The 72,089-nt window shown below is 35.5% G+C and overlaps 3 protein-coding genes and 1 pseudogene across 7 annotated transcripts in view; 2 read left to right on the top strand and 2 right to left on the bottom strand.

The window, feature by feature from the left end:
* Positions 1–3,738: 3,738 nt before the first annotated feature.
* Positions 3,739–6,140, top strand: LOC143575732 (FRIGIDA-like protein 2). 2 transcript variants are annotated; one of them, XM_077060024.1, is made up of 4 exons: positions 3,739–4,536; positions 4,796–4,968; positions 5,319–5,972; positions 6,010–6,064. In XM_077060024.1, the coding sequence occupies exons 1-3, from the start codon at positions 3,819–3,821 to the stop codon at positions 5,952–5,954; spliced, it is 1,527 nt and encodes a 508-aa protein (XP_076916139.1). In that variant the 5' UTR covers positions 3,739–3,818; the 3' UTR covers positions 5,955–5,972; positions 6,010–6,064. The 2 variants fall into 2 exon arrangements, with proteins under 2 accessions (XP_076916139.1, XP_076916138.1); XM_077060023.1 differs by having other exon boundaries at positions 5,319–6,140.
* A 548-nt stretch (positions 6,141–6,688) lies between these two features.
* Positions 6,689–8,323, bottom strand: LOC143575733 (scarecrow-like protein 21 pseudogene; annotated as a pseudogene).
* Positions 8,324–41,425: 33,102 nt separating this feature from the next.
* On the top strand, positions 41,426–46,818 carry LOC143575734 (ABC transporter C family member 3-like). Its single transcript, XM_077060026.1, is given in 12 exon segments — positions 41,426–42,747; positions 43,592–43,678; positions 43,766–44,359; positions 44,441–44,605; positions 44,678–44,923; positions 44,925–44,973; positions 45,057–45,271; positions 45,363–45,668; positions 45,745–45,808; positions 46,382–46,509; positions 46,512–46,626; positions 46,704–46,818. Coding segments are annotated over 12 exon segments (3,294 nt in total). The 5' UTR covers positions 41,426–41,535; the 3' UTR covers positions 46,817–46,818.
* A 20,999-nt stretch (positions 46,819–67,817) lies between these two features.
* LOC143575735 (ABC transporter C family member 3-like) overlaps positions 67,818–72,089 on the bottom strand; it is an 18,985-nt gene continuing 14,713 nt past the window's right edge. For 2 of the 4 annotated variants that reach the window (XM_077060027.1, XM_077060028.1), the window contains exons 2-11: positions 71,643–72,089; positions 71,109–71,195; positions 70,418–71,017; positions 70,169–70,333; positions 69,785–70,082; positions 69,487–69,701; positions 69,094–69,399; positions 68,937–69,000; positions 68,122–68,361; positions 67,822–68,044 (exon numbers count right to left, since the gene is read on the bottom strand). The exon at positions 71,643–72,089 is cut by the window's right edge and continues 1,357 nt beyond it. In XM_077060027.1, the coding sequence (XP_076916142.1) occupies positions 67,932–68,044; positions 68,122–68,361; positions 68,937–69,000; positions 69,094–69,399; positions 69,487–69,701; positions 69,785–70,082; positions 70,169–70,333; positions 70,418–71,017; positions 71,109–71,195; positions 71,643–72,089 (2,535 nt within the window). In that variant the 3' untranslated portion in view covers positions 67,822–67,931. Of the gene's footprint in view, positions 68,045–68,121; positions 68,362–68,936; positions 69,001–69,093; positions 69,400–69,486; positions 69,702–69,784; positions 70,083–70,168; positions 70,334–70,417; positions 71,018–71,108; positions 71,196–71,642 lie in introns of those variants that run through there. The other 2 variants (XM_077060029.1, XM_077060030.1) reach the window with 2 other exon arrangements.

A 72,089-nucleotide genomic window follows, 5' to 3' on the forward strand; every position in this document is an offset into this window, starting at 1 on the left:
GATCTACACTAGGGATGAGCATTAGATACCGAATGTTGTTACTATACCGACATATGATACGGAATTTGGTATCCAGCTTTTCAAAAAATCGGTAATGTTATTTCCGATATCGGTACCATATCAAACTAGTACCAAATCGATGGATTAGGTACCCATATTCCAGAAATTCGGTATATGGCGACTCAATCAGTTTTATCCCTAATATAGACACATGATGACTCATCATTTTGAGCCAGAGCCAAGCAAAAATTCAAGGCCTTTTTAAAACTAATAAGTTGTTACATTTGATTTCTATTTGACATGAAAATTATTGAAAGAAACTTATATAATACATAATCAACTTATAACCCGTCTAAAGTATAAACAACTATAAACTACTTTTAAGTACTTTTAAGAGTGGTAGAGAATTTCAGCCACAATTAGCTACATTTTTGTAAGGAGAGAATTCCAATAGCAATCACCAAAGTAAAGATCTCAAAATGTCACCCAAGTTAATTAAATCAAGGGAAAATTCTCAAAATAGTTTATTTTGACCTTTTTTTTTTTCTAGAAATAGCCTAGGTTTTCAAAGAATCCTCAAAATAGCCTATTTTTCCCGTAGGAAACAAGAACTGATCTGACATATTAGTATAGCCTATCAAATGTTGACATGTATTCAAATTTTCCGGTGGATCCGACGTTTTTAAGCTATCCAACAGATCCGTGTTTTAGGCAACGTAATAATAAATAGTCGGATCCGACAGTTCAGTTCATGTTTCTGTCGGATCCGACTGTTTAATATGTCCATCAGAACCATAGACAATTCGTGTTTTAGGCAACGTAAAAGAAAAGAGCCGAATATGAGACATGTTGGAATATTGGGATGAATCTATTTAGGGATGGCAATGGGTTGGGTTTGGGTTGGCTTTAGGTATTCCCAAACCCATACCCGGTTATTAAAGTTCGTCCCAAACCCGTCGGGTTTTAATCGGGTAATTACCCATCGGGTTTCTTATCGGGTTTTGATAAAATACCCGTTGGGTATACCCGGCTCAAAACCCGCCAAGTTTCTACCGGGTTTTGAAAAAATATAACTAATCGGTTACAAAGATGGTTACCATAAAGATAAAATATCTCAAATAATTGACATAAACATGTTTCGACAAATAATATATTTGGAATATAGTATGTATATAATATAATAAGCTATATCGGGTACATCGGGTATATAATCGGGCAAATGGGTTTATTTTATCGGGTAATTGGGTCGGGTAATCGGGTATATTAGAAATCTCAAACCCGTCCCAAACCTGCGAAAAATTTCAAAACTAATCTCAAACCCGTCTCAAACCCTAATGGGTCGGGTATTACCCGTCCCATTTATGTCGAGTTTCGGGTTTTTCCATCAGGTTCAGATTTCATTGCCATCCCTAAATCTATTCCATCAACATCTCATGTTTTGTTTATTAAAAAACCATAAAAGAAAGGAACTAGTTAAAATCGTATGGAATCAAGGTAAAGTTAAAATACAAAGGACACTAAAAATGAGAAGGGTGAGAAGGAATCCAGTTCATTGATTTTAAATTTGAATGACTGAGATTAATTTAATAAATAAAAATTGTTGGAAAAGGCATGAAGGTAATAACCCACATTTGTTGACTTTTTCTCTCCACATGCAAGGCATATGTCAATTCCCCCATCATTTTAAAATGTCCATAACTTTTTCATACGACATTATTTTTTAAAAAAAAAAATTCACCATAATAATAAGCGTTTTTTATCTTTAATATGAGTATCATATTGTTATATAAAAATAAAAAAAATTAATGGATTTTGATCATTATATTCTTCAATTGGTACCATATTAAAGACAATAAAACAAAGATTACATCATTGTGTCGTTTTGTTCGTCATTAACTTTTAGTCATTGTGTAATACGTTCATTGTCTTTATTCGGATTTATATATGACAAATTCATTTAATTTGAGAAAAATAGTATTACGTTCATTGTATATTATGTTCAAGTCATTGTGTAATATGTTGTTTCCATTGTGTTTTACGTTTCAAGTCATTGTGTTATATATATTCACCATTGTGTCTTACGTTTTAGGTCATTGTGTTATACGTATTCACCATTCTGTTTTACGTTTCAAGTTATTGTGTAACATGTATTAATCATTGTGTTTTATGTATTAGATAATTTGTTGTTATTTTATCATTATTTTTACATATTATTATTACACAACGGTGTTATTAGTATTTAAAAAAACATTATGATGAGTTGAAAGACACAATGACAAAAAAACACAATGACGAAAAAAGACACAATGGTGTGCGAAAAAAACGAAAAAAGACACAATGATAAGCGAAAAGACACAATGGTGTGCGATAAGACACAATGGTGTGCGAAAAGACACAATGACGTGATTTTTGTTTTAAATTTTATATAACAAAAATCACTCATATTAAAGATAAAAAAACGCTTGTTATTATGATGATTTTTTTTAAATGTCATATGAAAAGGTTATAAACGTTCTAAAATGATTGGGGTATTAACATGTGTCTTGCATGTGAAGAGAGAAAATGTGTACAATTACCTCTATACCTTTTTTCTTTTGGTCTACACTTGACACATGTCAATTATTTATAATTTCTCACACTTCTCATTTTTATTACCCTTTGTAAAATAACTTGAACCATGAAATCAAATCCATTCTCATAACCACATCTCCCTGGAACATCGCTATAAACTTATAAAAACAAACTTAATATTTCTTGAATTGTGAATAAAAAACTAGTTCAAACATATAATTATTGAGCGAGAACAATAAAACAAGGTAAAAGTAAATTAACTGAATTAACTGAACCAACCGACATACAATTTCGTAACCGAAAAAATAAAAACCTATTTAACCAAAATCGATCCATTAATAAAAGGGATTATTTTACGTATTTACCTTGCTAACCTCATCAATTACATATTTACCCAAACCAAAAAATCAATTACATATTATTCCTAAAACATATTCATCCATTACATTAGAATTAAGTTATTCAGTGACTATTTTATCTCATTTTCCATAATAATATTTTTATTGACCTCGAACGCGTTTAACCAGCACCAGACACGTTTAGCGGCTTCGAACACGTTTGCCAACGCTTGACACATCAAAATCATCCCCGGTTAACGCGCAAGGTATTGTTACTTGTATGGCATCAGTAACCGACTACACGTCTAGCCCCGGTTAGTGCCCTCGACGCGGGTTAATGTGTTCAACGCTTCAAAATTCGTCAACGTGTCAAACGTCGGTTAACGCGTAAGAGGTTGGTTACGTCTCTAACGCTAGTTAACACGTTTGAAACCAGTTAACACATGTGGCACTAGTTAAAACACATTCGAGGTCGGCAAAAAACTGTTATGAAAAATAAGGGTAAAACAGTCATTAAACAACTCAACTTTAATTAAAGTGATAAATATGTAATATATATGGTTTAGAAAAAGAAAAATACGTAATTAATTATTTTGTTTAAAAAAATATATAATTAAATTTTTTTTACTTGGGTAAATACATAATCGGGTAAATATATAATTGATCAGCTGGAAATATGTAAATGCCAGTTAATAAAAAAAGACATTAGCTCACAATTTTGTTTTGATCTAATGGGCCTTAAAATCAACCCGTACCAATAATACCATGAGTCCATGACCATGCACACCTTATTAACTCCTGAAATTTAAATGACGTCAAAAGAAAAAGAAAAAAAACAAAAACAAATCATAGGTCAAACGTTTTCATTACCCGAAAGCTGTTCGTAACTCTCCCCCTAGGGTTTTACCAATGTCGACAATGGCGGATATCTCCTCTGCAATCGACCAAATCACCATCAAGAAACAAACCCTTTTTAATTCCTTCATTAATCTCCAATCCCAAACCCCCAATTCAATCAATCTCCCATTCAATTGGTCCGATCTCGACACCCACTTCACCAGTCTCCAATCCACCCTCCTATCCAAGTTCAACCTCCTCCAAACCCACCAACCCGACCCGAATCACACTCCCTCCCGACCCGAATTGAAATCATTCTGCAAATCCTCAGATGGGTCCGGGTTGAAAAAGTATATTAGCGGAAACCCAGATCAGGAATTGATTTTGTCGGAGCTTCCGGACGCGTATCGGTTTGCACCGGATGCTGCGGCGATGGTGTTGGCTGCTGTTGAAGGGTTTTATAGTTTTGGGTGTAAGGGGACTGAATTGAGGTTGGGGAGGAGTGGGTGTTTGGTTATGTTGGAGGGTTTGGTTCGTGTGGGTCCAGTTGTGACGGGTGAGGTGAGGAGTAAGGCGATGGATGTGGCGGTGGAATGGAATAAGAAGAGGGGGTCGGGTGGTGCGAAGGCGAGGGAACAGAATGCGCTGGGGTTTTTGCTGCTTGTGGGAGCGTATGGGTTGGTTGATTGGTTTAAGATTGATGATGTTATTGATAGCTTTGTTGTTGTCGCTGCGGATCGTAAGAATGTTGATCTTTGTCGACGAATCATTCCGGAAAATAACATAAAAGGTGAGGTTGTGATTCGTGTAAATCTCATGGTTGATCATAGGGTTGCAACACGAGGACTTTTCATGACATTTTTATGGGATCCGGTGCATTGGTGTGATCAGCACAAATGCACCGGATCCTATTAGTTAAGTGTGCTTAGTCGAAAGTAGTACTAGAAGTCCTCGTGTTGCGAGTCGTTTTTTTCCTACCATATAAGTTGGATTTTAGTGGATATTTATGTTTGTTTGAGACTCATTTTGAATTGTTGTTTATTGCGCAGATGTGATTCAGAAACTTATAGATAATGATATGCATGTTCCTGCTGTGAACTATAGCATTGATCTTCAAAAAACCAATGTGTTTTCGCCTGTCGGTTTGTTAGAAGATAGGAAATTAAGATCTTTGAGGGTTATCGAGGAGGCGCGTGCGAATGTCGAGGATCTTCATGAAAGGGTAATTTCACATTCTTCAAATCTTAGTTATGTTATGTTAATTAAAATTTATTAATAGTTCATTATTAAGGATTTAACTTTTAAGGGTTAAAGTATCTTCATATTTGTTTAATTTCGAATCCCTTAAAACGTCATTATTTCATGCTTGTTGAAATTATTAATAGTTTAACTTTACTATTAGGGTTAAGTTGTCTTTAACACGCGCCGGTTATAGGTTTTTTCAGATATCTGTTTCTTCATTGTAATTATAGCATGAAGATATATATTTCACTTTCTTTTACATTTCAAATTTAAACATTACTTATCATTAATACATTTCTATTAACATTTTTAACTTTTGTTTGTATGTAGAATGATGTAATAATAACAGAAATCAGCACATTGAAGTCGATAATTGAGTGCATTGAGGAGAATAACTTACAGTCGGATTATTCAAAGGATAGTGTGGTTGAACTTGTGAGCAGGCTCGAGAATGAGGTGGAAAACAATAAACAGACGCTTGTGAACAATCCGCCAATAAGAAAACAACCAACAAGAGCGGTTGTGTTGAAGCACCAGCTGCCTTCAAAGTCCAACACGTCAAAAAAGCCAAAGAGACGAAAACTAAACAAAGTTCAACAGACTGCTGAACCTGCTGCAGCGGCCATTGTACAAGAAGTTAGTTGGGTTAAAGATTTCCTGTCGCCGAAATCAGATTTGTCTTCTCCACTTGGGTCGGGTCCCACAGGTTCAAGTGGAGCTCGTGTTGGTGAATGCAAAAATTCGCCACTTGGGTCGGGTCCCACGGGTTCAAATGGGGTACATGTTGGTGAAAGCCACAGTTCACTACCTGGGTCGGGCCCCGTTGGTTCGAATGCGCCATGTGTGAGCCCTGTTACGAGTCTTGGTCGGTCAACAAGAGTGGCTATTGGTTATAACTTTTATGTTAAACAGTCGCAACCTCCTGTTGATGATGATGATAACTCAAATGGTTGGATATCGGATTAGTACCACTGTTTTATAAGGCTGGGATTAGGAACATGTGGACCATCGGTTCAGTTACTTCGGCTAAACCATCTGTCATAAAACTGCCCAAAACCGATGGCCTTTTCATTTTCTTATATTCTTTTTTTCTTTTTATTGTGTATGCAGTTTGCAACCTGTATCATATGTTTGTAACATTACCAATGTTTAATAGATATTTTAGTCATTGGTAATCGGCATTAGATTTACCCTTCTAAGAACATAGTTGTAGTTTTTAAAGTTAGTTATGACACTTTTTTGGTGTTTAGAACCGCCAACTGGTGCAGTGGCCGGTTTTGTTTGTCAAAACATGTCGGATTGGTTTGTGATTTATAGTAGGGTTGTTGCTTCAGCTTGGGCTCGAGCTCAAAGTTCAACGACTTAGCTCAGCTCGTAAAAAGCTCAAGCTAGCTCATGGCATGACGATCCAACTTATAACCTTTTGGTACTCTCTAATGGGCTTATGAGCTATATAAGTGAGCTTATGCATAAATGAATGAAATTGAGTAACTTACAAATATTAGAACTTTGTGGCACAACTTAAATGGTCAAAAGAACAGACATGCGAGTTTAACTTGACTCAACCTCGTGCAAACTAACAAACGCAAACAAGTCATGCGAGTTTACCTTGACTCAAGCAAGCTATAAGCTATGAGTGTTTTAAACCACCAGAAGACGCGGCAGCCGCTGCTGCTTGATTCATATAGAATACAGCAAAGTTACAAAAACAGAGGTTTACAAGTTATTACCACATAATGTATCTTGACACATTACACACATGACTACTACAACATAACCATCTAAAACTTACAACCCTAACCAACCATTATTCACCTCCACGCACACGAAGACACCAGATCGCGATCCATCCACCCGAGAAACAAAGCCCCGTCCCTCTCTTCAAGCCGATACTTATCGCAATAATTCTCAAGCAAACTCTTAATCGTACCGTTCACATACCCACTCAACGGGTACGGACTAAACCCCGCCATAGTAAACCTCGACCTCCACTTCGCCAAAACCTCATGCCTCTCTTCCCGGTCAACCCCTTCACACGCCAAAATATTAACAATCTCACCCGCAAGACAATACTGTTCAACATTAATCCTTTCCTTGTGATCTCGCGGCAACGTCGCGTCAATCGACTCAAACATAGCCGAATAATAACTAAACGCTTCTTCAAACCTATGAAAGAATTTAGCCATGTTCACATTCGCTTCTTGCTCAACAAGCGTCACAACTTTCGGTGACAAGCTTTTAATAAGCCGCAACAATCGGTCCCTGTGGTTGAGCGGGTCAACACTCTCGTCCGGCATATGATGCAACACAAGCGCACAGTTCACCGCTAAAGCCTCACCAGGCCGAACCCCAAGATGCTCCGTTTCAATATCCGAACCCGACACCACCAACCCGTTAAACTCAAACGGGACCTTACACATTTCCGCGAGCTTCGCAAGCCGTTGACCAACTATATCCAACCCACCGCCTCTCGCAAACGCGTTTCTAGAATCATCAATCGCAGTAATCCTCAAGCTAGGCGGCCCACCAGGCCGGGCCGCCAAAGCCTGAATCAGGGTCACCCACTGACCGCCCTGCGCGATCTGAAAATCAATAATATGAATCCGGTCTTCGGTTTTTATCGCTTCGGCGATCGCACCATTAGCCGACAAATAACCGAACTTAAAATACGGGCACGCTTCATATAACAACAACATATACGAAAAGAGTTCGGGTCCGGTGGGTTCTTTACATTTCAAGGCTTTGTAAATGGCCTGACCCGAATTATACAAACGGGCAACGAGCCCTTCTAACATATACGCACCTAACCGCTGCACGGGCTCACCCGAAACCGATACCAACGGGCGCAGCATCGATATCAACAGCTCGGCCACCACCGTGTTGTTTTCGGAGACCGCTTTGGCACAAAGCAAAAGACCCTCTTTCAAATCACCCCTAGCAATAATATCCCTCATTCTATACTCTTCACTAAAGTTCATATCATTAATATCATTTATCGCCCAACCCGAATTAACATCAGCCGATTCGTTAAAGTCGTGATCGGACCCTAATATGGCTTCGATTTCGCTAAGCCTGATCTGTAAGTCATCAGACGGGTAGGTGTAGTCGGGTGAGTGATACGGGTCGGGTTGGAAGGGGTCAGGGGAGAAGGTGACGGAGGAGGAGGAGGAGTGATGGGTCGGGTCGGGTGTGGAGAACTGGGTATCTTGGCTGACGTCAGCGTGAGCGGTGTACAGATTCTGAGATGGGTTCCAGTAATTGGTGTGATTGGGATCTGATGTCTGCATAATAATTAGTGGTAAAATAAAAAAGATAAGATTTTGGGGGTTTAATTGAACATCAAATGGGTTGTAAAATTGAGTGGATGTATGGGTAATAATTAAACAAGTGGGTTTGATTGGATCTTGGAGAATAAGTAAGTAAGTAATGAATTGATTGAAGAGAAGTATGAAGCCCTGATTTGGAATAAGAGGAAAGGGGTTGTTGAGAGTAGACTAAAGATAGATGATGGAAAGGATATTTATAGAAGGTGTTGACGCGGTTGGTGTGATTAATATGTAAAAAGCAAGAGGAACAAGGGAGGTGAGTTCACTCACTTGAGCCAAGGAGACCATGTGGTGGTTATTATTATTATTCTAGTTCTAGATAAGTTGTTTAAGAGTGTGATTATAGTATATAATGTTGGATTTGTATTGTTGATATAAAAAATGTATTTCATGGTACTACTATACAATAACTTCTTTCCCAATGATAAGCATCTCCCAATGATATGCATGACTAGAGGTAAAGTTGCTAGTTGTAAGAAGTAATTTGGGTCAATGCTAATTAATGACAATCTACAATTTGATCAACATTATTAACTTGACCTTTAATAATTAATAATAACTGAGTTATTACTGATAGAGTTTCTACAGACGTAACTGCTAACCATGAATAACAATTGTAAATTGAAGCATTGTCATAGTTCCAAACACCCCCTCCCTAATATAAAGGTATCCGACATAAAAAATGGTACCTTGTTTTAATTATAGATTTTGTATTATCATTTTTGTTTTTTCTATAATTTATTCGATTAAATGAGTATTAACAGAAGATTTTCAGTTGAATAGATTCTCCAATTATAAACACTATATATTCTTTACGATATGTGATGTAACACAAAGTGTACATCTTATAGCATCAAATTAACCTCATTTTATTTAAAACTCTATGCAAATTCCTTTTATTTGGTACTTATTTAAGTTATTTGTGAATTTGCAGGCCCGAGCGTCTGCCCGATGAAAAAATGATGAAAAGATGACGTTCTAGGACAAAAACATGATTCTGCCCAGATATACATGATCGTGCTAAGGAGTGGCATGACCGTGTCGGGCCAAGAAGCCCATGCCGGGGCCAGTGCCGAGCCAAGTGACTCCGCATGACCGTGCAAGGTGTCGGGCACGACCATCTGTTGCCGAGCAAAAGGGCATGCACGTTGGTGCACTATATTGCCGAACCAAGACCCGACATGACCGTGCAAGGTGCCCAAGACGACCGTGCGTTGCTAAGCAAAGGGCCAGTGCACTGGCTAGTGCTGAACCAGTACATGGCACGACCGTGCATGTTTTCGGGCACGACCGTGCCAGACCCGATCATGAATGGGGTAATGCAGTAGTAGGTGCCAATGCTCATCGATGACGCACAACCGTGATGGCACGGTCGTGGCAAAACTCACATAGACTTTATGCCAGATGAGGAAACTGCAAATCTGGTCGGCCGAAAGCAAAACACTAACGACTGTGCACTATGTACTCTTGCTATCTAGACAATGTTGAAACTCTTACTAATGCGATGTATTATCAATGCATGATTTTGGTAAATTGGTGTTCTTTCAAGATTGTGTTGAGCTTATGAGTTGATATTGATGGTTTTATGCTTGTTAGAGTTGAATGACCTTATAAGTTTTACAAATGCTTAAACATTCATGTCGGAAAACTATGTTTTAGGTGTTTGTTTGTAAACTTTGAATTCTCATGCTTGATTTGTTTACATCGCTATGTTAGGAATGACTAGTGAAAATTAACTTGGTTGAAAATTATTGACAAGTATGAAACCTAGCACTTGATATTGGAAAATTGATGAGTGTTGTTATGATTCTTGACTTCTTGACTTGGTGATGACTTGATAGTTAAAGAGTTTTAAGTTGATATGGATTTCAAGAGTTTTTAATGTAATTTTAGGGGGTTAGAATGTTTGTTCATACAAGCTTTCCTTTGATTATGAGACTTTGTTGTTTTAACAAATAATTTAGTCTATGTTTATCTCTTGATTGAAAACCCATTATGTTGATTATTTGTTAGTATTAGGTTGCTTGATTGTAATCTAGTATTTAGTTTTAGATTCATGATGTTTTATCTTGTCATTGCTATTTTATTATGTTAGTGGAGTGGATTCATGTCTCAATAGTCTTTTAGATTGATTGTTTTGTGTTTTACTTGCTTTGTTTGCATTGTATACTAGTTTAGTTAGTTAAAAATTCAAATCAAGATTTCTTTGTTCATATTATTTACAAAGATTTGGTACTAGAAAATTACCGTATCTATGGACTGACACTCGGGTCTTGCTGACAATTTATTACAAACGATAGGTAAACTTGTCTTTCGTGTGTGGTTTAGTTGTAGGTGAAAACCTATTTTTAAAACCCGATTTGTATGGATTTATATATATATATATATTAACACACGTCAATATGTAAGATATTGCATGCTTATTTTGAGCGAAAGCAATGCTTCGATTAGTAGAATAGTCTATATCAATATAACAAGAAAATTTCTCTCATTTGGGGTTTTTCTAAACCTTTGTTAGAATGTGTCGAGCTTTTTTATATTCATATTGTATCAAGTGGTGTCAAAGTTCGTTAGTATCTTGATGGCTCATTATATGTTGAAATAAATCAACCACCTCGTTGTTATAGTGCATACTATGGGGTTGATGGACTGCCTTGTGCGTTTGGGGTTTTTTTTCCAAGGTTGACAAAATCACCACGGTCATTGAAAAATTGTGTGACATGATTGGAGGTGGTGAAAACATCCACAAAAGCCGATGGTAGTTGTTGTGATGTTATTCAACACTAATTGTAGAAATTGACCTCTTAGTCAATACGAATAAGTAAATACATTATATATATATAAGTAAATACATTATATATATATATATATGTATATATATATAAAGCAAGTTCTTTCACACTCACATAATCTATTTAGCTCTAAATGTACTTCCTCTAAGGCATGATGTACAACAAGTTTATGCATGATATAGGCAACTTTCAAGATTTAATCACGTGCGTGCTTTTGTTTCTTTTTTTCTACTCTCTCCGTGCTTCTCTCTTTCTTCCCAAACTTACACAAAGCAAATAAACTAAATCATTCATACGCCTTCTTTGAGTCATCGTTCGTCTTTGTCTTTACCGATTTATTATCCACTTGATGGAACTCAACCGTCAACGACTCTAATCAAAATAATACAGAGTAAATTAGTTATTCGATTTAACCCTACAAATTTGCATAAACGATGATTTTCGAAGTAAGTTAATTCTTCGATTTCCGAGTGCTCATCCCCTTTTGCATGTCCTATTAAGTGTTTGACGAAACGTGTCTATGGTGTTTCAGATTATTTAACAACAATTAAACTGTCCTAATATCCAAACGAGTACATCAAATGATTTGTGGGTTAAAGGTATTAAACCTGGATCTCATTTATGTTATCTGTAGATTTGGTTAACTATTATTCCGATTACATCGGTTTCATATATATGTTAATGTTTAAATTAGACCAATAGTATGTTTGAGTTAATTTTTATGTAATATATTTTGATTCGAATGGGTTTTCATAATTCGTATGTAAAATTGATGGTATATAACTAACTATGATGTTTATCTGAAGGTTACATTGCTTGCAGTTTTTTGAATGGGGATTTGGATAATCTAAGACATGATAAATATTTCTTCTCATAAAGTGTTTTAGCATGTCTGTTACTGATTTCTTTTTCTTTCTAAATGAATGAACGAACCTAATATTTGTCGTTAGTATACACAAATTTGGGCGTTTATACGGATAATGTCTTTGAATGTCGAATGGTACATGATACCTTTTTGTTTTTGTTTTGAAGATTTATAGTTGTATTTATTTTGTGTTTGATGAGGACTATGCACGATTTGATTGTTCTAATGTTGAAAGAAATAAATCATGAAAAGCAATTAAGCAACAAGTAAAAAGCAAGAAATTTTGACTAGAACAATGACTAAGTTCATGGCATAAATCATGTTGTGATGATCGAGGATAATGAGATATTATTAGAAAGAAAAAAACTAAACAATAAATCAACTCAAAACACATGTATTGCAAGAAACTCGATGACAAGTTCTTTTCAAATAAACAAGAATGATGAGAGACAAATAACTAAATGGCTTATTCGCATATTGATCGAGAAAAATGCGGGAAAAAGTGTAAAAATGATGTTTTATCTCATTTGCATTTTTATTATAATTTATAAACGTTTGCTAGAATGTATCCAACATTTCTTGATTTTGTTTTGTGTGACACACGATTGCAGTTTCCTCATGTGTCAAGCCTCCCATGCATTAAAGCTTAATGATGGACATATAGTTCGTTCTTGTAGAAGTTAATCTTGTTCTTGTTATGATTTTAATTTGTTCTGTGCAATTCACTTTGACCTGAATAGGAATCTTGTCGTACTTACTTGTATATTACTATATCATTATATATGAAAGGGATTGAGGTATAGTGTACACCAAGAAACAAAATAATGTTAATTAAGAGGAAAAGTATATTGTTGTCTTGTGGTTAAGTCAAGTCAAAAAAGCAATTTTTAGATAGGTTGTCAAATCTAGTTGTGGTCACAATGAAATCGAGAGGACGACTTTCAGAGTTCGATAATTCAATTACTACAAACTATCTACGTCCACTGTCATTTGTCAACCAAAACATAGGAAGAAATTCCTCACTTCAAATTTTTATATAACACCTAGTCATGGTTAATACTACCACATAATATATACATAACCTTAAATGTTACTAATATTTACTAATATCTAAGATCATATCTAAGATAAGTACTTTGTATACGTTATGTATCACATCTTGGAAAAGTAACTAAATGAAATGCATTATAGGAGTTATGTTTTACACTCAGATTATAAAAATTGTTTTTGATATCATAGGATGATATAGTGTCCGTTTCTTATTATTTTAACACAAGGTTTTAAGGATTCATAGATCCTATAAAAACATTCTGACTCTTAAAGAGTTTGTAAAAGTTTAGCGCGTATTAACCTTTCTGTTTATGATCAATGGCTGTTACTGACTTCTGCTTCTGATTGTTACCTCAGACCTATAGTACGATAATAACTTTGTATAAATATCTAGACCAAATGATCTAGCTTTAGACCTTGAAAAACCATTTGTTTTTACAAAACATTTAGATCTTTAGTCACCTTGATTATTTACCAATTCTATGTTACATTTCTTCTTCATGAAGAAATGTCTATACTAGGTTTCTTCCAAGAAGAAGCATTAATTTGACTATATCCCATTATTTTTACTATAACCTGTGTATATGGAACGATGTGTCATACTTAAATTTGATCAAGGTTTGGGCTATATCCATGATTATGGTCTGAGTCATACTAATTACTTAAGTGGAACCCCTACTATACACAAGTACTTGGAGTTTAATGCTTAAGGTTGATCGGGCAACACTTATGTTCTACGTTGCGCATTGGGCTTAATGCATCGGAACTTCGGGACTCGGGTTCATGGCTCAGGTTACGAGGTTAAGTGTGTGTGTGTGTGTATTGAAGGTGTTTTGGTGTGAATGAGTGAAGAGCCATATCTTGGAGTTCATTGCGTATCGCGATGGCTTAAAATATAGGCCATCGTGTAGCGCGATGACTCATCTAATCCGGAGGCTGCCACGTGATGGCACGTGGCATGTCACATGTGCTACGTGTTGACACGTGGTAGGACACGTGTCCATGTATGCTTAACGGGGTCATCGCGTATCGGAATGGCCCAACAGATTTTGTCGTCGCGTAGCGCAACACCGCCTAAATATTTGGTTTTGTAAGGCTCCATCGCGTATCGTGATGGGCTTATCCTTTGCTCATCGCGTAGCGCGACGGGTTTGGAAATTCATATTTTTCACATTTGATCCCCCATCTTTCCAAAGTTGTCATTTTTTATCCAAAGTTAGCATGTACATTTCGAGGTGTTGCACATGATGTAATAGTTAAGGCAACGTCATAGGGTTTTAGGTTTGCAATCTTATTCAAGGAAGTTTTCTCATAGTGATGGGTTCCCTCACATATGGTGTTCTTTGGTGAGTCATGTCTGAAATGTCCAAATCCGTATGAGCGGTTGACATCCCTTCAAGGCTCACCAGGGTATTGGGGTGGTTCCAAATCTGGTTAAAAAAAGTTTAACATCACGCCAAAGTTATAGTATACATCTATATCAATCAAAGGTTGTGAAACAAGCTTATTGAAGACTATTGTAGCTTCAAGAGCATCGAACATGGGGATCAAGATGGTTGTGCCATGTAACGCCTCGAAAATTCCCAACTTAAGATTTAATCTAAAAATGACAATTCTTAAAGTATAGGGACTTAAAATATAAATTCCGAAATTTATGACCCATCGCGATACACGACAGGACAATCATAGAACCATCGCGTTACACGATGGATCTTCATAAAAATCGATACTTGGCCGGTTTCGCGCTACGCGATGGCCAAACTCATATAAGCATCGCGTTACGCGATGACCCTATTAAGCAACTGGGTACACGTTTCCAATCACATGTCAACACATGTCACGTTTTGACAGACCACGCATTCTCGCAAAATTGCAGCGTCACGATACGCGACGGCCACATAAAGGCTCCATCACGATACGCGATGGAAGCCAAAATATGCCTACAAAAAGGAGGCTACGAGATTGATGTGACATCTGCCCAATCCGACCCGACCCAGGTACCCGTTTTCGAATCCGATTCTTTTTATGATTTAAAATTTGTTTATTAATCTTTGTAAATTTAACATTAAATAAATTATATATATATATGTATATTTTTATATTACTTACTAATAATAATAATTTCTTTTCCTTCCCGTCCCGCCTTTTCCTCTCTTGTCGCCGTCCCGCCCCTTTTCCTCTCTTGTCGCCGTCCCGCCCCTTTTCCTCTCTTGTCGCCGTCCCGCCTTTTTCTCTCTTGTCGCCGTCCCGCCCCTCTGCTTAACCCTTAAGCCTTGAACCCCTTTTGCTCTTAACTCTTTGCTTGTCCTTTGGTTCTTCCCGCCTAAGGATGTCTGTGCAGCTCCACGCGCCAGACTCCTTACAAGGAAGCCCGCGCGAAGACCAGCTGTTCCTGCGATACGCGAGGCGAACTGTTCCCGCAGCGCGCTAAGAATGGTAGTTCTTCCCGCGGCGCGCTAAGAATTGTAGTTCTTCCCGCGACGCGCTAAGGATTATAGTTCTTCCCGTGGCGCGCTAAGGATTGTAGTTCTTCCCGCGACGCGCTAAGGATTTATAGTTCTTCCCGCGGCGCGCTAAGGATTGTAGTTTTTCCCGCGGCGCGCTAAGGATTGTTCTCTGTCTGCCTTCGCCCTCGCGCGCGCTCGAGTCTTCTCGCACTAGACCTTAAGTCTTTTCTTCAGTTTAGGTCAGCCTGTATGCTTTTGAAATACCTTATCTTTTGTATAAGCACTGTAGGTCAGTTCCGACATCTGTCCGAAAAGCCACTTTCGGCGCAGCATGCGCACCAATCCTTTTGGTTGACAGAAAAAGTGACTGACATAATCTTTTGAAATCTTCTTTTGCATGTCTTGAACAGTGCTTTATCTGACACCTCCCATGCTTTGATCTGTAACCTGTCAGCTTTTCCCCATCCCCTGCAGCTGCCGGCATATCTTTTGATATCTTTTGCTTTTGTTTTCTTATGCTTTTAAATATCTTTTGCTTGATTTGATAAGATCTTTTCCCCTTTTCAAGGGATTGTGTTCCCTTGGGTTTTCCTATAAATTAAGCTATTTCTTGTTTATTAACACTACACACACTACACTAGCACTCCCCAAATCTCTCTCTCCCTTTTGCTCTCTGCCCTAATTCCTCAGCCGCCATCCCTCTCTTTGCCTCCGTCTTCTCTTCTGTTCTGCCCAGATCTCGGTAATTATAAATATATATATTTAGTTTTAATTTGTTTAACTAACAAAAATCGATACTTACTGCATATATTCAAGTCATAAAAACCAATCGTTAAACCAATAAACTCTTATTTATAGGTTAACTTGTGCTTGTTTAAAAGTTGGTTCTTGCATTATCTTTCATCGCACCGTTTACAAGTGAGTAATCTCGTACTTAATCCCCTTTTATTTTTTTAACGTTTTGGGATGTTCATGTGTTCGTACAACTTGAGTCTTAAACTTGTTTATGAAATTTATGTGCGCAAAACCCCATGTGTTATGGACGTTTACTTGGCTGTTTATTTGTATGTGTGAATCATTAACCGCTTTGTTCGGCCTATTCCGAAGTTTTCATGGATCCATTAGATGAACACGGGAGACATATCGTTTACGGTTTTCTTGTTTTGTTTACACATGCACGTATTTATTGTTTTTGTGCTCGATTGGGAGCACGGATTGAACTATGAGCTATGATCTATTTAGGCTTGATCACAATCTGATTACACCCTATGTTAAACCCCAGTTATGCACATGTTGCGCGCAGTGTTTATTATTATCTATTATATCTATTAAACTTGATTTCTCACCGACACGCAAGTGTTGACGTTTTATTTTAACACATGTTCAGGTTTGCAGTAGCTGCTTTTGGGAATCTCAAGGACACATAGGATGATTTCTTTTTCTTTGGACCTAGATTAAAATATAACAAGACAATTTATGTTATTTGAATATTTTGAGTTATGATATGATTTATGTTACTTTACTTTATGATTTGTGTTCTGCGCGTGCGCAATGAAAATGTATTTATTAAATATTGACACCCAAATAGTGTCACAAGTAATGAAACAAATACGTGGCGCCCCGATGTATAATCCGCCATCGGTCGGGGTGTTACAATTGAACCCAACTCATCCCAAAAATACCTTCTAAAACACACATATAACCTAGCGAAGCGTGCCCAATCGCTACGATGAACCGGCGTTCCGTTTTCTCGAAGTACATGCAAGTATCGAAGTCCTAAACGTGTTATCAATCATCTAAGCGTGTTTGTAGCAAGATCCTACCCTTCAAGTTTTCACTCTTCTCTTATTATTATCATTACGAGTGCCCGCATTAAGGTAGGGGTTGTTTATAAGCTATTTAAGTTATAGCTTAGGCATTAGACAAGACTATGACCTCTAATCTTGAAAATATTTTTTAAAGCATTCATAAAGATTTTCATAGGCGTGACATCTTGACAAAGTAATGCTAACAAAGTTATATTTTGACGGGCATATAGTAACTGTAAGGGTGTATCTTTCTTGCCGAAGGAAAGTAATTCGTATAAATCACAATCAATCACGGGACCCGTTTACTTACTTTGAGAAACTCACCAACATGTTAGAACCTATTAGGCCAAAGCATGCTATATCAAATGTCACACCAAAACAAGTGTTTTCATCAAAATACATAATTGAAAACTTTATCAAGGTTAAACTAAGCTCAAGGGCAATAGCTTAATCAAGAAACACATACCATATATTTATAAGAACCTATTTATCTATAGGTTAACATCATTCTCATTCACAATCAAGAAGGTTTTCAAACAAACATCGACGGTACAGGTGAATACGTTTATCCTTTATAAACAGTTAAAACATATTTATACTCTATAAGATAAACATGGTTGTTTACCTTAAAGAGTCAGGCAACGTTTACATGGGATTACATGATCTCTAAAACATTATAATAAAAGATAGAAAACAAAAGCAACTCATACCAAATACACATGTGTCTGGATCCATAGATAACTGTCTAGCCTAAACATCCGAAGGCTATATGGTCACGAGCTAACAGTCATAATTAGTTCTCCATTATGGGCTACGTGGCTCGGGGTAGGGCTGTTCAAAACCGGATATCCGAAGTTTCGGATATCCGAAACCGATATCCGAACCTTTCGAATAGTGAAAATCACTATCCGAATCCGAAACTTCGGATATCCGAAGTTCGGATATCCGAAATTTCGGATCCGATCAGATAGTAAATCGGATATCCGAAATTCTTAAAAAAAAATAACTATTTTAACAATATACTTACAACATCTCAATCTCAAGATTCATGTTTTCCAATCCAACAAACTAAACAAAAATTATTCAAAATACAAGCAAACAAGCAAATAATACACAATCCATTGTTCAAAATATACAATCTTCTTAAGCAAACATCTTATGAATTAAGAGAACAAAGATGAGGGTTGTGGTTACGATTGGCGAACTGACAAGGGTTGTGGTGACGACTGACAAGGGGGAGGCGAAAGCTGCTGTCTGTTGGTGGTTTGGGTTTGGTCAAGATCTTGTGGAAGTTAAAAGGAAAAATAGAACAGAGATGAGAGGCTGGAGTGGCGTGAGTTTGAAACAAGAAAGATAAGAATAGGGTTTGAGTTTTAATAATTTTATATATAAAATAAACTTAAAAATATTGAACTAAATATATCGGATAGTTCGGATATCCGAACTATCCGAAATATCTCAAAAATACTATCAGAATCCGAATCCGAATTTTCGGATATCCGAATTTTCGGATACGGATTTTCGGATATTTCGGATTCGGTTTCGGATTCGGATTTTTCTGAACACCCCTAGCTCGGGGAACACTTTTGCGTGTGTGGGGCAGTGCTACAAAATCCCGGAAGTAGAAATACTTCCGTTGAACTTGTACAAGAAAATTATATTTGTATTGTAATTGTGATTTAAATATTTTAAAGTCATACGTATTCACCAGCATATAGCTGACACATTTTCCCACACTTTGTAAGTAACTAAGTTTAAATAGCAAGGATTGGAGTCACCATGAAGATAGAAGCTCGCGTTATAATATGACTTAGTTTTGATATTAAAATCCTTGTAATAAAAACAATGTTTTGTAAATAAATACTAGGGTGTTTAATTCCCGAGTAAAATTTCAAATGTAAATTAATATCTTATAAACTTAAAGTATTCCGCCAAAATTAACTCATAAACTCCGATATAGTTACAAAACAGGTACCAACTGATGGTCACATTTCTATGCCCTAAATCGGGCTATGACATGCCACCATGGGTGGAGCCCCTCGCCAAGCCCCAATCAGTGATTGACACCTACGGTAGAAATTTTCTTGCTATCTTACAATTGACACAATTGACAATTGCTTCAAATTTACATGGTTAATAAACAAATTGTATGGAAAGGTTTATCGTGGTAACTATTATCAGCAATAACTTCGCTCACAACAAAGACAAGCATGATCAATGTTAACTAAGATCGATATATGCAATTTGGATCAATGCTAACTAAGATCACAATATGCAATTTGATCATTGGCGGTAACGTGGTCTTTAATAGTAAGTGAGTTATGCTGACGTAAATGCTAACCGTGGACAATTATAATCGTCAACTGAAACGTTGTTATAGTTCTCCCTATATAAAGAATGCCTTTGGCATAAAAAATGTTACGAATTTTTCATAGTCATTATTGTTTTCAATGTAATTCGATTGAATGAGAATCAATAAAATATTTTAATTTGAAAATGATATGCACAAGATTCACAATAAAAATGTATAGACCCTAAAATTATAAAACATAAATATTCTTTTAAGATATGTAAAGATGTTTCATACTTATTTTGATTGAAAGTAATATTTAGATTAGTATAATAGTCTATATCTACATGTTATTTGTAATATACGAAATGACTTTCAATATGACAAGAAAATCTCTCATTTGGGTTTTATCTAAACCTTTGTTAGAATACGTCAAGCTTCTTTTTCGTTTCATAACGTGTCAGGTGATATAAGAGTACATTAGTATCTTGATGTCACACTATATATTGAAATAAATCTACCATTCGACCATCTCGTTGTTATAGTGGATATTGTGGGGTTGATGGACTACTTTGTGAGTTTAAGTGTCTTTTCTCCAAGGTTGACAAAATTACCATAATCATTGAAAAACTGCGTGACATGATTGTAGGTAGTGAAAACATCTATAAGGTTACACGGGTTGTTACTATAGTGTTATTCAACACTAATTGTAGAAATCAAGCTCTTGTCAATACGATTAAGTCAATACATTGTATAAATTTTTTGTTGATGAAGAGTATGCACGATTTAATTGTTCTAAAGTTGAAAGCAGTAAATCATGAAAAACAACAAGTAAAAGCAACAAATTTTGAAGAGAATGTTGACTTAAAAGTTCATGACATAAATTATGTTATCATGATGGAGGATAATGAGATATTATTAGAAAGAAAAAACTAAACAATAAATTAACTCAAAAGTCAAAACACATATATTGCAAGAAACTCAATGACGAGTTCTTTTCGAAAGAACGATAATAATTTGAGACAAATAACTAATGTCCGATTCACACATGGATAGAGTAAAATGCGGGAAAAAGTGTAAAAATGATGACGTTTTCTCTCATTTGTATTTTTATAATAAACACTTGCTAGAACATATCCAGTTTTTCTTGATTTTGTTTTGTATGACGGATTGATATCGCGTCATGTGTCGAGCCTCCCATTAAAGCTTAATGATGGGCATATACTTGTTTTTGTACAAGTTAACCTTGTTATTGTTATGATTTCATGTGTTCTGTGCAATTCACTTTGACCCAAATACTTATCTTGCCGTACTAATTACTTGCATGTTGTTATATTATAATATATGAAAGGGATTGAGGTATAGTTGTACACCAAGGAACAAAATAAGGTCCATTATGAAGAAAAGTATATTATTGTCTTGTGGTTACAAGTCAAGTCAAAATAATCAATTTTTAGATATGTTGTCAAATCTAGTTGTGGTCACAATGAAATCGAAAGGATGACTATCAGAGTTTGATAATTCAATGAATAAAAAGTGTCTACGTCCATTGTCATTAGTCAACTAAAACGTAGGAAGAATTTGTTCCCTTTAAAATTTTATATAACACTTGGTCACGGTTAATACCAGTACATAATATAAACATAGCCTTAAATTTTACTAATATACCATATATTTACATGCACGCATTTTGGAAAAGTAAGTAATTAATGTAATATGTGTCAAATGATGATAGAGATTTGATAGTAGACAACTAGTCATTATATAACTTGGTAAAGATATTACACGCTAATTGTTACATATTGTTAAAAGTTTGAAGTAAAGAACTTAACTTTATTTAAGACACCGTATGTAAATTGGTAATTAATAGATATTAGCGAAAAACCTTAATATGTCGTGAAACAACGGCTTACTAACATTTAATATGTAAATTTTGCTCACGAGTCACACCATGCATGTTTTTCGAGTCTCTCTCTGATGTAAATGAGGCAAAAAATAAGTGAAGAGACGGCAGAAATAGAACGGGAAAAGCTTCGTTTAATGGAGGCCGAACGGAAAGATTTCGACCTTTTAACGCGAGATCTTAGTCATCATCAAGGACAATAACTCGAATTGGCATTGACATTGAACGCAAAATTGGCTAAAATATAACTTAATTTTTTAGTTTTTTAGTATTAGTTTTTTATGTTTACTTTTTATTAGTTTTTTTTTCTAGTTTTTAGTTTATGATTTGTATTTTTTTTTAATTAATGTAACGTTTCCACTTTTTAAATTTATGAATTTTAATTTATTTTATTAATTATTATAATTTCAAATATATATTTTAAATATAAAAATGGTATTAAATAAAAAAGAAATATAGGAAATAAAGAACGATGAATAATGATGTTTAAGGGTGTATACCCCTATGTTAAAGGGTGATGTTGAATGACAGAAGAAAGCTAACGTGACGCTGACATGGTGAATGAGGGCCATGGTGTTGAGGGGTGCATACCCCTTAGCCTTATACATGGGAAGTGTAGGTTTTGTAAAACTCATTAGGCATTAGAATGACAGTAAGTTAGATTAGCGGTTAATTGGGAGTAATAGGGATTAATTATACTGGAATTTTATATGTAAGCTTTTTAAATATATATATATACATACCAAATTTTATGTATAAAATTCATATATGATTGGTTATGACTAAATAGCAATTAACTGATGATTAGTTTGTGGGGTATTTACTAGTGATTAGTCAGCACTTAGACACAATTTTGACAACCATGCTATTTCTAATACTTTTGATTAATATGGCTTGTAATACAAATGATTTATTGGTCTAGTGATATGATGTTTTACTTACAAATATAAGTGGTCTCAAATCTTTGTAAGTACAAAGTAAAGTGTTAAACGTGTAATTTACCGTTAAAAAGATCATAAACTTGTAATAAATAGAATTTTGAAGTCACCTCGCTAATATCAATAAACAAATTAAAAATGAAGCCTAAATTTAACATCACCTTGTTTTCATCCAAATCCAAATTGTAAATGTGAGACCAAAATATCAAAAGTCAAAACCCATTCATGGACCATAGTTTTCCAAATGGTCATCCACACACCACATATAAGGCAATTTGATATCTGTTTATATTAAATATATATTTCTAAAATATCAATTAAAACTGAATCCATGGTTTCATTTTATACAACACGGATTATTTTCTTAACTAAAAAAAGGTAAATAAAATTAAATAATTAAATTAGTAGTTATATATGAAACGAAAAACAGTTGAAAAAAAAATGTATGAAACAAAAGGAATATATGATATAAGTTGGTTGTGGCTCAATGATAGAACACTTATTTTACAAGTGAGAGGTAGGGGGATCAAACCTCACTACCATTAATTTATATGGGAGATATGAGGGATGACCCTGGCTTGTCAGGGAGTCCTGATCTCACCCGGTTTTACCGGCTCCTCGCTGTCGTGCCGTTTGGTGGGCGTGGGGGTCGGGTTTTATCCGGTGAATCCCTCAACAGGTGGACCGCTAGGGGCTCCGTCCGTCCGGACTAGTGGCCGGCTCGGGCTACCTTTAACCAATGGGAGTCGCGTACAGGGTATCCGGCTTTACTTAGTTGGTCATTCAAAAAAAAAAGGAACTCATGTGATGACGAAATGCATATTGTTGTTTTGTTTGTCAGAAAAATAATAAACAGTAGATGCACTCCTGGAAGAAGATTCCAAATATTAGCAGGTGAATTTGGATATTATATTTTATAATAAACATTAAAATTAATTTGCACGTGAGCGTGTTTTAGTTGAACACATTACACTACACACGGTTTAAGCTGTTTAATCCAAATCATACCGGTCCGATAAAACCGTTCCACTAGCAAAGACAGGAGTCAAGTATGCCAATATTTCCAAAGCTGTTTTTACAATCATTTATTTAATGAAAAATTGGATTTTAATAAACAAGCTACTTTTTCAATTAATATTAAAACTTAACAGTTATACTGCAAATGATAAACAAACTGGAGCCCGGGTTTTGTATAATGAGCTTAACTAAGTGTAAACATCGTATTCAATTATATGTTCATGTTGTTCTAAGCTAATGCCATGATTCATGAATATCGTTAATATTAGAAAGAAAAAGAAAACAAAAGCCAAAACAACACATTCGATAATGTTAATTCAGATTAAATGTATTTCTTTATATCTAAAATAAAATAAGCATATATAATTAAATGTGTATAAATATCAGATATGAAATGATTATACGTACTTTCAGAAAATGTTACAACACAATTATAACATGTAGTGATGGTTGGTGGCGGGCGTCGGCGGTGGTTGTAGGTGGCGGGAGTGGATGGCATGGTGGTAGTGGTGATGGGAGGGTGGTGAAGATGATGTAGGGTGAAAGAGAAAAATTGAATGAAAAAAAAACAATGGACTTAAATGGAATGAATTTGGGATCTGTTTGGTATGAAGTAATGAATTTGACAAAGCAATGGAATAAATCAATATCATCTCATTGTCTTGTTTGGCTACCATGTGGGAATGAAACATAACATTACTTTATGATATATGGTAAGAAAAGGCGAAGAAATAAAATAAAATTGGTGGCAACGGCGAAGGCGGGTGGTGATGACGGTAGTGGTGGGCGGTGATTGGCCATGGGTGATGGCGGTGATGGTGGTGGGCAACTGGTGATGGTGGTTAGAAATGACAAGTGGCGTGTGGTGAGCGTGACGGTGACGAGCGGTGAAGCAGTAGTGGCGGGGTGACGGTGGTAGGTGATGGGGCGGCGGTGGTGGATGGAGGTAGGGGTGGTGGTGGGTAGCGATGGCGGTGGTGGTGATCAGTGGTGGTGGTGGGTGTTGGTTGGAGGGTGGTGAAGGTGATGTAGGGTGGTGGTTGGAGGATGGTAAATGTGTTGTAGGGTGAAAGAGGTAATGTAAAAAAAGGTGAATGTAATTAATTTGGGGTATTTTAGGTGGGGTGGGGGATAATTCCATTCCATTAACCAATTAAACACTCTTCTTTTCATTTCACCAAAATGGTTGGAGGTAATGGAATGGAGGGGGAATGTAATTGATAAAGGAATGAAATATATTATTACCATTCTTTTGTCTTTTTGTTAACCAATGAGAAAAAAAGAATAATTATTTTATGTTGTTTGATATCCACAAAATATGTAGGAATGAAATAGAAATAATAAATAATTAAATATACTCTTATCCCAAAATAATTTTTTTTCCAAAAAAAAAGGCAATGGCGACAGTGGTGGTATCTTCGGCGACGACAATGATGGTGGTGGCAGTCAGGCAGCAGGGGCAGTGGTTGTGGTGGGGCTGGGCAGGGTCAAGCAATGGTGGTCAAGTGGTGATGGCAATGGTAGGGTCGCGACGACGGCGATGGTGGTCAAATGGTGGTGGTTAGGTAACAAAAGTGGTGGTGATCAAGCGGTGGCGACGACAATGATTGTGGTGGTTATGACGACGATGTTGGTGACAGTTGTAGCGTTGGTGGTAAGGTGAGGGATACTTAGTTAGAATTGATACATTTAAATTAATAATAATCTTAAACAAAATTTATTACCATAGCTTAAACTGTGAAACCAAACCACAATCAGACTGTTAATAACCGTTTGTTTCAATTTTCAATGGTTTAGTTTTGGTTCTGGACGACAAAAAATCGATATTAACAGTTGGGCTCATAAGTTTAACTTAAAAACCATCAAAATCGGCCTTGAATACCCTTACATAACATATTAATTTATTTTTAAATTGAAAATTTTATAACAATATCATACTCAATTTTTTTTTAAAAATATTAACGTATAAAAAGTTATTGCCGTCTAAAAACCGTGTATGGAAAGTTGGTTTAAAATTGAAACTAAAAACATAATATGGTTAAAGATGTGTGGGGGGGGGGGGGGGGGAACTTTTAGGGTATGTTTGGTTGAAGGTAATGAAATGAGAGAATGAATGAAATGGACAAGGAAATGAAATGCATCATTACCATTCCTTTATCTTATTTGGTTAACCTATTGAAATGAAATGATTTATTACTTTATGTTGTATGGTATCAAAAAACTATAGAGATGAAATAGAAATAATAAAAACAATCCTATTTAAAAATATATATACATTTTTTTACCAAAATAAAAAAAATCTGCAATGGTGACGGTGGAGGTGGCGGTCAAGCGGTGGTTGTGGTGGTGGGGGGTGGTGGTAGCATTGGTAATGATGACGATGGTAGGGTGACGACGACGGTGATCTCGGTCAAGCAGCGACAGTGGTGGTGGCGGTGATGGTCAGGCGGCGGCGGTGACAATGTTTGCGATGGTTACATTGACGATGGTGGCGATGGCGGTGGTAGCGCTAATGGTGGTGGTGGCGGCGGTGGCAACAACGATGGTGGCGGTCAAGTGGTGATGATAGTGGTGGTGGTTGTTGTTAGGGGGTGGTGTTATTGAGAAAGTATGGTGAAAGAAGAATGAAATGAAAAAAGGAATAAACTGTTTTGGTCCCTGTGGGTTGTCTAAATATGCGGTTTTAGTCAAATTGTTTCAAATTTGCGATTTTCGTCTATGTGATTTCATTTTTCATTTCACTTGCAGTTAAACCCGACACCACTGACCGTGTTAAGTGTGGTCGTTAAACCCATCAACGTGCCCTTCAACCTCTTCAGAAAATGGCTACGTATGGAAACCGGGCATACTTAGGCCTTCGAGTAAGCTCAGACTTAGTCAAGCAAGGTATTTTTCTTTCCGAGCAAAGTTATCTTCTGGAATTCTTCTTAAGTGTAAGTTCGAGCAAACTACATGTCACACCCCGACCAAAGGCGGCAGAACATGCCGGGGTGCAACGTGATTGGACAAATACACAATACACTATTTAAAGTGACAATATTTATTTAACTCATTTTATTTCAACAAATCAATAAACAACACATCTCGTCCACACAAACAAGTTAAATACAATTAGCAATTATATTGTTCGTTTTACTAATATCCTAATAGTCTTGGTAACGTTTTCGTCGAGTCCTCGAGTCAACAAAAGTCAAACCTGTAACATTTCATAAAATAAAGTTTATCAACACAAAGGTTGGTGAGCAATTCATAAGTTTGAGCATATAAGTATATAGTAATAAAAAGCCACAAAACTTGTATACGAAACGATAAATAAAAGCAACAACTTGGATAAAATAGATATCGTTAATAGTTTTACGTTAGTGACACCTAGCTATAAGAGGATGCCAAATAGCCTAGGATTTTATTGACTATTGCTAACACATTAGCACCACCTAGCTACAATGGGTTGCCAAGTAGTCTAGGATTTAAAAGTTATCGTTAATTGCACTATGTTAACGACACCTTGCCATGAGGGGTTGCCAAATGGTCTAGGATTTATAGTTCCACCATCCAAAAGCGATAAACAAATAAGCATGTAAGCATAGAACACTAAATCGAGCAATTATTTAAGTAAGGTATACAATCACGTTTGTGGGTTTAAGATTCAAGTAAATAAAGCATTTAGTTTGATAAGTATGAAATGTCATCCCATAACGAAAGATGGAAAACGGGATATGAAAGTACTCACCTCGATTGACGAATCGGGAAATAATAAACGATCGACATATAGAGAGCTTGTGGACGAGACAAACGAATCCGACTTGAAAGCTAATTGAAAACGAATAAATAAAATATATTAATGAACTTGAACTTTGAGTTGAAACTACATCGGAAAAACATTGAACGAGGAGGTTCGGTTGTAAATCGGATTACCGGTTAATTTGTTAATGATTAGGGACTCGTACTAAATTGATAATTTAAAATAAAATAATATTATTTTATTGGGCTTTTTAATAACTAAACCAATATTAAATAGAAATAAGACGAGTTTAATTTAAGAGTTCGGTTTTATAAAAATGAATAGATAATAAAGTTTATAATAATATTATTAATGTTAAAGATAGGAATGATAATAATGATTTTAAAGTATGTTATATATATATATATATATAAGATAATGTTGATGATATATAAAGATATACTACCACTCGAGGATTTGTTGTTAAAACTAGTAATAGTAGTAGCAATAATAAATATAATAATTATTATTTTATTGTTGAAAACGTTATTAATAGATTTATAAGTTTTAATAATAATAATAATAATAATTATTATTATAATAATTATATGTGTCATATTAATAATAACCAATACTTATAACATTTTAATAATAATAGTATTAGTGATAAAAAATATATAACTCGAGTGATGATGACGTTAAATGGTAACTAGGCCCGACATGGGTTTCGGTTTAATAAGACAAGTGGATAATATTCACAATAGTATAATTTAATAATATTACTTAATAATCATAGTAATAATAATAATAATAATAATAATCATAATAATCATAATAATAGTAATCTATTGTTATGAAAATAATGATAATAATAATTGTTTTGTTAAACAATAATAATAATAATGATAATAATAATAATAATAAATATTATCTTGTTAATAATAATAATAGTAATAATATTAATAATAAATAAATAAATATTATAGTAAGTTATATGTACTAATACTAATAATACACTTTATGTTTTGATGTTAATACTAATAGTAATAATAAATTTATTAAGTATAAAAAGAAACAATACCAAAACCGATCTAGGATGAGACCCGAACCCGAGACCTCTTGTTTAATAACTAACGTACATATCAACCGAACCAAAATAACGATTGTTAATTAAACCCAAAATTGTTAAGTTACCTATTAGGTGTTCACGAGTCGTCGGAGGAAGGTTGTCGGAGATGTGGCGGGTCACCACGTCCATGCTTCATACTCTATCGCAGGAAAAACGAATCGGAGAGAGAGAGAGTGAGAGAGAGAGTCGAAGAGAGAGCTAAAGAGATAGAGAGAGAGAGACGGCAAGAGAGAGGGAAAAAGTGAGTGAAAGAGACGAGAGACGGTGCCGGGCCGCCGCTCTGGCGCCGGCAAAACGAAACCCGCCGGAGACGAACGCCGGAGGAGCCGAGAGGGGAAAGAGGGAGTTGCCAGAGATGTTGGGGTCGCCGGAAAACGGAAAAGAGGGAGGGTGACGGCTGTGTTGTGTGTGTGTGTGTTGGAGGTGGTGGCTGGAGGTGGGTGGTGCTCGTCGGAGATCGTGGTCGGAGGCGGCGGCAGCCGGAAATGGAGGTCCGCCGGCCGCCGGAAATCGGCAATGGGGGGGGTCTGTGTCTGGGAGATATGTTAGGGTTAGGGTTTATTTGGTTATATATGCATGTTACATATTTACAGAAATGGCCCTCCAAGTTTAAGTCATGGTTTAATACGAGTTTTAAGGTTTCCAAAGCTTATGACGACTTTACGAAAGTCATTTTAAACCCCTTATATTTTTCTTAACAACACTATATTATGACAAACATCGATTTATTTAAGATCGAAGTCTATATTAATATTATATAATAACTAAATAAGGTTCTAAAAATGTTGAATCAGTTTTACAAAAATAAATGTTTACAAAACTAATATAACCCGAGACTCGAATTTGACAAATGTCACAGTATCCCAACTTTTTGGAAATTTCGTCCCGAAAATAAATTAAACTTAAAGAAAAAGTAATTATTAACGAATATTGTCTTTAATAAGATAGTTGCATGAACAAATTTTAAGCAAAAGAATAACGTCAAATCCTAGCATGACTCGAAAAACGCTACAAATGAGAAACATGATAAAAGCACTTATATATAGAATGTACCGGCGGCGTATCCACTATGCCTTTATCAGGATTCGCATTTCCATCATTTTTCTGCCATCATCCTCGGGTCTGAGTCATCGCACACAATTGTACTTACTACGGCTTCCATACGGGGATTTCGACAATTAAGTGTGCACCCATAATTATATAGATCGTCGTATGGTCCACATGGTTCGTCCCATCGTGTGGTTTAAAAAGACATATTTATATATTATTATTTTTTTTGAAATCTTAAACATTTAAAACATGCATAAATCTGTTGAATTTTAATAATGAGAACTCTGATAGAAGGAAATGAGAAATCCAATAAAGGAAACGAGAATCCAAAGAGTGAAATGAGAAATCCGATAGGTGTAAATGAGGAACCCAAAAAGTGAGTACATAAGGTCGGGGTAAACAACGTTACAATTAACAATAATGTCGTACAATGAGTTTCATACGCGTACAAACTTGAGGTTATAAGTAATTGAGAATACGATTTCGTGAAATCACGAGGATGAGGTGAGTTTCTTTGGGGTGACGCATACGTGCATCAATATAAATAAAATAGTATTGATTAACAACCAAAACAATAGATGAAATGTGATAAAAACGTGAATACGACCACTATTGTGAAACCATTTATATAATCATCATTATAATAACGGTTTCTAATAGTGCCAAAACTTGTAGACAGCCACACATAGGCCGTTAGTAAGTTAGATGAAATGATATAGAATAATGTATAGAATCGTGTTTACATAAATGCTTCAATATAAATAACATAGTTATGAAAATATCGTTTAAAAGATAAACGAGATTGTTATTGAATAGTTTGGATTTGGTTATGAATAAACAAGACACAAAATGAAAATCTCATGTGCATAATATTGTCATCGAAACATCTAGTTAAATGAAAATAAAATTCGCAATAATTGTGAGACACTAATTTAATGTTGAAATATGTATATCGCGTAGCGTATAATAGACTAAAACTGAAAATGAGGTCTTAAGTAAGGGTGTTTTATTGTTTCTAAGAAATGTACATAATAACAAAACATCGCGGTAACGCATTGTTAGGGAAAATATTTAAATCATTATTGAATGTAAATCTTGTAACCCAAATTGTTAAAGGAGTTTGTACATAAAGTTATCGTTATGAAAATAAATTATATAAAGTGATGATGCTTGCAATAATAAGAGGTAATAGTCGCGTAAATCGTTATCGAACAAAATTTAGGTCACCATATGAAGCATAAAGTATTTATAAATTCGTCCCAAAAAGTTTCGTAAAGCCAAGGTCATTGAGTTTATGCAAAATGATGAAAGTTGTAATTTGTTATTGAATAAAACTTACATTCAACATTCAGAATGAACCCTCGTATTTATAAAGTTATTAAGAGATTTATCACCTTAGGTGACAATATTTAAAGCCTTGAAATCATACATATAATCGTTTAATAACCATTGAATACAAATCCTCATAATAAAATTTTGTTGTCATGACAATCTTAGATTTTTCAAAGATTATTTATAAGATTTGGACATAATAAGTAAATCGTTAATCTTGAAAGAGTTTATAATTTATAAGTGATTATTTAAACACATGCGGTCGTTATAAATACACTAGTTGTATGTATATAAATAAAAAAAATTAGGTAAAAACGAAGCTTGCATGCGTATGGAGAAGTTTTAGGCTTCGAATGGTAAATGGTTTGGAAATTTGGTCAAGAGTGAGTATGTTTCGGTTGACTTGCGTAGTTGGGTTTTCTTGAGTTGGATTTATGAGGTTTGTTGAGTTTAGGTCTTTTGAGTGGGTTAGGCTTGGATGATTTGCGTGAGTAGTGGTTGCCTGGTTGGGCTAATAGGATGATGCTTGCTTATTTGAGTTCGGGTAAGTTGATGGGTTAGGTAAGTCGACCTTGACTAGTTTGGATTGAGATTTGGTTTATACATGTATTTTGTAAGGAGTGTTTGGGTTGCTATTTTGATTCCAAACTCTATGGTTGGCTGAGAACGATGTGGCGATATGGTTTGTGACTCGACATAGTATGGGTCGAAGGGTTTTGAGTCTGAGTTGGGTAAACTTTGGTTTGTATACGTTCAAAGCATTCGTGAGTGTGTTTGTCGATATTTAAGGCTTTTTGTTGGGTTAATGTTGTACATCTTGGATTTTGCATGGGGCTTGAGTAGGTGAGGATATAACTTGATGTTTTAGGTTTCGTTCATATTGAGAAAAGATTTAAGTGCTCGGGAGACTTTTGAAATGGAATGGTGGTTTGATTTAAGGTGGTAGTTTGAGACGGGATGCAGGTGTTTGGGAACTTGTGGTTGCGTTTAGGGAGATTTTTGACTCCTAATAAGTATTAAATTGAAAATATCATATTTATAAATAATGTTTGAAACATTCCTGAAAATTTTTGATAATTAAAAATTACAATTTAATATATATATGAATATATATATATTATATTAATAGAAATTTTGAGATACGAGCGTGTGAATCACACAATTTTTTTATAAAGATTACAATAAATTTTATTTTATTTTGCTTATGAGGAAATTAAAAATACGTAAATTGAATATCAAAATTTGTTATGAGGTATCAAACATAGAATGATGAGTGTCGTTTTGGGAATATAAAGTTGCGAAATGAAATTTTTTTTACCAAGTTCGTTATTTAATATCGTGTAATGAAGAATATCATGGTAAATTAAAATGACCGGCATTGTAAATCGAGAAATCACAAGTAACGATTTTTGGTCTTTAAAGTAAAATTTCTATGAAGTTTTACATGGGAGTTTCAAGAAGATTACAAACTATAAGTTTGTGACTTTCTTGAAGAATCATGGCAAAACTATCATAAGAATTTTAAAACAAGGAAAATTGTATGTTATAAATTTTTATTTGCGAGAATTTATAATGAACCAAAGATTGCATGATGAAAGTTGTTATGAAAATAAATTTGGGTAGCGAAAATTCTACCACGTGTATTATATAATGTGGTGTAATTTAAAATGTCGTGAGAAGTTTAAATAATTAAAATTTTGAAGTGATCGTCTAAAATTAACGAAATAGTTATAAAGAAGAAATTTTATAAAATTTTGTACAAGGACTTTAAAGACAATTTAAAGTTTATACAATAGGAAATTTACTTAAAAAGTTGAGGTGAAATTTATCACAAAACCTTCTTAATATGATGAAATTTATATAATAAGATTTTTTTTGTTTGTAAATAGTCTTAATGAAAATAAATGGCATATTAAAAATCATAGTGAATGGATTGAAAATGTATATATATACATATATTTATCGAAGAGGTCGCAATGGATAAAATTTATATAAATAAAATCGTTGTGAAAACAAAATGAGAAAATTGGCGTAAAACTTTACTACATAAAATCGAGATATAAAAGAATTATTCACAATATAAAATTACCTTTATAAGTGAAGACTTGTGATAAGGATTTATAACAAAATAAAGGGAAAATGGTTAAAGTTATTGAAATGTAATAATAATTTTTTAAGATTTAAAGGTGGAAAAATCGCGCATTAACCACTATGACTTGATATTCCGATGCTAAAAACCTTTTTACAAAACTACCATGTTGGTGTCTAAACATGTGCACGTACCACCGCGTCTTTTTCATGTTTTCGACTCAAATAACGATTGTAACAAAAATAATAAATCGGAATATAACGTCATGTCAAAACACTAGTCTACTTATCACCGTGATTCTATTGTTTCAACACCGAAAATTAGGATGGCGAGCGGAACGCTCGCATTCGACTACTTAAAGTGGTCATCTCATATGAGACAATCTTTAAGAAGATTTGAAACAACGGGATCCAAGTTAAGCTCGTGAACCATAAAAAACAATAAAAAAAACTAATGTTTTTTGCGTTTTAAGGTAAGGATACCTTGGAGTACTATGAAAGTGTGTGTATGTGTATATTTATGATTTGATAAAATAAATAAGTTATAAATAAACAAGTGTATTGAACAATCAAGTAGGGTAAACACGTATAAGGACCCTAAAGTAAAGACTATACTAGGTCGTTACGTCTACCCACCTATCTTATAGTCTTGTGACTCTAATACCAATCTGTCACACCCCGACCAAAGGCGACGGAACATGCCGGGGTGCAACGTGATTGGACAAATACACAATACACTATATAAAGTGACAATATTTATTTAACTCATTTTATTTCAACAAATCAATAAACAACACATCTCGTCCACACAAACAAGTTAAATACAAGTAGCAATTATATTGTTCGTTTTACTAATATCCTAATAGTCTTGGTGACGTTTTCGTCGAGTCCTCGAGTCAACAAAAGTCAAACCTGTAACATTTCATAAAATAAAGTTTATCAACACAAAGGTTGGTGAGCAATTCATAAGTTTGAGCATATAAGTATATAGTAATAAAAAGCCACAAAACTTGTATACAAACGATAAATAAAAGCAACAACTTGGATAAAATAGATATCGCTAATAGTTTTACGTTAGCGACACCTAGCTATAAGGGGATGCCAAATAGCCTAGGATTTTATTGACTATTGCTAACACATTAGCACCATCTAGCTACAAGGGGTTGCCAAGTAGTCTAGGATTTAAAAGTTATCGTTAATTACACTACGTTAACGACACCTTGCCATGAGGGGTTGCCAAATGGTCTAGGATTTATAGTTCCACCATCCAAAAGCGATAAACAAATAAGCATGTAAGCACAGAACACTAAATCGAGCAATTATTTAAGTAAGGTATACAATCACGTTTGTGGGTTTAAGATTCAAGTAAATAAAGCATTTAGTTTGATAAGTATGAAATGTCATCCCATAACGAAAGATGGAAAACGGGGTATGAAAGTACTCACCTCGATTGACGAATCGGGAAATAATAAACGATCGACATATAGAGAGCTTGTGGACGAGACAAACGAATCCGACTTGAAAGCTAATTGAAAACGATAAATAAAATATATTAATGAACTTGAACTTTGAGTTGAAACTACATCGGAAAAACATTGAACGAGGAGGTTCGGTTGTAAATCGGATTACCGGTTAATTTGTTAATGATTAGGGACTCGTACTAAATTGATAATTTAAAATAAAATAATATTATTTTATTGGGCTTTTAAATAACTAAACCAATATTAAATAGAAATAAGACGAGTTTAATTTAAGAGTTCGGTTTTATAAAAATGAATAGATAATAAAGTTTATAATAATATTATTAATGTTAAAGATAGGAATGATAATAATGATTTTAAAGTATGTTATATATATATATATATATATATATATATATATATATAAGATAATGTTGATGATATATAAAGATATACTACCACTCGAGGATTTGTTGTTAAAACTAGTAATAGTAGTAGCAATAATAAATATAATAATTATTATTTTATTGTTGAAAACGTTATTAATACATTTATAAGTTTTAATAATAATAATAATAATTATTATTATTATAATAATTATATGTGTCATATTAATAATAACCAATACTTATAACATTTTAATAATAATAGTATTAGTGATAAAAAATATATAACTCGAGTGATGATGACGTTAAATGGTAACTAGGCCCGACATGGGTTTCGGTTTAATAAGACAAGTGGATAATATTCACAATAGTATAATTTAATAATATTACTTAATAATCATAATAACAATAATAATAATCATAATAATAGTAATCTATTGTTATGAAAATAATGATAATAATAATTGTTTTGTTAAACAATAATAATAATAATAATGATAATAATAATAATAAATATTATCTTGTTAATAATAATAATAGTAATAATATTAATAATAAATAAATAAATATAATAGTAAGTTATATGTACTAATACTAATAATACTCTTTATGTATTGATGTTAATACTAATAGTAATAATAAATTTATTAAGTATAAAGAAACAATACCAAAACCGATCTAGGATGAGACCCGAACCCGAGACATCTCGTTTAATAACTAATGTACAAATCAACCAAACCAAAATAACGATTGTTAATTAAACCCAAAATTGTTAAGTTACCTATTAGGTGTTCACGAGTCGTCGGAGGAAGGTTGTTGGAGACGTGGCGGGTCACCACGTCCATGCTTTATACTATATCGCCGGAAAAACTAATCGGAGAGAGAGAGAGAGACGAAGAGAGAGATAGAGAGAGAGACGGTGAGAGAGAGGGAAAACGTGAGTGAGAGAGACGAGAGACGGAGATGCCGGGCCGCCGCTCCGGCGCCGGAAAAATGAAACCCGCTGGAGACGAACGTCGGAGGAGCCGATAGGGGAAAGAGGGAGTTGCCGGAGATGTTGGGGTCGCCGGAAAACGGAAAAGAAGGAGGGTGACGGCTGTGTTGTGTGTGTGTGTGTTGGAGGTGGTGGCCGAAGGTGGGTGGTGCTCCCCGGAGATCGTGGCCGGAGGCGGCGGCAGCCGGAAATGGAGGTCCGCCGGCCGCCGGAAATCGGCAATGGGGGGGGGGCTGTGTCTGGGAGATATTATGTTAGGGTTAGGGTTTATTTGGTTATATATGCATGTTACATATTTACAGAAATGGCCCTCCAAGTTTAAGTCATGGTTTAATACGAGTTTTAAGGTTTCCAAAGCTTATGACAACTTTACGAAAGTCATTTTAAACCCCTTAAATTTTTCTTAACAACACTATATTATGACGAACATCGATTTATTTAAGATCGAAGTCTATATTAATATTATATAATAACTAAATAAGGTTCTAAAAATGTTGAATCAGTTTTACAAAAATAAAAGTTTACAAAACTAATATAACCCGAGACTCGAATTTGACAAATGTCACACTACACTTTATTAAGCAAGGTTGCTCTTCAAGTCGAGCAGATTTGTTTCAGAGCAAACTCTTAGCTAAACCAAGCTAAATTCAAGTATTTTGGTAGATCGAGCAAGATTTGATAATAAACAGTGGTCCAAGCAAACTTGAAGGAATTTAATGAAAATTACTCTAAGGACTTCCAACGAGCAAGGTTCAATCTCGAGCAAGCTACAGTGTTACCAGCACACTTGGTTTTGTTCAAATAAGTTAAGTAACAAAAGGTTGAAGGGATCTCTGAAGAACAAGTTTGCTCGTAGGGCATATATCGAGCAAAGTTTGATATTATTAGAAAGATTGAAGTCTTCTTGATGTATATTTTCTAAGGAAAATATTCTAAGTAAAGCTTACTCGGAGAACAGTTCCCGAGCACACTTAATAGTTACCGGGTCTGCTCGACAATGACAAAAGCTGCCAAGCTTACTCGAAGACATGTTTTAAACTTAGTCACTTTTGTAATATGTTTGAATATGTTTAGTATCATTTAATAGGGTTTCTAGAAGAAATGGCAGGTGTGCCTATAAAAGGAAACTTTAGGGCACGCCTATGAAAAAGACACGAGAGAGGACTGAGCGAATATTTGTGATTTGACGGCTGTTTCTTTCTAGAAACAATATTTTTGTACGGAAAAAGCGAACATAAATACAAACATACCACTTAGAATCCCTAATCGATTTTCTTTGTATCTTTCACAATATAAATGGAAATCTTTTGAGTTTATATGTGTGTTTGTTTACTTTTGTGTCATAGTCAGTATTCATTTTAGTATCATTGATTCCGCCTTTGATATTCATCGTTCTTTCATAAAAGTAGCATTTCGTAACCTTTTTGTCGGCACGTTTATGTGGGTTACGAGTGTGATTGAGTGAGATAATCGGGACCGAGAACCCCAAGATTTTTAGATTTGACACCAATGGACAGGAACCATGAATTAGTTGCAATACAAAGAGTAGCTGGAAAACGAAGTTCCCCTTTCAACAAGCATCATCGTCACTCAAACTATACCACTGGTGAACACTACTATCACCATCGTAATTGGAGTTCACAAAACCCTACTGCTGCTGATGATGAAACAAAGGGAGAAGAAAAATACCCAAATTGATTCATCACTCGCGGTATGTACGAACACGGTTGATCGGTTCCGTTTTCGAGTATAGAGCACCCGAATTTCACAAATTTCTTACAACAGTGCCCCATCTGTTTCATATGCACCGAATTGCATCAGGGCTTCTGTTCTTTCGATGGCCGGGTTTCGGAATTCACAGTGATAGAACACTTACGTTAGATATTGATTGATTTTAGTGCCAGATTTGAACAAGTCCAATTAATAAAAGTCAGATAATCAAGAAATTAGACCCGTGGGACTTTTAATTGCTAACACATCAAACACGCCAGCATTATACTAACGTAGTTAACTATTTTTAACGGGGGATCATAAACCAAAAAAGATGAAAAATGCGGGACTACTAGAGGGAAATAACTCAGGTGAGATTATTATTGGCCAATACATAAAAAGTGGGATTATTTTAATCCAATTTGCCAAAAGAGGAGGATGATAATGAATGGTTTTGATGGAATGCAATTCAATGTGTAATGGATGATTCCATTTTATTGAGTAATCAAACACCACTTTTTTCTTTCATACACTATGAATCTATTCCCATGTCGTTCCTGCATACCAAACACTACCTTAAGTTGGGTGAATTAGGGGTGTTCACAGTTTTAAGGGCAAACCGTGAATCAAACCGTTAGTAACGGTTTTATTTTCGTGAACCGAAACCAAACCGTTGAATCCTTAAACAGAACCAAACCGGACCATTAGTACCGGTTTGGTTTCACATTTTGAACATGTTGGAATTCTATGCAAAATGTTTAAAACAATGTTTGATATATCATAGTAATGCTCTCATTAACTAACAATTTTTTACAAACTTAATCACTAACTTTGGGTTTCATTTATAAATTAGACGTACCAATTAAAGATGTGTGTATTTCAGATTTGGATTAAGCCCATTTTTATATTTTTATATACTATGTAGTAATGGATATAAGAACTAATAGTTTTTATTTAAATATATGTCTATAATAAATTTGAATACACGCACGTATATCTAATATTTAAAATTTAAGTATAATTTAATCATGCGATCGGGTCAGGTTTTATACGGTTGATTTGCGGTATGGACCGTAAATTAAACCGTTTTGCACGATTTTAAAATTTTCAAACCAACCGACCAAATGTTAAGAAAGAAAACCAACCGTGAAACCAAACCAATGACCGGTTTGGGCGGTTTCGAACCAAACCGTGAACACCCCTAGGGTGAATTTTGTTTAAAAGAAGACAAATTGGATTTTAATAATCTCAACTTAATGCAGTTGGCCGATAATAATCTCAACTTAGAAAATAGTTGTCACCGGTCCCAACTTCCGCACTGTTTGTTTTTATTAGACCCCGTAAAAAAACTTAACGAAGTTAAGTTTTTTCCAAATTTCAAATTGATGTTTTAGGGCTTTCGTTTGGAATAAGGATATGAGTCGATTGATGCAAAACTTACCTCAAAACGGTGATCCAAACGATTAAAGAATGCTTCAATTTCGGTGTGTAAACTTTTAATAAACAAAAATTAAGCTGTTTGGTGCACCGTTTCGAGGTAAGTTTTACATTAATCAATTCGTATCCTTATTCCGATTAAAAACCCTAAAACATCAATTTGAAATATGGAAAAACTTAACTTCATTAAGTTTTTTTAACAGAGGTCCAATGAAAACAAATTGTGTGAAAGTTATGACCAATGACAGCTATTTTTTAAATTAAGATTATTATCAACTGCTACATTAAGTTAGGATTATTAAAATTCAATTCGCCTAAAAAAAGAAAAAATTATCTTTTTTTATTCATGAATTTTTCGCATTATTAAAATACAGTGTCTTAGTTTACTCATGTATTATATATAGTATATATATAAATATATACATACAAAAATTGTATTTGCCTTCATCAACTTTCAACCACTAGGCCACTAGACACCGAAGACAACAAGAGGTACGCCTTAATTTCCTGCTCGACATCTTATCTTTATTTAAATCTCAATTAATCTGCTCTCTAGATAATAACTATATTATTATTATTATTATTATGTAAAACTAAAGTCTAAAACACACTTGTTTGTCGTGTGTATGAGAGAAGAAGCAGAATTGATGATTATTTTTGTTGTTGGGAATTTGGTGATTATGTATGAACACGCATATAGATCCTTGCTAACCTAATAGAGGAGTGTTTATTCTTCTAAGTTGTAATCGTAAAGTTAGTCAAACAGGCTAAAGCTTTATTAGTGTAGCCTAGCATACTATTGGAGGAACCATCAACCATGACATGGAATGCATATGTTTTAATAACTATATATATAACATTAACTTAAACAAATCACTCCTTCTATTTCTAACTGATTTCTTCTACTGAATCAACTCAGTTTTAACTAATAATGAAACAATTGCATTACAGGCCCACACAGCTAACAACTGCAATGCAGAATGGTCATCAAGGTCATACAAATGAACCCACAAATCATGGCATTCAACAACCACTCTTAATAACCAACACTTCTAAGCCTATAACCCCTTATGCAGAATGCGGCATTTTTAGCCATCTGACCTTCTCTTGGTTGAGCCCATTGATATCCATCTGTCGCAAAAAAACGCTAGACCTCGATGACATCCCCGACCTATCTGGGCCCGACAGTGCAAACAGCTCCTTCCCCATTTTAAAAAACAAACTAGACCGCGATCGAGCTATCAACAACAACAAACTCACAACCTTAAACCTCGTGACCGCTAACATGGAAAGACATATTAACCACAGCCATACTTGCGGTTAGTTACACTCTCGCGTCTTATGTGGGCCCGTATCTCATAGATGCATTCGTTCAATTCCTTAAGGAAAACCGGGAATCTAACCTTAAGGGCCTGTTCGTTTCGCGGAATTCAGTGGAATTGAACGGAATGGGATTTTAAATCCCGCACATTCCTGTGTTCGTTTCACTATTAACTGGAATTGGAATGGAAAGAGAATCCCATCAAATCCCATTTTCATAGGATTTTAAAATCCCACTGGTTTTGAAAGTAATATTAAGGAATGTTTTAAACCCTAACCCAAGCCGCTACCATTGACTCTTTTCCACCGCCTCTCTCCACCACCATGCTCCACCGCCGTTCTCTACCACCGTATCGCTCGTCTACCTCCACCGCCGTTCTCTACCACCGTGAACCACCGTCCTGCTCGTCTACTTCCACCGCCGTGCTCCTCCACCACAGGTTAGATTTTTGTTTGTGTGCTTTAGTTACAGACAATAACGGAGAAGATGAAGCATGTATAATACTTATATATTATTATTTTTATTATTATCATTATTATTATTATAATCATCGAACAACTACTCAGTCATTATTGTTGTCCCCTTATCAATAATAAATATTATTATTATTATTATTTATTTATAGTTATAATTTAATTTTTGTTTTAAACATGGGTGTAGGTAAATCTTGGATACTTTTCAAAGGGTTATCAAAAGTTTTGAAATTTTGAACTATTTTTAACAAATGTCTATTGCACACCAACTGTTTGATGAAATGCTTCAACCAAATTTGTGCTTGATGAAATACTTTGATATATATTTATGTTTTAGTTATGTTTTTTTTGTTTGGTTTTTAAATAAATTTTCAATTTTTTAGGTTATTTTATATTTATATTTTTACTTTTTTAAAATTATCATTTTTTTGTTAGTTTATTATTTATATGTTAGTAGATTGAAGGGAGATGAATAGAATAGAGAAGATTCCAATTCCAATAACATATTAACCAACCAAACACATGTTAGGGATTTTCAAATATTTCATTCCAATTCCAATTCAAATTCCTATTCCAATTCCAATTCCTTTAAAAAAATTCCGTGAAACGAACACTAAGCAAGCTCCCTCCGGCTGTCCAGGGGCTGGGAGGCTCTCGGTTCTTGAGGGGGATTAGGCGTCAGTTGAAAGAGCTTGGTGCTATTGATTCTGTTGGCTCTGCTAGCGCTTCGAGGTAGTGATGAGTTTCACGCGCTCTAAGCCCGGCCCGCGCGCGGTTAGGAAGATTGGCCGCAATCTGAGCGGTACCACCCACCCTACCCTACCACCTATAGGCGGATCGACCAACAAATGATAGGCCAGAGGGATGGGCTCCTTCGACTAATCAGTGATCCCGGTTTTCTTTTCGTTTTCATCTTCTTTCTTGCCAAAGTTGTGGAATCAGTCTCGCAACGACATTGGTTCTTTAAGCTTCAACAAGGAGGGATCCGGGCTCGGGCTGCGCTCGTGGCAATGATCTACCAAAAGGGTTTGACCGTTTCGAGCCGGTCGACGGGTGGTCAATCGGTTGGTGAGATTACCAACCTCATAGCCATTGATGCAGAACGAATCGGTGATTTCGGTTGGTACATTCATGATCCATGGCTAGTAATATTACAAGTAGGTATTGCGCTAATAATATTATATCGTAACCTTGGGATAGCTTCGCTTTCTGCATTAGTCGCAATCGGTATCGTAATGCTGATCAATCTTCCTCTAGGGAGGTTACAAGAAAAGTTTCAAGATGAGTTAATGAAATCCAAAGATAACAGAATGGTAAAATGTTCGGAAATATTAAGGAACATGAAGATCCTTAAACTTCAAGCATGGGAGATGAAGTTTTTGTCCAAAATATTTCAACTTAGAAACACTGAAACAAAATGGTTGAAATATTTACTGTCTACCTCAACCACTATCATATCAATCTTTTGGGTCGCCCCGAGCTTCATAGCTGCGATCACATTCGCAACATGTATGATTCTCGGGGCCCCACTCGAGTCAGGAAAGATATTATCGGCGATTGCAACGTTTAAAATACTTCAACAACCGATTTACAACCTTCCCGACACCATATCAATGATTGCACAAACTAAGGTTTCATTAGACCGGATTACATCATATCTTAATCTTGACGAGTTAGATTCTGGTCTGGTTGAGTCATCTCCACGTGGTAGTTCTGATGTTGCGGTTGAAGTCATAAACGGAAGCTTTTCATGGGATGGTTTATCCAACAATTTATCATTAAAAATCATAAATATCAAGGTGCTTCATGGTATGAAAGTTGCTGTTTATGGGACGGTTGGTTCAGGGAAGTGGAGTTTACTGTCGTGTATTTTAGGTGAAGTGAGTAAAGCGACAGGAAGTGTTAAGGTTAATGGTACAAAAGCTTATGTGGCACAATCTGCATGGATACAAAGTGGGAAGATAGAAGAGAACATACTGTTTGGTAAGGATACGGATATAGAGAAGTATGATAAGGTTTTAAAAGCTTGTGATTTAGAGAAAGATCTTGAGATCCTGCCTTTCGGTGATCAGACGGTTATAGGTGAAAGAGGGATTAATTTGAGTGGTGGGCAGAAGCAGAGGTTGCAGATTGCGCGCCCTTTGTATCATGATGCTGATATATATTTGTTTGATGATCCGTTTAGCGCGGTTGATGCTCATACGGGTAGCCATCTCTTTAAAGTGAGTAGTTTTTAAGTTTTTAAGTGTTCCACTAAAGTCACCCAACTTTCATTAGATGTTCTAATCGTGTGTAGCTTTTTAAAAAAAACAAATTTAGGAATTTTTGAAAATTAAGCGATGCAAATAAAACATATAATGAATTTACTATTTAGTGATTACTAGTTTCCAGTTAACTTGAAATATTAGGTAATAGTGAAGTAAACAAATTCACTAAATAACCAAGTTTCATAATCGTTCGATAGTAATCGAGATTCATATACGTTTCATTTGCATCGCTTAATTTAAAAACCGTTAACATTTATAAAAATTTGCACAAAATAGGAATCAAGTCCCGTATCGATAATCAACACACAAACTAAACGAATAACTCTCGTTTATATTAATCAGAAAATCTAACTCAAAAAACTGATTACAACCCTCAAACCCTAACTCGGTTTCACTATTGATGAACTCTAACTCGGTTACATCTTGTTCACCCTCTCTAATGTCTAACCATAACTCGGTTTATATAGACTAACCTAACTTGCTAATCAAGACATTACCAAATATAATAAACCCTAATTGTAACCCCATAAACCCATTACATAATAATGAATCACACGGGCCTAATAGGTCCAACCCGGTCACCTACACGTGATGGGCCTATTAAGTTGGAAATTACTTCCAACAAGGAACACCTAATGAAAGTTGATTGACTTTAGAGGAACAGAAAACCTCCAACTCACTTTAGTAAGGCACTTAGGAAACTTGGTTACTATTATACAAAGTTGCCTCGTTCGTTAAATCATAAGTTTCTATAGTATAGAAATTGGGAAGTAATTTTTGCATAAACTTGGCATAACAGGAATGTGTACTCGGATTTTTAGAATCAAAAACGGTTATTTATGTCACCCATCAAGTAGAGTTCTTGCCAGCTGCTGATCTTGTCCTGGTGAGCTATTGAGATTTTTTATAAACATGTCGATTTGGTTGTATTTTCATCTTAAACGGGTCAATTTGTTTTGTATTATCAAACAAGGTTATGAAAGGTGGAGAGATCAAGCAAGCTGGAAAGTATAATTACATTCTTGATTCAGGAAGTGACTTTATGGAACTTGTTGGTGCGCATAATGAATCAATGATCGATTCGATAAACACAAACTTTGAACCTGAAAACACAAAAGTTAATGAAAAAGAAAACGTCGAGGTTAAACCGGATGACACAAACGAGACAAAAGGACAAATTGTTCAGAAAGAAGAACGAGAAAACGGAAGTGCCGGTTTTTCAATTTACTGGAAATACATTACAAGTGCATATGGTGGTGTCCTTGTGCCTTTTGTATTGCTTGCAGCAATAGTTTTTGAATCACTTCAAGTTGCAAGCAATTACTGGTTGGCTTGGGCATCACCCGTGTCACCAGATGAGGAGCCCCCAGTCGGAGGCACCACACTGATAACCGTTTATGTCGGTTTAGCATTCGGAAGCATGCTTTGCATATTTGTAAGAGCAATGTGTCTTACAACCGTTGGTTACAAGACGGCTAATCTACTATTTAATAAAATGCATTTATGCATTTTTCGTGCTCCAATGTCTTTCTTTGATGCAACACCGAGCGGGCGCATTTTAAATAGAGTAAGCCCATATTTAAAAAAATATATTATTTAGTAGTAAATAACTAAATATGAACATAATGCCATTATTACCTTCGTATAGGCATCAACAGATCAAAGTGCAGTGGATTTGACAATTCCAAATGCAGTTGGCGTTTTTGCATTTGCGGTTATACAATTTCTAGCGATTATTGTATTGATGTCCCATGTTTCTTGGCAGGTTATCCCTGTTTTCATTCCCATTATAGCTAGTTGCATATGGTTACAGGTACGGTCGCTATAAACTTCAAATTTCATAATATAGCATTATTAATAATCGAATATAAATATTTTTCGCTAGCAATATTATATATCTTCAGCACGAGAGATAGCACGATTGGTCGGCGTGTGCAAAGCCCCAATAATGCAACATTTTTCAGAAACCGTATCGGGGTTAACAACCATCAGAAGCTTCCACCAAGAACAAAGATTTCAAGACAAAAATATGAAACTAACTGACAATTATTCCAAACCAAAGTTTCACAGTGCGGGTGCTAGAGGGTGGTTATCGTTTCGGGTGGAGCTTCTGTCAGCTGTTATATTCGCCTTTTTTCTTAATTTTCTTGCTCATTGTCCCAAATGAGACCATTGATCCAAGTAAGTAATCGAGTTTTATGAAACCCTAATAACTGATTCATATATGTTACATCTTTAAGATATTATTATCTTTAATCTTGAAGGTATCGCGGGGCTAGCAGTGACTTACGGGCTAAGTCTAAACATCCTACAAGCTTCAGTAATATGGAAACTACGCAATATGGAAAACAGTATTATTTCTTTTGAAAGAATACTTCAATACGCATCTATACCTAATGAGGCACCACTTGTTGTAGATACACATAGGCCCCACGATTCGTGGCCGTCGGATGGAAATGTAGATATACACGACCTTCAGGTAATGGTTTTCGCATTCAAATTACCAATTTACCCTCAAAACAAACTATATAAACTTACTAGTGTGTGTGTGTGTAATGTCAAATGTGTAGGTACACTATGCTCCGCACATGCCACTTGTGTTAACAGGAATTACGTGCAGTTTTCGTGGTGGCATGAAGACGGGAATTGTAGGAAGAACTGGAAGTGGTAAATCAACTCTCATACAAACACTTTTTAGAATTGTTGAACCGAGCGGGGGAGATATTATTATAGATGGGATTAATATATCATCAATCGGGCTTCATGATCTACGGTCAAGACTGAGTATAATCCCTCAAGAGCCAACCTTGTTTCAAGGGAGTGTAAGAAGCAATTTGGATCCACTCGAACAGTACACTGATGAACAGATTTGGGAGGTAAGAAGCAGACTGAATTTTTGTTGTATATTAATATTGTCTTTTGTTAATTTCTTTTTTTTATATATATAATTAGGCTCTAGATCAATGTCAGTTGGGAGATGAAGTTAGGAAGAAGGAAGGCAAACTTGATTCACCAGGTTTGTTTTTTCAAAATCACAACATTTCAAACAAAAGTGTTTACAGTCTTCGTTCTTTATGTATTAGTAACTTGTAGATCGTGTCCTTTAACTTCAATAAATACAAAAAATCCCCGAAGTTCATATGCTGTCACACTTTAGTCTTTTCCGCTAACTAATGTTAACTTACAGAAAAATGATCATGTTTAAAAACTAACAGAAAATGGTATTTTTTTATAATAACTAACAGAAACATGGTAATTTCTAAAAAAAATAAATAAATAAAAAGAACGTTCACCATTAAAAAAAACCAACAGAAAAATGATCATTTTTAAAAAATCTAGAAGAAAAATGATCATTTTCAAAAAAGTAACAGAAAACTGTTCATTTTTAAAAAACTAACAAAAAATGGGTCATTCTTAAAACACTAACAAAAAAATGGTCATTTTTAGAAAACTAAAAGAAAAGATTAACACCAATTACTAGAAACGACACAATCTGCAAAGTACCCGATACATATAGGAAGAAAAATGTAATTCACCCAAGAAACGACACAATCTGCAAATCGTTTTTGTGTTCACAAAATTGTTTTAGTTAACGAGAATGGAGAGAATTGGAGTGTGGGTCAAAGACAACTGGTGTGCTTAAGCCGAGTATTACTCAATAAATGCAACATCCTAGTGCTTGATGAGGCTACTGCATCAGTCGACACATCAACCGACCACACAACACAACACAACACACACTTAACGCGCATTTTTCTGACTCAACGGTCATCACAATCGCACACCGGATTACATCCGTGCTTAACGGTGACATGGTTTTAGTCATGGAACAAGGTTTGATCAACGGACCATAATTTAAATTTTAATGATTTACATTCTTTGTTATCTTAAAGTCTTTAATTCTATTGCAGGCCTGATTGAGGAATTTGATTCACCTTTAAAATTGTTGGAAAACAAATCTTCTTCCTTTGCAAAGCTTGTTGCGGAGTACCGTGGAAGATCTAGTTCTAGCTATGATTCTTGAATTTGAAATAATGTAACTCGTGATGGTAATATTTCAAATATATTAATGCAGTTGTAACATGTTTTTAACTTTAAAACTAATTACAAATGGCAAAACTGAGAACTATTAATTACCCGAGAGCAGGACTCCAAGTAAGCTCATCAACGGTCATCTGTCTAACCGATTCAGCCACCCGTAACTCTGCTTCGCGTGTCTGCGCCAATCTATCCCGCACCCTCATGAACACAGGATGACTCACCACACCCGACACTATCACACAACATCAGATCCTCAGAAAAACAAACAAGAGCCTGAGCAGCATTATCTGTAACATCATCGGACTCATCTTCTAACAAACCAATCAAAACCGAAATCCCCGCCACGTCAGCGATCGCAACACGTTCAGCCTCGTTGTAACTCAACTGCCCGATCTCCCCACAAACCTTTTCCTTAACATTATTATCACTACTCGTTCGTAAAACATCAACCAAAAGAGATACAACACCAAACCTATGAAAAACAGGCAACACATGCTTATAACTCGATAGGTCCCACACGACGTCAGCAGCCGCAGCCACACTTTCGCCATCACCCCCTCTCAATATCCCCACCAAATGTTCGACAATCGCGACTGCATTCTCATCAATAACCGCTAAAACACAAAACACATCCTCGGCAATCTCTTTACACAACGGCTCGTGTTCTCGAAGAAGCTGCGCATACAACGGTATAACCCCGTGTTCAACAACAGGCCGAATATAATCCACATGTGCCGATATAACCCCTAACGCGTTTCCCGCCACTATCTTACCCGCCACATCACCATCCCGAAGCAAATCCACAAGAACCCGTATCGCACCCGCATTCACAAGCTCCCGTCTCGCCCACTTAACCAACCCAAGCAACCCAATCGCCTGCGCGGCCTGAACCCGCGAACCCATTTTCCCGGACTCACACGCTTCAATAAGTAACCGAACTGCCCGTAAATTATAAACCGACCGCCTAACTTCTCTTAAAAGAGCTAATGCGCTTAAAACATCTAACAACAACAATCTTACAACACCCGAACAAGAACCCGAATTCAACATATCGAGTACAACCTTTAACCCGCCGGTTCTAGCCACATTAACCCGATTCGGGCCATCAAAAGCAACAATATTTCTAAGGCATTTTAACAGAACCCTTTGTAAATAAACTTCAGATTGAGGTAACAAAACTAATATTCGATTAACGGCCCGAGACTGGCCTATGGTTTCGGCTAGTTTACCGTCTGGTTGACAAGATACGTGTTTAAGACAGTATGCAGTGGCTTTAAGGATTGGGTCGTTTGAGGATGAGGTGTGAAGGAGGTGTACGAGGATTGGTACGGTGGATAGTAGGATGTTTGGTGGTGCACGGTTGGATAAGTGGGCGAGTTTGATTAGTGATTGGATTTGTGACTGTTGGTTGCTGGTGGCTATGATGGTTTTGAAACGGTGGAGTAAGGCTGAGGGGTGTGTGGGGCTCTAACGGGGGCACGAGTGGGGGCTCCAGCCAATAATATTGTGACGTGTGGCAGAGAGAGAAACTGGATAAGGTGGGTGTTGGAGCCCCCGCTGGAGCCCCTGGCCCTGGTGTGGAGGGGCTCCAGCATGGGCTCCAGCGGATTTTTTTTTTATTTTTTTATAAATGTATTAAAAAAACGTATTATTAAAAAAACTCATAAATTATTTAAAAAAACACACATTAATTAAAAAAACACATTAATATCTAAAAATAAAATAAAAATTAAAGTACTAAAAAAAAACATTATTCTTATTCTTCGGCTTGGTCTTCTTCGATCAACCTCTTTCGGATACGTTCCTTTTGCTTTTCCATCAGCATTTGATCGACCGGATTTGGGTTACTGAAGTCTCTTGTAAGGAAGTCCAAATCTCTCATTCGACTTTTTTCCTTTTTGTCATTAGAGACCACCTCCATGGTTTTGTTGAATTTATTGAGGGATTCAACAAGATCGACGATGTTTACGGCTCCCCCCTCAGCCGGTTTTTTCCCCTTGGCGTCCCGTCCCAATGGCCGCCTCCTCGGCGGTGAAGACGTTTCCTCCCCCGCAATGTTTAGGTCGAATCCAACGCGGCAATCCGACCCGGCGGAAGTGCTATACGCTCCAGACGAACTAGTTTTAGTCCGTTTCGGCCCTACTTCCGCATCATGGTCCGGCGCCACAAGCTCAACCCACTTGGAACACCTTTTCAACCTCTCCCACAACTTTAAATCGTCCCACGTCTTCACCGTCCCATACCTCCGCAAACACTCCTGCCTCCACTCTTCGACAGTGAAATTGTAAACCGCCAAATCATCACTGCCACTTGGTCTCATACGACCGGCGTTCCTGTTGAAAAGATTAGTAAACAAGCCGACAAATTTTCTGATTTCGGACCACCGACCCGAAATCATATCGGCGTTTCGCTCTGTACTCCCAACGAGCGTATAGAACGTCTCCCTAACCTTTGTCCAAAAAACCTTGCTTTTTTGGTAGTCGGCTGCAAAATGAATAATTAAATTAGATTTCCAGTTAACTTTTTTATTTAACTTTTTTATTAAAAATCATTTTTAAAAACGTTAAAACAATTACCGCAACGCCGATCCTCAGAAATGACTATCCAAGCCCGACACAAGGCTTCCTTCTCATCCGATGACCACGAAGTGGTTTTCCGTTTCGTCCTCGGAGTCGAAGCCGGTCCCGGCCCGTCCGTTGCAAGTTGTTTTTTCCGGTAGACGCGTCTTCTTGCTCCCGTAGCATCACCGTGTGATTCTTGTGTCTCTGGAACAACAAAGTTAGGAGACGGTTGTATGTTGGATGGTTGAAAGCCGGATGTTTCTTGCGGCCCCGAATAAAACATCGATTGGTCTGGTGACGACCATAAATCGTCGTAACTATAATCTGAATCTAGGTTTGGGTACCAATTTCCAGACATTTTTGGGTATTATATAGGAGTTTGGGATATTATATAAGGGTTTGTAAGGTGAAATTGTGTTTTGATATGGTTGAAATGGGAGTAATTTGGGGTATTATATAGAGGTTTTAAGGGTTTTTTTTAAAAAAAATCGGAGCTCCAACGGCTCTTTTGGGCGGGCCCAACGGCTCTTTCTCTCTTTTCTCCCGCGACCACACTCACGCCTGCCTGGATTTCCGCGCTCGCGCCCCGGTGGTGTGGGGTTAGCGCCCCCAGGCGCGAGCGGAGGGGCTCTCGCGCCCGGGTTTGCGCCCCACACCCCTCAGCCTAATAATAACCAGTCTACTGGTTGTTGTTGTGTTTCCGTTGAGACTGATTGATCCATCATCATGTGTATTGTATTGTATTGATTTAACTCATAAATTATTATGATACAAAATGATACAAAGAAGAGAGTTGGAGGAGGTTACCAATTGATATACAAACACACCAACAAACTGCAGGTGAATCCTTCAGAAGGCTGGTCGCTATGGGGCGGGTTGGGTTGGTTTTTGGGGCGCGGTGGGCCCGGAACACCGCGTGGGGCGCGGTCCAATCATGGGCGTGAATGATTTGATGTTTCAAATGGCCGGTGCGGTTTGAAAAATTTGGTGGGCCCCCCACGTTCATAAACGACTAGTTTATAAAAAAACTAATTATTTAATTTATAAATACTAACTCATTTTATCATTTTATATTCAAACAAATACTAAATTACTATCAAATTTCACTACAAAAATCTCTCAGTTCTCTACCATGAATCCTTTCCCAAATTTCACAGGCTCGAGCTCAAACCCGAACCCAAACCAAAACACGAGCTCGAGCTCAAACCCTAACCAAAACCCGAACACCAACCCAAACCCATGGGATCCGTCTCAAAGGTGGTAGGCTAGTTTACTCGCAAACAATGACCCTACCAACCCTTTCTTTGCCAACTAGTATGTACCCGCAATGCCTCCAAACGTGCAATCGTTTCCCAATGATATGTTTTATCAAATGTCAGTGCCGTTTATGCCTCCGCCACCCCAAACCCAAACACCCGAAACCAAGTTCTCGAAACCCAAATTCCTGAAACGAGGACTCGGACACCGAAAATTAGTTGTATTTTTTTTTCTATTTGTATTTTTTTTATGTTTTTTAGTTTAATTAATTTTGATTTTATTATTTAGTTTAATTTAGTTTGTATTTTATTATTAAGTTATATTAAGTTTGTTGGTTTATTAAATTTATAAAAAAAGGAAAATAAAAAAATTTAAGGGGCTTCGAAGCCCCCTCACCATAGAGGGGCATCTTTGGGATGGGAGTGCTCACGTGACGCTGACGTGGCACAGGGGAGGGGTTTCGAAGCCTAGGTATTTTTTAATTCCCAAAGGTGGTAGCCTGGTAGGGATTGCTTTTGCGATTGTTTTCGGGAATTGTGTTACGTAAGGTGTTTGAGAAAGTTAAACTTACGACTAATATTAGTGGGGTGCTCATGCGATGCGACAGCGACGGCAATTTGCAACACCATAGTCATTTATGTTGGTTAATAAGTCAACTTGTGGATATTGCATAATAGTACTGTAGTTCATTTTGTTATTCGTATAATAGTTTACAAAACTTTGTTATAAAATTGTTTTTACTGTTATTACTATTTCAAATTTCAAGTTAGTAACATTAATATAATATATTTTCTCCCATCAATATAGTATATCCTAACATCAATTCAATAAACTATTATGACAGTGCAATAAACTAAAATAAGAATAATAAATTTTAGTCATACTTCTCCCATATTCTAATTACCTCATCTTGATCTCTCAACCACCATTCATCATCGGCGAACATGTTATCTAAAGATTCACAAGGAAGTTAATGTCCAGGTTTCGTTGATACATTTAGTGGAGGCTGAGTTTCTTTTGTGTTAGCTTCTTGCATTGCTACATCTCCAATAGCAGGTTTCAATAATGGAAAGAATAATATTTAGTCTCTTATATATGTTTTTATCAAAGTAATAATGTTATATGTAGTTAGTATACATACCTAACAAAGCTTCAAATTTTTATGCGTTTCGTCCATTACAATTTCCTAATTTATGTAATACAAAAATAATTAACTTAGTATGGTGGAATAACATTAAGAAAAAAATGGTAAAATCAAACACTTTGACAATTTATTCATGATTATAATGATGTTTTTACTCCAAACTTACATCAAATTAATTGTATGAGTTTCATATATCCATGTCACACCCCGACTTAGGGCCTAGAATTGTGGCCAATAGTTGGTACATATTTTGTAAATATATCAGAGTTTATGGGTTGATTTTAGTGGAAGACTTTAGATTGATTTTAGCGGAAGACTTTAGGTTGATTAGAATATTAATTTACATTGAAAATTTACTTGGGAATTAAATACCCAAGTATTCGCTTACAAAATATGTGTTTATATTACAAGGATTTAAATATCAAAAAGTTGAGCCATCTTGTTACGCGCTTCTAATTCCACGATGATCCCAATCCTTGCTACTTCTTATAAGTACTTAATTACCTGCATTGGGTTGGAAAAATACATCAGCTATATGCTGGTGAACACGTATGTCTCCAAAAATAATTAAATAACAGTTACAATACAAATATAATTTTCTGTACAAGCTCAGCAGAAATATTTCTATTCCGGGATTTGTACCACTACCCTACACACACAAAAGTGTTCCCTGAGCCACGTAGCCCCTAATGGAGAACTAGTTATGACATTAGCCCGCGTCCACGTAGCCTTTGACTGTTTAGGCTGAATAGTTATGTTTGGATCCAGACACATGTGTAATCGGTCTGAGTTGCTTTTATTTTCTAATTTGTTTTATAACGTTTTAGAGATCACGTAATCTCATGTAAACGTTGACTGACTCTTTAAGACAAACACCTCGTTCATCTTATAGAGTATAAATATGTTTTGACTGTTTATAAAGGTTAACGTATTTACCTGTACCGTCGGTGTGCGTTTGAAACCTTGACTGTGAATGAAAATGATATTAACCTATACATAAATAGGTTTTGTATAAATATGGTGTTTCTTGATTAAGTTATTGCCTTTAAGCTTAACCTTGAAATAGTTTACAACTTTGTTTGTGAATGAAAACACTTTGTTTTATGTGACGTTTGATATAGCATGCTTTGGCTTAATATGTTCTAACACGTTGGTGAGTTTCTCCAGGTAAGTAAACGGGTCCCGCGGTTTATTGGGATTTATACAAATTACTTTTCCTTAGGCAAGAAACTCACTACTAGCGATATCCCCCTTACAGTTTACTACATGTCCGTCAAAATATATCTTTTGTTAACATTACTTCATTAAGAAGCAACGTTTAAGAAAACTCGTTGAATGTTTATAATATGTTTTCAAGATTAAAAGTCATAGCCTCGTTTAATGTCTAAGCTATAATTTGAATATCTTAAACATAACCCCTACTTTGCACAGACACTTGGAATTAAGAAAAGAGTGACGACTTGATGGCAGGATCTTGATCTAACTTGCTTATGTGATTGATAACTCGTTTATAACTTCGTTACTTGCACAAACTTCGAGAAAACGGCATGTCGACTCGTCACAACAATCGGGCACGCTTTCCTAGGCTTATGTGTGTGAGAATGAAGGTGTTTTGGGATGATTTGGGTTCAATCTCGTAACTCCCTATTTATAGGCAATTTATGTGCCCCGTCGCGATACATGATGGAGTTCATTGCCGGCCATCGCGTATCACGACGCCGCAATTTTTAACAGAATGCCACGTGGCTTGTCACATCGTGTCACGTGGTTGGACACGTGTATCTGGTTGCTTAATGAGGTCATAGCGATACGCGATGATCCTATAGGTTAGGTCATCGCGTATAGCGAAGCCGCCCAAACTTTGAACTATGTGCAAGTCCATCGCTATACGCGATGAGCCTATCATTACCCCGTCGCGTATCGCGATGTGTCAGAAGTTTCAAAATTTTCATTCTAAGTCCCCAGACTTTATAAGTTGGCATAAAAGGCTAAATTCTAATAGGGTAGTTTAGGTGGTGTTACAATCCACTATGTAGAAATAAAAATATATACAACTTACACGACCTGAAAATACAATAATGTTGATCAGAGATCCAAAAGCAATACTGTAGATAATTAGAAGCAAAGAAACTGGCTTTGCAAATTGCAAAGAATATAAAATTGTCACAATTTTAGTGTGGTCGTGCGAGTATAATCGAATTAGCTAGCTATTAAATCAAAACACAACTTGTTTCATGTTGTATAACACAAGAAGCAGAGGCATGGTGACTTCTCTGGAGTACGTACTTGAGCAAGCAGTTTTTAATTTAGATCAATTTAGTAATGTAATACATATTTACAGCCTTAATTGATTATGTGTGGTGACAAGTATAAGTTTTAAAACAAACATAAATGAAACATATTTTTTAGAAAATGTGTGGATAAGGTAATTACACTCACACTTCATATCATACCACCAATCAACCCATGATCTCATAACCTCCTAGAATTTTGCTTGGAAATAGGAGATAAACCATTTGTTTATATTAATTTTGATTTTGGTGAGTTTTTAAAGAAATAAATAGTTATTTTCTGTTTGGCATAGATGATTCACATGAACTATAACTAAAAACACTGGATTTATGAAACTCAACATTCATTAAAATAAAGATAAAGATAACATACATAAGTGAACATAAAAAAACATGGCAAAACATAATTTAAATCTAAACAAAACTAAACTTAGATGATCTAAGAGTTAACAATAGTAACTCGAATATGCTTCTGGACAGAGACACGGGTTTTTTTTTTATTTTCATCTTTGGATTTAAATTCGAGTCAGTTTTATCAGCTAGGTCATATTGTCGTCAGAGTCATCAACATTAATAACTTTACTCCGACACCATTCTGAAAGGTATTTGAGTCTTTTGGCATTTTTTTCAAACCATCGAACCTATGTGGACAACATTTTTTTCAAATTAGCAAATGAGTAAAATAAAAAATAAAGAAAACTTTAGCTTGGCTCAAGCCTACGTCATCGGGCTCATCATCCCAACTGGCAAGAAAATGAAAAACTTCTTCTTGATCATCGATTGTTCCATGTGGAAAGATGCTTTCTATAAACTTGACATCTCTATAAACAAATAGTTTGTGATACGCTGTGTCATAGATTTTGTATCCTTTGGTTCCCCTAGGATATCCAAGGAAAATACCCTGTCTCCCCCTCACTTCAAATGTATCCCCTTTTGTTTCTGTATTCCGATAATAAGCCAGGCATCCAAAAATCCTCATATAATCATAGTAAGGCTTTTGGTTGTATAGTATTTTAAAAGGGGTTTTACTATCAATCACCTCCGAGGGCAAGCGATTGATTATGTAAGTCGTAGTTAAAATGCATTCTCCCCAAAACTTAGTTGGCAAGTTAGCTTTAAATCTTAAAGCTCGTGCGGTCTAGAGAAGATGCCTATGCTTGCGCTCCACCACCCCGTTTTGTTGAGGGGTGTGTGGACAAGTTGTTTCTAACATGGTACCTTCACTAGCATAAAAATTCTACATTTGATTCGAGACAAATTCCACTCCATTGTCACATCTAATTCTTTTAATGTTCTTGCCAAACTGATTCTTCACCATTTTGTAAAACTCGATCAAAAAAATGCTTGCCTCATTTTAATGTTTGAATAGAACAACCCAAACATCCCTACTGTAGTCATCAACAGTTGTCAAAAAATAACTTGCACGAGAAAGAGACAACGTTTGATATTGACACCAAATATCACAATGAATCAATTAAAACAATCACGAGTCTTTATTAAACTAATAGGGAAAGGTAGCCTTTTGTGTTTTGCATGCAAGAATCGCAAAAAATCATCCTTATTTTTCAAAGAATCTTTCAAAAAACTTACATAACGAAACTTAGAATCATAGGCATGGCCGAGGCGTCTGTGCCAATTATTGACCCTCGTATTCATAAGCCATCTCTTATTCTTCACCCTCATATGATATAGGCCATCCTTGCATTCACTTGCTCCAATCAATGTCTTTGAATGCAAGCCTTGCATAACAAAAAAAATCGGGAAAGAACGTCACTGCACATTGAAGTTCTTTTGATAGCCTACTAACAGATAACAAATTGCAATTAAAATCTGGTACATGGAGGACTCTTTCAATCCTCATTTCATTTGACAAGACATAGTCTCCTTTTCCATTAACCGTTACACTCTCTCCATTCGGTATGGTTACGAGGAGTTCATGAGTAATTTTGGTTTTGTTGCCAAGTATCGACAACTCGTGATGATGTGGTCCGTTGCTCCTGATCAACAATCCAACTCTCATTAAAACAATTGCTACCTTGTGCCATATTCGCTCTCGGCCCATCCTTAAATCTATGTGTTCTGTCAAACAAATTCAAAAATTGATTGTATTGTTCACCATTTAGCCCCGGTATGGGACTGAAATTTGTGTGGGTAGTCTGTTTCTTCTTTGTGTTAGTCGAACCTTGTTGTTCATCTTTAGAGACTAAACGATATGCAGTTTCTAAACATGGTGTAGCGTTCATTGCTAGGATTTTATTTTTAGCCGTTGCGAATTCAGCGTCCAAGCCAAGCAAAAACTCATAAAGTTGTTCCTTCTCTTTAATCTTGACAAGCCTCTTGCCTATATCGCAGACGCACTTTGGAGTAGGAAGGACATGTCCCACTTCATCCCACATAATCCGAATCTTTTTATAATATGCGGAAACGGATGACACGTCTTGTTGTGTGAAGGTGTGATTGGGTTCAGTCTTGTCGCATCTGGTATGTTTGCGGCCATGGCCAACAGAGAAGATTACGACAAAAGGATATTAAGGGTTGAGTAGTTTATGCTCTGATGCCATAAAAATTTGCAGATCCAAAAGAAAGGTCGTAAATTGTTTTTCATTAGTCAATTGTTTTGCTGGATAAGCATCCCATCTTGCCCCCGCCTACCTTGCCTGGGGCCTTACTCTCGAAGCCCCCTTTGGTTGTGGACATCGAAAGTGTTCTGGGGTGTATTAAATCTTTCCCCAAAGGGACATATTTTGGGAGAAATTGTGGCATCTGCAAAAAATTTTCACTAATATAATCTTGATTAGCAATAAAATTTCGTCATTATGGGAAAATTCTTCTTTATTAGTGATCTAGACGTTTCAAAGTCAACAACAAGTGCAAAAATCTCTACATAACGAGCCTGACATGGAATAACCTCGGGTAACGAGTCAAAAAGTAAATAAATCCTTAAAGGGGCTAAATGATCTCGAAAAATTAAAATACATATTAAAGTAGTCGAGACAATGTATAAACTTAATTTTAGAAGGCTCGAATCGCAAAAATTGCAAAATAAGTAACCAAGTGTCGGTGAACGGCCCGGTAAGGACCCATCGTCAACTATTTCCAAAAATTAGTTTCTTAGGCTTGTATTATCAGGAATTCAATATCGGATCAAACCTGATAAAAATTAATCGAAACAGAGTTCGATTGATTAGCTAAAGTTCGTTATACGTTAAATCGGAAACTTAAGATTGTTGTTTAAACACCTACTCACCAACCCAAACCCATGTGCCACCACCCATTGATTTAACCCATTGTTTTACTTAAACCATGTCTCCAACCCATGGTTTTACTTGAAAAATCATGTGCTCATCTTCCTATATATACATGCCCACACACACCATCACATACTCACATTCAAAAGACACACACACACACACCCACATATTAATTAAGATCAAGAAACATGAAGGTTTAGATCAAGAGATAGAAGATTAAGCTATTAGGAAGCTAGGAGGCACATCACTCTCACTCATCAATATCTTCATCTTTCAAACCCTCAAAGAACAAGTAAGTTTTAAAGATATGATTGATTGATTTTAGATATGGATGCATAAGGTTTGTTGTTCTTGAGGTTGTTTGAAGCTTGAAAGATGAAAATATAGATAATGTGTGTGTATATATGGACCGTAGGTATGTATGTATGTGTAAGAAGGAAGATTAAGCTCATTTACACATGCATACATACATCATAAAGATCCTACATTGATTGTTAAGTTTGATATAGGTGTTGTTAATATCTTGAATATTTGAGATGAATTTGAAAGAACTTTATGTTAGGGTTTGTTGAATGAAATGTAAATTGATTATTGATTATTAGCTTGGTAGTAATAACTTAGATTAATGGAAAATTGTTGTTAGAGATGAACAAAACAAGGACATGTTCATAATTGTAAATCTGGGGATTTTTGGTTTTGGATTAATTAAGAGGTTTTGAATGGATTGTTAAATCAAAAAGTGTTATGGTATAACTTAATTGAAAGTAAGATATGTTGTATGCTAGAATTAATAGTTGAAACTTGAAAATTAACCAAGATTGGTAAAGTTACTAAATAAGGAAACTTTAATTTAAGAAAAGTTTAAATTTGAATTTTGATGTGAATTCTTGGGATGACTACAGTCAGTATGTGATTAATAGTAACTTTAAACTAAGATAGGATGTATTATTAGAAACATGAGTTAGTTAACACATTGGTTGAAATGGACAACAACTTACTAGATATAGAAACTTTGTTGAATAGTGAATTGAAAGAATAAAATGGAAATAGAACACTTAGGATGCATGAAACCCTATCAAACTAATTGAATTAATTAAAATAAGAATTATACTTAATTAGAGTGGAAGAATTGAATCAATTAGAATTATCAAATATTAAAAGTTACTATAATAGGAAACTTTGTTAGACAACACTTAGAAAATTCATAAAATCCATGATCTTGTGATTTGAATGATTGATTAGAGATCAATAAAGATGGGAATGATGTAAAAGTGATAGATTAAAAACAATAGAATCATCTAAAAGTTCATACTTGAATTTTGTTGAAAAAGGACGTACTTGAATCATGAAACTAGATTCTTCTAAAATAGAATAAGAACCCTTTATTGAAAAGTTAAATTTTGGCTTATTATGAACTTAAAAGTAAGTTAAAAATCTGGATTCATAGGTTATATAATGATATTTGTTAATATAAGAATAACAAACTTGATTAGTAACATTATTAACTAACCTAGAATATGAACTAGGAACTTAAAAATCGATTAAATGTGTCTTGTGAAACTATATAATCAAAACTGGAATTTATGGTGTATTATGTATTATTATATGTGTGATTAGTTTATAAGATTATTAGTATAGACTTGTTCAACTTATTTGACTTGTCGGTAACGTTAACGATCGAAAAATCGGCTTTTTAAACGAAACCGACACAACTCTTAGGGGCCTTTTTAAAACAGCCCCTAAAGTTATAAAATACTAATATATAACATAAGTTGATACATGGGAAAATGACAAGATGATAAAGCTTAGTCCTAAACGGTTCGTGTCGCGAAAACCGACACGAAAACGTTAAAAAGTTGCTATTTTAAGAAAATATTAACGAAAATAAAAATAATATATTTTTACAAAGTAACTCATATAACTTGACTAATATATATTTGTAACAAGTATTTCTCATAATTTAAAAGTTACGAAAAACCAAACGGTTCATTTTTAAACATAAAACCGACAAAACCGATAAAACCGACAAAATCCGTGAAAAATAATAAATTAATATTTTCTTAAAACTTTTCAGCAACTGAAACTTTAATATTTTATTGTATTTAAATATTTTATTTTCTTATTAAATCATTTAGTTATTAAAACAATAGTTAACGAAAACCAAACTAGATGTATTCGTTAACTTAATAGGAACTTACTTGCTTATGTGCTTCTGTGGACACTAGATTAAGATTAATAAACTAAAAGGATTTTATAAAAACTAAAACCAAGTTTTTATTAACAAAACGTGTACTAATATAGAACACGCAAATTCTGGAACGAAAAGCTTCAAACCGTGAGTTTCTCTATCGAACCCCCTTCGTTTTTAACTGGAATTGTTTTAAATCGATATTTAATTGTGTTTTGGGGGAAAAGCATATTCTTCATTTCATATGGAACCCATTGATTTTGTAAGGGCATTTTATTTTACAAACCGTGTCAAGCCCGGGATGAGTCTAGTTGGCTAAATAACGGTTAACCCTAGAAAGGGCACAAAAATATGGGTAGAACTATCGGGGTAACGCCCTCCACTTCCAATCGCACTGGGTTAAAAGTGGGTATATTTTGAGTATGGTATGTATCGAGTTATCAACTATGATATTCATACGTAATGTTGTATTCTTTGCTCGTCTACAACAACACAATTTGTTTAAGAAATAAAATGCCTATGGTTTTGGTGATGTCATGACAGTAGATCATTACACACGGATTGGTGTTATAATGGTGGTAGGCCAATAAGCACGGGATATTTTTTTGGATATAATTCGGGGTGTAGTGACGATTACACACGAATTGATATCAGATATAATGACAGAAGATCATTATATGGATGTTGTTTTCGATTCATATATATATGGACTATTTTTATTATATACGGAAACTCACCAACACATTGTGTTGACCGTTATTTTAATACGCTTTTCAGGTAACTAAATGAAGTATGGAAGCTTCGCGAAGAGCGCGGGAAAATAGTGACGTGTGTTTGAATGAAAAATGTTGACTTTATGTTGAACTTGTAGTTTGAATAATAATCGTGTAATATGACATGTGTAATGACTCTGATGGTTAAATAAAGTTAAATTTTCATTATAAATGTATACTTAATTGTGATTGGCTGAAACGGCGTCTGTCACCACTCGAATGACTTGGTTAAAGTCTTCCGCTGTTTAAATTAAGGTTTTCGGGGTGTGACAGAAAATGGGTTGCGGGCCAGCATATCATCGATTCCCTATGTGGGGAAGGATCAACGACAGCTGTGGGGTTAATTAAGGCTATTACGGACGTGGTTAATTTGTGGTTGGGGGAGATGCCCTGGTGCTTTGGTAGAGTTTGTGGCCTATGCCCATTTAACCCCATTGCTTAAGCCTGATAATGGGGTTAGGCCCATTGATGTAGGTGCGATATGGAGAAGGCTTGTATCTAAGTTGGCTATGAGGAGTGTTGGGAAATAAATGGCAAAATACCTTGGCGACTTTCAATTCGGGGTGGGGATCCCGAGCGGGGCGGAGGCGGTGCTTCATAGCACAAATAGGTTTCTAAATATGTTCCATTCTGATGGGTCGCTAGCCTTACTTACAGTCGATTTTTCTAATGCCTTCAATTTGGTGGATAGGACAACCCTCCTGCAGGAGATTCGTGCTAGATGCCCATCGATCTCCTTATGGGTTAATTTTCTATATGGGCAACCGGCTAAGTTATATGTGGGAAACGATTGTATTTCATCAACTACTGGTGTTCAACAAGAGGATCCTTTGGGACCCCTCTTTTTTGAGTTAGCTTTGCACCCCCTTATTCATCGAGTACGAGATTGTTGCAAGATGCTTTTCCATGCATAGTACTTAGATGATGGCACGATTATAGGGGATACCAATGAAATGGCTAAAGCGTTAGATATTATTAATTACGAGGGGCCATGTTTGGGGCTCGTGCTCAATATTAAAAAACATAAGTTTTTTGGCCGTCTTGCAATGGGGTAAAAACAAAAATAGGTTTATTTCCTAGCGGGATTAGGAGGCCGAAGCTGGGTGTGGAAATCCTTGGGGGTGCGGTTAGCCGGGACGCCAGTTTTATTAGTAGCTTGGCCCTTAATAGAGCTTCAAACGCGGTGGACCTAATGAGATGTCTTACTCGTCTGCGTGACCCTCAATGTGAGCTCCTCTTGCTTCGCTCCTGTATGGGGTTTCTAAATAATTATTCGGTCTCCGAACATGCCAGCCTGTGTTTGTTAAGGATGTCGTCTCTATTTTTAACAATGGGCTCCGGAGGTGATCGAGGATATTATGTATGTGGGGGTCCTTTTTTTGGGATTTTCAATGGAGGCTAGCCTCTCTCCCAATCCGTTTTGAGGTCTTAGGTTTATATTCAGCAGAAGATGTTTCCACATATGCTTTCGTAGCATCGAGAGCACAATCTTGGAAGTTACAGGACCACATTTTGTGGGATTGTGGTATTGATGGTTTGGATTCAGATTATGGGCGTGCATTGGATTGTTTGTATAGTTCACTTCCCGATCTTGATCTTGGTGAGTTCGCTAATAAGGACACCGCCCCCCTAAAGCCCAACATGCTTTAGCGAGTGCCCTTTATAGTAAAATCGTCCAAAGTCTGGGATAGGAGTTTAACTTATCAACTCGCCAGAGAGCGGTGTTAGAATGCCTTCAGGCTCCACATGCTCAAGATTTCTTGACCATCATCCCCATCGAAGGGTTAGGGCAACACATGTCGGCAGTGGAGTATCGGGCCATTCTTAAATATCGTTTAATGATCCCACTATTCCCGGTTGATGAGCCATGCCCGGTGTGCCGTAAAGTTTGTTTGGATAATTTTGGTGAACATGTCGTTCATTGCAAGGAGCTTCCGGGTTTTAAATATAGACATGATTTGGTCAGAGATGCCATTTGCGATATGTTGAAACGAGCGAGGATCTCGGCAAAAAAAAGAAGCTCCCGTGAATTTCATGTCAGATCCCCTTGAAGGGAGGTCTACTCTTCGGCCAGCAGACGTTCTTGTGTTTGGATGGGCAGGGGGAAGCACGCTTGTATTGACCTTACTGGAGTATCCCCCCTTGTTGGGCTTAGGGATACCGGGTTTGTTGTTAGGCATGCTGTGTTGAAGGCGGAATCAGGAAAAATTGCTAAGCATGACAAAGCATGTGTCGAGAATCAACACGTCTTCATTCCTTTTGCTTTTGATACATTTGGTTCCCTTGCCCCCGAAGCTATTACGTTTCTTAAAAGAGTTCAACGGGTCATGCACAGTAATTTATCAACGCCAAAGAACTGTAACTTTGTTTTTAGTAGGATTGGGTTTGCCTTTCAAAGGGGGGTGACAGCGCAGCTTGTTGCCCGCTTATCCACCTCTCTATTGTAATTGTATCCTTTAAAAAAATAAAAATTAGTCAATGATAATAATACAAGAGGAATGTAAAAGGATATTACAATATGTGTCAACTCCTGAAATATACGGAAGCATAGAAGGAAATATATATCTCATAAAATAAGGACACAATCATTCATTTTAATAAAAACTTCACCATTTTGTACATTATTTTTCTAATCCTGGATCAACCTTGATAGTTTCTTCCAGAATCTGTAATATCGTCACTAGGTTAATTGCTATGGTAGACGCGTAATTGGAGATTTGGCTGTTGATGGTTTTGGAGGACGACTCGACTGTGATGAGCCATTCACAACTGATAAGCCGACCTGCTGGAGCATGGGGAAATTATTCCGGCTCGATGGAGAGGAAGCCGGCCACGTCGGAGCCATTCACTATTACAACCATGGAAAATCTTAAGAGAGATAGAGATAGTGGCTGTGTGAGAGAGAGAGAGAGAGTGTGTGTTTGATGGGATATATTAGTTTTTTTGTTTATTTATTAAAGGATTTTTAATTAATAGGTAAAATGACAGATTTGCACTCATGTGTAAAGCAAATGACTTAACTGAACGAGAAAAATTAACTCAGTTAGGGTCAAAGGACAGACGGTGTAGCGTTTAAAAACGTAAAGTACTAATCATGTCAATTTTTAAGATAAATGACAAACACTGAAATTGAATGCAAAATAAAGGACAATATATATATATATATATATATATATATATATATATAGAAACATGATCAAATACATTTATTCTTAATATGAAGACGGTGAGAACCAATTTGTTCTTATGATTAGGTTTATTTTTATAGGTGGTTGCTGCTATTTTTTGTTCGTATTTGCTAAATTTTCGATTATGAGACGTTATAAGTATTTGCTTATTTATATTTTGTTGTTATTATTAGAATTTTTGCTTTTGCAGTTATAAGTATTTGCTGGTATATATTGTTATTATTTTGTTCTTGATTTTGATTCTTTTGTTGTAATTTTTAGGTTCTTTTATTTGTTATTATAAGTCATTGTTTATGTAGATTGGTATTGTAGTTGGTATTGTTTCTTACGTTCGCATTTTTAAATGAATTAGCATTATTTCCTACGTACTCATGTTAAGATCAAAATGTACATGAACCTTCCCCTATATATATATATATATATATATATATATATATATATATATAGGGTTGGTATCATTTAAGAACTCTAAAAAAATTAAGAACTCTTAGGAACCCTTAATAAACAAACATTTTTTTTAATTTTTTTATATATTAACATTATTTAAGAGTAGTTTTTATCATATTTCATATAAAAAATTTTGATAACATATATTAATCACAAGTTTACATATATGTAAAATTTATGTACTAACAAATTTACATAGGTGTAAAACAAAACATACATATGTATAAAAACTAATTTCAAAATTGTAATCGTAGATATAGATATAAAAAAATGATAAAACTACTCTCAAAGAACATTAACATACAAAAAAATTTATAAAAAACGTTATTTTTCAAGTGTTCCTTCAAGTTCTTAAATAATTTAACAGTTCTGTATTGATACTCATCCTATATAGGGTTGGTATCATTTAAGAACTCTAAAAAAATTAAGAACTCTTAGGAACCCTTAACAAACAAACATTTTTTTAATTTTTTTATATATTAACATTATTTAAGAGTAGTTTTATCATATTTCATATAAAAAATTTTGATTACATATATTATGTGACATTCGTCAATTTCGGGTCACTTTTGTTATGTAAACCCGACCCGTTTGTAACCCGAATATTTCAAATATATAAAATATTGGATCTTGTCATTTAAAATATATAAAATATATAAAATATTGGATTTTTTATAGTATGCATTGTTTGACCATTTAAACATACTCATTTTTCTGCAAACCATAAAAGAATCTTTATACCCAACCCTTCACTCTTTCCCTATATATACACACCCATCTTCTTCATTTTACTCTTGCTACATCTACAAAAACTCTCTTAAACCTCCATAGATCCAAGGTTGTTTTATTTATGTATTCTTGAAGGTTTGACTTTCAAATGTCAAACCAAGTTTCATCTTTCATTCTTTTTAGCTTATGTAGTCTTATTAATACTTGTTTATGGTGGTACAACATATATATAATACACACCCCTTGTTTCCTTTGTTAGTTACTTCACCGACTCCGGTTGGTTAAGTTTCGAACGTCATAAGGCAAGGCTTCATGAAGGACTTCGTGTTCTTGATATATATACACACACATAACTTATTTATACATATTAATTATGCCTAACATCTGCTCATTTTAGTTTGTTAGTCACATTTACAAGTCTTGGGTGTGGAATCCATCTATGAACTCATTGTGAGATGGAAACCGAACCAAACCGAACTTTTGTTAAAAAGACTTGTTGTTGACCTTTTTAGTTGTAGAACTTAAATATTTTCATTTGTACATTTTATACAAGATCTATGATATATGGGTATGTAGAATCCATCTATGAACTTGTTGTGAGATGGAAACCGAACCGATCCGATTTTACTCGCTTAAGACACACAAGTGTGTTTTTAGCTTTCAAGATTTGTATATTTATTTAAAAATAGTTTACAAACTGATTTTAATCATTTTCTTAAGTACGTGGAAATGTTGGATCCAACTTGGTCTCATAAGATAGTTGGACCGACAAAACCGAACACTCGCTTAACGTACGTTGTTAGTTCTAAAACAATAGATCAACATACTTGGTTAAGTGTTATTATGTTTTAATGAGTTATCTCATAATAATTAATATTTTGGAAAGTTGACTTTGGGTTTGACCATTTGTCAAGACCCGGACCGACAACCCGAACACTCGTTAGAAACCCGTTTTAGTATCTTTGTCCCAATGGAACTTGCATTTAGCATTTTTCTCACCTTATTACTTAACTTGGGTTAAGTAAATATTGAGGTTAGATACTTTAACCTGGTTTCGAGCAAACTTACATTTTTAAAAGGTTATTATTATAAATTCTTAAATAGTTACATTTTAAACCTTGAACTTTAAATTTTTTACTTTTTGCAACAATTATTTTATTTAAAGATATTCAAGGCAACCTTTCTAAATCCAAGACTTCTTTTATTTTAGGCTTCATACGTTAACTCGTCTTTCCGACAAATCTCAAAATAATCAATCTTTCAAGTTATTACTTGAACGTGAGTAACTTCATACCCCGTTTTCTATCTTTTATTTTGGGGGTGACATTTCATCTTATCTAAACTAAATGTTTTATACTTGGATCTTAAACCACAAACGTTGTCGTATACTTTACTTGAATAATTGTTCGATTTGGTGTTCTATGCTTAATTGTCTACGTGTTTATCGCTTTTGGATGGTGGAACTATAAATCTTAGACCATTTGGCAACCCCTCATGGCAAGGTGTCGTTAACGTAATGCAATTAACGATAACTATAAAATCCTAAACTATTTGGCATCCCCTTATAGTTGGGTGTCGCTAACTTGTTAGCGATAACTATTTTATCCAAGTTTATAGCTATTATTTATGGTTTTGTATACTAGTTTTGTGGCTTTTCATACTATATAACTATTGTTCAAACTTATTAATTGCTCACCAACATTTGTGTTGACAAACTTTATTTTATGAAATGTTACAGGTTTGCATCTAGGTTGATTTGATGATTGTGGAGGAAATGAAAACCAAGACCTTTAAGTTATTTAGCAAAAATAAACAATATTTGATTTGCTATATTTTGTTATATCTTGTTGTTGACTATCTCTTGAATATTGTTATGTGACATTTTCGATGTTGTGAAATGAAATGAGTTTGTTAAATATTGTCGCTTTAAATTAGTGTCATGCGCTTATGGGCAATCGTTACACCTCGGCATGTTCCGCCGCCTTTGGTCGGGGTGTGACATATTAACATATTAATTCTAACTTTATAGAGATTTACTATAAAACGATTACAATAAAGTGGCAGACAAACGGGCAACAAGCTGCGCCGCAACCCCCTTTTGAATAGCAAAGCCAATCCTGCTAAAAACGAAGCTTTGGGACTTAGAAGCTGAAGAGGTTCCGTGTACGACGTGCTGAACCCTACTCAAAAATTTCACAGCCTCTGGGCCAGAAAACAAAATGTATCAAAGGCAAATGGTAGAAAGACATGTTGATTATCTAAACAAGCTTTCTCGTGTTTAACAACTTTGCCCGATTCAACCTTTAACGCAGCCTGACCCATAACAAACTCACGGTCACTGAGCCCAACAAGAAGAGACACTCCTGTAAGATCCACACAGGCGTGTTTCCCCCCTGCCCACCGAACACAAGAATATCAGCTGGTCGTAAAGTAGACCTCCCTTCAAGAGGATCCGTGAAAAAGTTAACAGGGGCCTCCTTTTTAGCAGAAGTCCCTGCCCGTTTAAGAACATCACACAGAACATCCATAACCCAATCATGTCTGTATTTAAAGCCAGACAATTCTTTGCAATGCACCGCATGGTCACTAAAAGAATCCAAACAGACCTTGCGACAAATTGGGCAAGGTTCATCAGTCGGGAACATAGGAATCATTAACCGGTACTTAAGGATAGCCCGATACTCCAAACCCGACATACGTTGGCCTAATCCTTCAATGGGGATGGCCGTTAGAAAATCCTAAGCCCGAGGAGCCCGAAGGCATTCAAACACCGCCTTTTGGCGAGGGGATAGATCAAACTTCACTTCTAAACTCTTGACGATTCCACTAAATAAGGCACTCGCCACAACATGTTGGACTTTGGGGGGGGGGGGGCAGTGTCCTTATTAGAAAACCCGTTAAGATCAAAATCTGGAAGTGAAGTACGTAAACGATCCATCGCACACCCATAATCAGAGTCAATATATGTAACTCTGTCTTGTCTTGTTTTTCTGAGGATCTGATGTTGTGTGATAGAGTGTCGGGTGTGGTGAGTCATCCTGTGTTCGAGTTACGGGTGGCTGAATCGGTTAAACAGATGACTATTGATGAGCTTACTTGGAGTCCTGCTCTCGGGTAATTAATAATTCTCATTTTTGTCATTTGTAATTAGTTTTAAAGTTCAAAACATGTTACAACTGCGTTAATATACTTGAAATTTGAAATATTTACCATAACAACATTATTCGAGTATTTCCGCTATTTTTTACAACTAGAAGTCGATCTCGTATTCAAGAATCATAGCTAGAACAAGATCTTCCACGGTACTCTGCGACAAGCTTTGCAAAGGAAGAAGATTTGTTTTCCAACAATTTTAAAGGTGAGTCGAATTCCTCAACCAGGCCTGCAATAGAATTAAAGACTTTAACATAACAGAAAATGCAAATCACTAAAATTGAATTTATGGTCCGTTGATCAAACCTTGTTCCATGACTAAAACCATGTCACCATTGAGCACAGATGTGATCCGGTGTGCAATTGTGATGACGGTAGAGTCAGAAAAATGCGCGCTAAGTGTCTGTTGTATTGTGTGGTCGGTTGATGTGTCGACTGATGCAGTAGCCTCATCAAGCACTAAGATCTTGCATTTCTTGAGTAATACTCGGCCTAAACACACTAGTTGTCTTTGACCCACACTCCAATTCTCTCCATTCTCGTTAACTACCAACAGTTTTGTGAATAAGAATACAAGGGTAAATTACATTTTGCGTCCTTTATGTATAGCCATAATTTGCAGATTGTGTTCTTTCTAGTAATTGGTGTTAATCCTTTCTTTTACTTTTCTAAAAATAACTATTGTTCTGTTAGTTTTTAAAAACTACCTTTTTTCTGTTAGCCTTCTAAGAATGTTAAAAATGAACATTTTTCTGTTATCTTTTTGAAAATGGTCAATTTCTTTTAGTTTTAAAAAAAGGATCGTTTTTTCGTTAGTTTTTTTAATTAAGAGTGTTCTTTTTATTTTTTTTTTAGAAATGGCCATTTTTCTGTTAGTTTTTAGAAATGACCATTTATCTGTTAGTTATATTAAAAAATATTAATTTCTGTTAGTTTTTAAAATTGATCATTTTTCTGTTAGTTAACTACTAAACATCAGTTAACGTAAAAAATTAGTGTGACAGCATATGAACTTCAGGGAATATATTTATTGAAGTTAAAGGACACGATCTGCAACTTGCCTCATACGTAAAGAACGAAAGCTGTAAAGGATTTTGTTTGAAAGTCTTTGAAATAAAAACCTGGTGAATCAAGTTTGCCTTCCTTCTTCCTAACTTCATCTCCCAGTTGACACTGATCTAGAGCCTAATTATTCAAAAGGTACAAGTTAAAAAGAGGCAATATTAACATATATTGCATAATTCTATACATTATTCAATAAGAACTCAGTCTACCAACCTCCCAAATCTGTTCATCAGTGTACTGTTCAAGCGGGTCCAAATTGCTTCTAACACTCCCTTGAAACAAAGTTGGATCTTGAGGGATTATACTCAATCTTGACCGTAGATCATGAAGTCCGATTGATGATATATTAATCCCATCTATAATAATATCTCCCCCGGTCGGTTCAACGATTCTAAAAAGTGTTTGTATGAGAGTTGATTTACCACTTCCCGTTCGTCCCACAATTCCCGTCTTCGTTCCACCACGAAAACTGCACGTAATTCCTCTTAACACAAGTGGCATGTGCGGAGCATATCGTACCTACACATTTGACATTACACACACACTAGTAAGTTTATATAGCTTGTTTTGAGGGTAAATTGGTAATTTGAATGCGGAAACTATTACCTTAAGATCGTGTATGTCTACATTTCCATCCGACGGCCATGAATCGTGGGGCCTACATGTATCTATAACAAGTGGCGCCTCACTAGGTATAGATGTGTATTGAAGTATTCTTTCAACAGAAATGATACTATTTTCCATATTGCATAGTTTCCATATTACTGAAGCTTGTATTATGTTTAAACTAAGCCCGTAAGTCACTGCTAGCCCCGCGATACCTTCAAGATTAAAGATAATAATATCTTAAATATGTAACATATATGAATCAGTTATTAGGGTTTCATAAAACTCGATTACTTACTTGGATCAATGATCTCATTTGGGACATTAATGAGCAAGAAAATTAAGAAAAAGGCGAATATAACAGATGACAAAAGCTCCACCCGAAATGATAACCACTCGATAGCACCCGCACTGTGAAACTTTGGTCGGGAATAATTATCAGTTAGTTTCATATTTGTGTCTTGAAATCTTTGTTCTTGGTGGAAGCTTCTGATGGTGGTTAGACCCGATATGGTTTCTGAAAAATGTTGTATTATTGGGGCTTTGCACACGCCGACTAATCGTGCTAGCTCTCGTGCTGAAGATATATAATATTGCTAGCACAAAATATTATTATTCGGCTATTAATAATGCTATATTATGTAATTTGAAATTTGAAATTTGAAGTTTATAGCGACGGTACCTGTAACCATATGCAAATAGCTATAATGGGAATGGAAACCCAAATCAGCTGCCAAGAAACCTGGTACATCAATACAATAACCGCTAGAAGTTGTATAACCGCAAATGCAAAAACACCAACTGCATTTGGAATTGTCAAATCCACTGTACTTTGATCTGTTGATGCCTATACGAAGGTAATAATGACATTATGTTCATATTTTGTTATTTACTACTAAATTAATATATATTTTTTTAAATATTGGCTTACTCTATTTAAAATGCGCCCGCTTGGTGTTGCATCAAAGAAAGACATTGGAGCACGAAAAATGCATAAATGCATTTTATTAAATAGTAGGTTAGCCGCCTTATAACCAGCGGTTGTAAGACACATTGCTCTAACAAATATGCAAAGCATGCTTCCAAATGCTAAACCGACATAAACGGCTATCAGTGTGGTGCCTCCGACTGGGGGCACCTCGTCTGGCGACACGGGTGATGCCCAAGCCAACCAGTAATTGCTTGCAACTTGAAGTGATTCAAACGCTATTGCTGCAAGCAATAAAAAAGGCACAAGGGCACCACCATATGCACTTGTAATGTATTTCCAGTAAATAGAAAAACCGGCACTTCCTTGTTCTCGTTCTTCTTTCTGAACAATTTGTCCTTTTGTCTCGTTTGTATCGTCTGGTTTAACCTCGACGCTATCTTTTTCATTGACTTTTGTGTTTTCAGATTCTAAGTTTGTGTTTATCGAATCGATCATTGATAAAGCTTCATTATGTGCACCGACGAGTTCCATAAAGTCACTTCCTGAATCAAGAATGTCATTATACTTTCCAGCTTGTTTGATCTCTCCACCTTTCATAACCTTATTTGAAAATACAAAACAAATTGACCCGTTTAAGATAAAAAAAATACAACCCAAATCGACCTGTTTGTAAAAAATCTCAATAGCTCACCAAGACAAGATCAGCTGCTGGCAAGAACTCTACTTGATGGGTGACGTAAATAACCGTTTTTGATTCTAGAAAACCGAGCACACATTCCTGTGTTTGCCAAGTTTATGCAAAGATTAATTCCCTAGTTTATACTATTAAAACTTATGATTTCACCCAATAGTAATCAAGTTTTTAAAGTGTTCTATTAAAGTCACTCATATTTCATTAGGTATTCCAATCGTGTGTTAATATTTTTTATAAATGTTTGAATCGAATGAGGAAATGAAACATATATGAATCTTGGATATTAATAATTGATTTTTTTTTTCCATTTAACCAGAACCAAGATTCATGTGTATTTCATTTGCCTCACTTAATTTTAACTTTTTTAATATTTATAAAAATATTATATAGAATTAGAACACTAGAACACCTATGAAAGTGAATTGACTTTAAGAAGCAAAAAAACTTTTAGTGACTTTCGTAAGACAACTGAGAAACTTGGTTACTACTCTGTAAAGTCACCCGTTTATCAAATTATTGAACTTTACTCACTTTAAAGAGATGGCTACCCGTATGAGCATCAACCGCACTAAACGGATCATCAAACAGATAAATATCAGCATCTTGATACAAAGCGCGCGCAATCTGCAACCTCTGCTTCTGCCCACCACTCAAATTAATCCCTCTTTCACCTATAACCGTCTGATCGCCGAAAGGCAGTATCTCAACATCTTTTTTTAAATCACAAGCTTTTAAAACCTTATCATACTTCTCTGTATCCATATCCTTACCAAACAGTATGTTCTCTTCTATCTTCCCACTTTGTATCCATGCAGATTGTGCTACATAAGCTTTTGTACCATTAACCTTAACAATTCCTGTCACTTTACTCACTTCACCTAAAATACACGACAGTAAACTCGATTTACCTGATCCAACGGTCCCACAAACCGCAACCTTCATGCCATGAAAAACCTTGATATTTATGTTTTTTAAAGT

This window comes from Bidens hawaiensis, unplaced genomic scaffold, assembly GCF_021521415.1.
Source record: "Bidens hawaiensis isolate Kalapana, Puna unplaced genomic scaffold, B.hawaiensis_p1.1 tig00027599_1, whole genome shotgun sequence".
Classification (NCBI taxonomy): Eukaryota; Viridiplantae; Streptophyta; class Magnoliopsida; order Asterales; family Asteraceae; genus Bidens; species Bidens hawaiensis.

Excerpts from the sequence above, each read along its gene's own strand:
- LOC143575732 (XM_077060023.1), top strand. The coding sequence starts at position 3,819 with ATGTCGACAATGGCGGATATCTCCTCTGCAATCGACCAAATCACCATC. Across the intron at positions 4,537-4,795 it reads TCCGGAAAATAACATAAAAG|ATGTGATTCAGAAACTTATA; the intron begins GTGAGGTTGTGA and ends TTTATTGCGCAG. Across the intron at positions 4,969-5,318 it reads TCGAGGATCTTCATGAAAGG|AATGATGTAATAATAACAGA; the intron begins GTAATTTCACAT and ends GTTTGTATGTAG.